Source organism: Paralichthys olivaceus, chromosome 18 (genome assembly GCF_024713975.1).
Source record: "Paralichthys olivaceus isolate ysfri-2021 chromosome 18, ASM2471397v2, whole genome shotgun sequence".
In the NCBI taxonomy this organism is placed as follows: Eukaryota; Metazoa; Chordata; class Actinopteri; order Pleuronectiformes; family Paralichthyidae; genus Paralichthys; species Paralichthys olivaceus.
The window spans coordinates 6421203-6493291 of NC_091110.1; the positions used below are offsets into that span (position 1 = coordinate 6421203).

The 72089-nt window shown below is 41.6% G+C and overlaps 1 protein-coding gene across 3 annotated transcripts; it reads left to right on the forward strand.

Moving 5' to 3' along the window:
* Positions 1-6288: 6288 nt before the first annotated feature.
* On the forward strand, positions 6289-26832 carry olfm1b (olfactomedin 1b). 3 transcript variants are annotated; one of them, XM_020082627.2, is made up of 6 exons: positions 6289-6912; positions 14394-14543; positions 15233-15388; positions 17303-17522; positions 22168-22274; positions 24679-26832. In XM_020082627.2, exons 1-6 carry the CDS (start codon positions 6847-6849, stop codon positions 25351-25353), a joined length of 1374 nt encoding a protein of 457 aa, XP_019938186.1. In that variant the 5' UTR covers positions 6289-6846; the 3' UTR covers positions 25354-26832. The 3 variants fall into 3 exon arrangements, with proteins under 3 accessions (XP_019938186.1, XP_069369993.1, XP_019938185.1); XM_020082626.2 differs by lacking the exon at positions 6289-6912 and adding an exon at positions 12223-12984; XM_069513892.1 differs by lacking the exons at positions 17303-17522; positions 22168-22274; positions 24679-26832 and adding an exon at positions 16491-16968 and having other exon boundaries at positions 6323-6912.
* The last annotated feature ends 45257 nt before the right edge of the window (positions 26833-72089 follow it).

Below are 72089 nucleotides of genomic sequence, written 5' to 3' on the forward strand. Positions count from 1 at the left end.
ATTAAGACTTTCACAAATCTGGCAACCCAGTAGGGTGGAAAGCACATTGCTAAGACGCAGCTCCGTCCTCTAACCACTGATCTGGCAACTGGCAGCATCATCCTGTAATTAGCTCTGACATGAAAACAAGAACCACACAGAGAAGCGGTGTGTGATGAGCAAACAAAGGATGGTACCGTACGACAGAAATATTAAGATCAAGGATGGTGTTTAGCTCTCCCTATCCGTCTCCTCGTGTCTACACTGTCTCTCCAGGAATCTGTCTCCTGCTGGACTATTTCTTTGGCCTTCTGTTTATCCATGATGGCCTGAGTCTGTGACGCCTCTCCCTGTCCTCTATTGTCTGTCAAAGTCCCTCCGTGTACGTCTGCTGCATCATTCTGGCCTGACCCACATAACCTCTGGTCATCAATTTTGTATATAGCTGATGCATTATGATGCATGGATCTCTAAGGCAGAGACGTTTCCCCCAGGGGACGAGAACAGTGCCACGCCGCACACATGCATGCACACACACATGCATGCACACACACTCCAGCATAAATCAGGACTGTAGCGGTCACATGGTTAACACAAGCCCCCCAGCAACAACACACACTAACAGCACTGCAGCCCATTTAGAGGCAGAGAAACACGGCGGAGAGACTGTGCTGACTGACTTGAGGATGATAATATCTCAGCAGAGACACTGGATGTGGTGAATAAAGAAATAAATGGAATGGATAATTAAGAGATGGAGAGATAAATACACAACCTGCAGGTTTTAATAGAGATTTGAAGCAGCTAACTGATAGGAAAACAAACCCAATCACATTGAAAGCATCTAAAGCTAAAGAGCTTCACCTGTAAAGATGTTTGCCTGTGTGACCACCAGACTGGAAGTGCCAAATAAAAACATCTACAGAAAGTGTGTTGTACGATGAATGTGTCTGGGTCTTTTTTGAATGGCTGTGTTTATAGTAGATGGTTTGCATTTTATTTGTCTTTTTTTTCTTTTTCTTCTTTCTGTTGCTGTAAATGTCTGCATTAGTTAAACCAGTGCTTAGTCAGTGAATCAAAGGCAGGGCCTGAGGGCTGGCCTGCAGGCTCACTACCCTGGGGCATGGAGGTCGTTGTGTTTACCGTAGCAAACTGTCAGTTAAGCAACGCTCAGGGGTACCCTATACCACCTGCAGAACAATCAGCTCACATTAATGACTCAATCATCTTCCTAAATACTTGTAGAAAATTGACCTTCCCTGATGCCTCGGCCCCTTTTTACTTGCACATCACATACGCAGTTTACAATAAGAAATGTGTTTCCCCTTGAAAATCATCTTTCATTTTTGAAACAATGGATCCCAGATTTCACACAGGAAGACAAAAGGAAGTTTTGTGTTTCAAACCAGTTGAAAAGAAAACTGATGTTGGTATATTTAATTGAACCTCGCTCGTTAGCTAGCTAATTATTACCTGTCGTAATCTGTCTAAACATAGCATGTATATGAAGATCGACAAAGCATCTCCACTTCCTTGCGCTACCTATTAATGAAGACGAAATATCCCAGATACAAACGCTGCATGCCATCTTGTGCGGGTGGCATAATTGGAAGCCAGATTTTGAGCAGTAGTAATCAGGCGATTGAGTGGTTATAACGAGGTCCAGTCTATAGCTGTGTCTGAATTCAGGGGCTGTAATTGATGCGCTGCTGTGACACCAATCAAGGAACTCCTCTGTAGAACAGATCATTTCAGTTCTTCACGGACAACATGGCCCATGAACACCACCTTGAATATGTGTCCAACTTGTTTTGAAAATAGAGTTTATATAAAGGTTGTAAATATGCTTTTGATTACTACATACATGATAAAATACTTTCTGCAAACAGACAGCATGTAGAGAAGTCTAAAGCATGACAGCAGACTGCACCTCCCCCTTTAGGGTTGCTGAGCTATGATTGGACAATCTGTGTTCATGGGAGGGCTTTAGCAAATTGTCATTTGCAGAATTTATCTCAGTTCTCTTTACAAGTCCACTACCAGTCCATCCATCCGACTCTGTCATGAGCAAGGTTTGTTCAGGGAGGTTAGATGTTAACAGCCCCATTCATACTCTTTGATTCTGTACTTCCCATAAAGCTGTAATGATTTTTGGATGCTGTGATTGCAGAGGCCATATAATGCATTTGACTTGGTCTCATCATCGATGAAACTGCTCTTGAATTGCTCTACTGTATATAGGAACACCATGAGGGAAACACATTTGCCTCACTATGTGCACCTGATGCAATAAACACGGTGTAATATCCCTCGGCTGGTATAATCATGTAGAGCAATCACTGGATCTAATATTTCATGGAAGATGAAGCTGTAGCTGTTTGCATCACTACGGTTCTAGGACCAGGTTTAACATCTGGTTACTGGCACTGAGCGTCGGAGGCTTTTTTCAAAACATGAATCAACACAGTCAGTCGAGGTGATGGGTATAAGGCAACAGCAAAACAAATGTTGTGCTTTTACTTTGTAGACAAATTACTAAAGACGATGCAATTCTGTGAATGTTGCTGCCATGATGGAGATATGTCCCATATGGTTAAGTAAAAATATTCAAATGATCAAAATAGTCATGTTCAACTAGGTCCGTAGGCAGAAGGCCCACTGCCCCTCCCCCTTAGCCTGTTTATTCCATTTTTTATTATGTTGAACATATCACATATCCAAATCACACCAAACTCTGCAGTGAGCATCCTCAGGCAGTGAGCAATAAATATGCCAAGTATGAAGACATATACATGAACGGTTTGCAACATAAGCGTTCCACATACAGATATTTGTGGGATTAGTTTGTAGGCAACAGTGTTTTATGTTTATTTTCTTGCTTCATTTCTCTTATACCCTCTTGCCCTTTTTTTCCATTTTCACTTCTTCCTTCATTTCTCTCTCATTCTCAGCACAGTACTCTTTCTCCTTTAAGTCTGAAGGGCAAATGCTGAGTGGGTGATTATCCAATGCATTAATACTGACTGCAGACACACAAGGCGGATATTACATTATAGTCTTAAGAAGAACTTCCTGCGAGTCCTGAACCGATTCAGGTCATGGACCCATTCAGGCCACAGTCTGCATGCGGCACACTAAATGAATGGAGCGTAACAGAGAAATAACAGAGTTGTGAAACGTATCTTTAGCAGCTATCTGTAGCATCGAGTCTGCACAGAGTACGCAGGGAGAGAAAGTGATGAAAGGGGGGAGTAATGGCTCCGTGCCTGAGAGAAAAGACACAAATTCTATTAGGACCTAAATTTAAACTGCAGCTCTTTTACTTGGTTTCTCTCTGTCTCTCCCTCTTTCTCTCTCACTCACACACACACACACACACCACACACACATAAAATCACATACAATCAACTCACAAACCCTGAATGTGAAAAAGAAAACAACTGAGCTGATGAGAGAGAGAGAGCTGGGCCCTTTCTCAAATGAGGACACATTTTAGAAGGTTAATTTATTTTTGGGTGGAACAACCGTACACAATCTTGACTTTTCTGGTTAATTCTGCAACAACGACAAGAAGCAAAAACAATGAGAGAAGGTATGGCTAGGGCACACACAATCAGTTTAAAGAATCTCACAAAGTCAGTGCAATTTTGGGGTGTTAACATGTATTTACTCAGACTTGTCCTCCGGTGCACCTGGAATGAGGACTTTACATCCATCTGCATACAAATAAGATAACGCAGCGATTTGCATTTTGAGCTCAGGGGGCAGGAAGTAAATGTTGAGAAGAAATCTTCACATACGAGCAGCCGCATCCAATCAGCATCCGCACTCATGCAGTTCTGCTCTGTTTGATCTTTTTCATCAAACTCGTCCAAGGCACAGTGGTGCTCCATCATCCCCCGTTTCCTGTGTTGACATTCAGAATGTGTGATAGTTTTCCCCATTCATAACTTGTCCACCACTGCCTTCATCAAGCGTGAGTCGACTCGAATGTTAAAGAGACGTGTGCTTGTGTTTTTGCAAAAATCGCAAAGTAAAAATATGTCAGGGAAATAACCCGACGGGGCAGCGTGTTTGTTTGTCACACCAGTGCCTTTGCTGCTTGATAAGAAACATTTCATTGGGCAGGATTTAACGGTCTGCTGTGCTTAGTGGTATCCGCTGCGGCTTCGTTCCTTTAAGACAAACTTTAATACCGGCCAAAGTGCCCGTGAGAGGTGTCTCCTGCTGTCCAGTGTGTGGGCTGTGTACCATCCACGCAAGGGGAGGGCTCCTGCCGACAAACAAATGTTCCTCCTTTATGTCTGGAGCATTTTACTTTCATTAAACACAGCTCTCGTTCCCCTGCCCTCTAATCAAAACCTCATTGAAAGTGCTGAAACTCTGTCACTAACACTGCAAATGGCACACTAAAACATGTGTGTGCACGTGCCGCCTTTGTGCACATTCAGCTTGTGAAGAAGATGGAAAGCATAATGAAGGCTGCAGGGAGCAGGTGTCTTGTGCACTTTAATTCATTATCTTGTAAATCATCATCCTGCTGTTAAAATGGGAATCTGATGAGGCTTCTCGCTTAAATTTCCTCTCGGCCTGACATTGCATTGCCTTTCTGAGGTTGCAGGAACAAACAGCTGAAATATGCCGACAGACAAATAAGAGTCCGCATCTGAGAAGACAGATACAAAGTTGCCCCGGTCCCATTACTGAGGTTTATGCATTTATGCATCTTTTGGCCTCCAAAACAGAATTCATTTCAGCGGAGACTTTATCTGCAGGCCGCTCAGCTATTAGTGCGTAATGTGGTTCAGACAGTCAAAGGCAGGCGGAAGCAGAACAGCTTCTGAACCAACTCATCACCCAATTAAGAGCCTAGTGATGAGAGTGCTCAAGTACCAAAGTAGTGTCTTACATCACTCTAAGAATAATGCACTGCACTAACACACATGTATCACTTCTGTCGAGAATTGATGTATAACCCCTGTACAAATGAGGAATTACATGCATGGAACTTCTTAAATCCTATAAGCCTACAGCATTAACCCTGGACAGGCGTGAAGTTTTCATTATGGAAACTGGACATTCAGGTGTGAAAACGCCTAAAGTCCACGAAGGAACAAGACAAAGATGAAACTAATAAAGTCGGGGCAGGAAACCAACCCAACTGTCCCTTTATGAAACTAATGAGCTGCGTCAGAAATGTCCCTCTCATTCCCTAACTCCTACTGTACTATATAGTGACATCTATGTAGAGGGTGTTTCTGTATGGCTCATTTTGTCTGCACTGGTAATACAACAACAAAGTTGGCCGGTGGAAAAATGCGACAGTAAATTTGAAATGTTTATTTTACATTTTGTATGAATGCTTGAAGTTAAAAACATGTTGAATGTTTGCTGCAGTTGTAGAGGCAGATAAGGTATTATTACTCTGTACTGGAGATCCAAATAAGGTCAGTTACACAAGGCTTAGTGAGTTGGCCAAATATCAGTTTGGACGAGAGGAAATTGGGAAATAGAGGTTGTTTTCGCCAAAATAGGAGCAATGGATTGTACTGGCACACCGACCACAGTTACTGGGAATAAACATGGAAGCAGGAGACCTTTGGACACTCGCACTCCTGGAAATTTTAATGTACATTTCTGCCTCTGTATATTAATTGTGCCTTCCAAGCTTTCTTCAGATTCAATTTATATTATTTTTAATATGTACAAGTACAATTTTACATTAACTGAAAAGCCACTGTTCTGACTGCTGCTCAGAAACATATATTGCACGTTAAAGACTAGTATGGGAGTCAGGCAAGTTTATAATTAAAGCTTCAGTGTGTAAGATTTAGGTGAAAGGGATCTATTGGTGGAGGTTGAATATAAAATAATCTTAATATTTAAATCATTTATATTTACATCAGAAGCGGGTCCTCTCTACGGAGGCCACCATCTTTTTTTTACAGTAGCCCAGACTGGACAAACTAAAAACCTTTTGCGTTTTTATCACAACTGAAGCTGCCACAGGTTCTCTGTCACTAAATTCTACACACTGGACCTTTAAGTGCAATTCATTGTTTGAACACATACATCACTGTTTGTAATATAACATGTTTATTGCTACTTTATCCTGTGATTTCATGCAACCAAGACAATACTGCTGATTTGTTGTTATTGTGAAATTGACTCTTCATTCTACTTCTATTAATAAAGAGTATTGGTTGACTGGGTAACAGGGTTGTTTAACTATAATGACAGAGGATGGTTGGACAGCTGCTCTCCTCTTCTTGCCAGTTTAAATCTCCCTCTCCCCGCTATGTAACTTCCGTTTTCAGCCCCATCGGCTCCGTCACTCGTGTCTTTTCTCATCCACAGCTTCTCCGGCAGCTTCAGGCGGGGAGCTTCAACTTTGGCGCGGCATCAGAGTGAAGGTTTTCCCGGCGCGTACACCACCGTGTCCCGCGTCCTGAGCACCGGAGAGCCCCATGTTCATGCCCGCATCCTCGCTCCGGTCGCAGCGACAGAGCAGCATCGCCGAGCGCGGAGGAGACGGCACAGAGGAGGAGGAGGAGAAGGAGGAGGAGGTGGAGGAGGAGGAGGGGAGAGGCAGCACCGAAGGACGGGCTCCCGATGTGCAATGAATGTGCACGGAGACGATTCCGTTAAGCAGATCTGTCGCTCTCTGCTGCAGGGATAAAATAATCTCCGTCAATTAAATACAGAAAGAAGAAGAAGAGACTTCCAGCGCAAACAGAGAGAGAGAAAGAGAGAGAGAGAGAGACCCTGGGAGGACGAGGGACCGCTGCGCCGAGCGGGGGGACGTGAAGGGGGGACTCGATCTGCATGTGAGACCGCTGCGTGGTCCACACACACCGGAGGCAAGAGATGCAGCCTGCGAGCAAGCTCCTGACTCTCATCCTCCTCATCTTCATGGGCACAGAACTCACCCAAGTAGGTCTCACTGTTCTTATCACTATTGTTATCACTCATTCTATCCGTCAAACGCCATTTTCCACCTCCACAATCCGCAGTTAATTGGCTCCAGATCCGTTTAGAGATGTTTACCTCGGTATAAAGAGCCTCGGTGAATTAGCCCTCCACCACGCTTAACCAGATTAACGGGTGGGATTACATGACGGGGATGCATTGTGCTTGAATGGGCGAGGAGAGATCCAGATGATCCCTCTTCCAGTCCCCTCAACCCAGGCTCTGCTGTCACATAGGTGGAGTTACCACACAACGAATCAATCAGTGTCACCCTGATCACCGAGGAGCAGGTTATTCTGCAAAGGCCAGTGTTGCTGCAGATGATGGGGCTGCGCTGCTCTCCACAATCAAAATGCAGTGTCTCACAGGGGGGTGATGCTGTGCAGAGCATGCTCAGTGACCACACTCTGACTTGGAGAACATTTAGTGCAGCAATGTGAAAAGCAACACAGCTCAGTTGTAAACAAAATCATTGGGCTAATAAAACGCCTCCTTTATTGGGACCATTTGCAGTAATAGTTACTGCTGCATTCAACTTTTTTGGCTTCATGGATCCTCACAAAACAGGAGAGGGTGTAGAGGCAGGGTTTATTTATCCCAAGGCCCCTGCTACCAATGGGTTGCAGAATCTGATGTTTTAATTACCCTTTGCAAGAACAGTCATATTTCACAGGCTTCGCTCTTGTGTGAATCCAATTGCTGTAGGTAATTGGAGGCTAAAATAAATAAAATCAAAAAAATCAAATGTGCCTCTTAGGTACTATCAATAAACTATTCCCTCTTTCCCCCAGTGTAGCCGTGATATACTCTCTACTCCAAGTGACACACTCAATAAATATGTGTTGGTGGAAGTAGGTTGCAGCAGCAAAAGCCTGCCCGGCCCTGATAACCAAAGCGTGTTAGAACAATATTGATGTAATATTGCTGTGACAGAAATATGCCAAGCCATTGATTTTCCGCAAATTTATGAGGGATGTCAGCGTGCGGGGGCCGAGCGGGCATTTTTTATTCATGGCGCAACAGCTTGGCTTTGACGCTTGTGGTGGAATTTGATTTGTAAAGTGATCAAAGCTGTAACCTTACACGTGGTTATTGCTGGAGTTATTTTATACCCCCCTCACAACGATGACACTGACTGCAGTGGCCTATAATGTGAACTGGACGTGCATGGCAACAAAAGAAATGCTGACACGATGGCACAATGGGGCTATTTGCACTGATTGATGGCAGCCATCAGTTAGAGGGGAGATTGGGGAAGAGAGCGTGTTACATTCTGGTTTTCGGGGTCCTGCACAGCGCAGGTCAGGGCCCATGTTACAGTGTAAAGTCTCCCTCCGATGGCCTCAGAGTGTGTGTCGTCTGCTTGAAGGTAAGTCGATATTAGTCCACAGCTCGCCTGTCTGCTCCCTTCCAGTACAGAAACACAGGGCAATGCTGACAGGCTCTATTTATACTGCCCCTGCTACACAATCCCACAATCCATTTCACTGTGGGAAGACCAGGCCTCTGCACATCCCTCCGCTGCTTGAATAAAAAAAAGTGAGAGGTGTTATCTGGACACAGAAATATAGAGAGCCATTTATTGCCAGATTACTCATCAGGAAGGGGAAAAAAAGAGCCACCCAGGCAGAATAGCTCCAACCTTTTTACGCTGAACAATAACATCCTCTTAATGACCACATTAACCAATATGCCACTGAAGGCTCGCTTTCAGACGGTGTCGGGCAGCTGCGGCTCTCTGCCTCCAACATCTGGGCTCAGGGAGGAGAGAGACGCCTGATTAGTAGCTCGGTCTCTCCTCTTCGATTCTGCCTGCATTCGCTCACCTCCGTCCCGGCCCCTTGAAGGATTTGCCTGGCGTTCACACAGAGAGAGAATAGTAAGCAGCCAGAGTGGCATCTGTTCCTCACCTAGCGGCTCCCCCCATGGCTGAAGGCCCGCATCCGAAAGCATCTCACCGACACCTCGCCAAACAGATGGCGCCGCTCTAGCTGCCCCTTTGACACCATGCAACCTACATATCATAACAAATCCTGCAAACACCAACCTTGCACAGGAATCCTGCACAACATCTGCTCAGGGTGAAGCTTTAAATTTGCATGCACGCACAATTAAGTGTATGTGGATTTTCACTGAAAAAATATGCCCAACCTCCTAATTTACATGACACAACTTTACCAACGTGTCTTTGTTACGCAAGCATGTATAACAAGGGGTTCAGCAAGGGAGCCTTTTGAAACGAATAAGGATTTTTAATGTAAAAGACGAGGGGGAAAAAAGGAATCAATCTGGTTTTATGTTAGAACCTGAGATGGAGTTGAGCTGAATTGCAATGTGCATTGTGTGAGTGGCAGCTGGGGTTGAAGCTATTTATTATTCAGTATGGTTGGTTGAGCGATGGAGCAGGAGGGAGAGAAGAAGTGGAGTAGGTGGAGACACAGTGCATTTTGTTGTGCACTTGCAGGCTGGAAAAGTGATTTTTCACTGAGCGTTTCTGTTTGGTTATCAGAGTGTATGCACAAAAACACCTGTTCTCCATAATGAAAAACAGCCAGACACACTTAATGTTGCATGTGTTGGATGTTTCCTGCTCATTTGTATTGCACAGGTTCCTGTTATAAGATGTGCCTGCCTGCTTATCCCTCCACAGCACCAGTTAAACAATAATCTGTATCTCTTATTGCAAAGTGAAAATAACATCAATGCAACACCTATATGCAGCTCATCACCTCAGGCAACGTTCTTATTGGCCTACGAGAATGGCACTGTGTAGAGCGTATACCTTCGCTCCCAAGGCCGAACAATCCTACACATGAGGGTTCAGAGTTCCTGGATCTACTCCTCAATCTGCACTCGCACCAAAATGTAATCGGTTCTTCCCTGACCCAGGCCACATCCTTCTACCGAGTTCGGTTGAAATCATTTAAGAAAATTCAACCAAGGCCCAAGAATCCTCTTATCAAACCACAATTAAATCCATGAATATGAACCAAATCGCACACATTCATAAATATCAGTCCCCTAAACGCCTCTGATGTCTTTCATCAAGAGTAATATTGATAATCTGTCAGATAATCTCACAATTTGAAGGAAAGTGAATGAAATTTCTGAATCCACCCCCTGAACAGATTCTCCACTGACCCATACCTACATATACATACATACATACATCTTTCCACCTAGATTTGTGGTGATACATATTCCTGTTAACTAACAAACAGACAGGGGTGTAAAATAACCATAAAGGTGGAGGTAGAAATCAACAGATCTGACATAATCTTATTTACACACATCTCTGATCATGTGCAGGTGTTGCTAGAGTCTAGAAACTTGAAGTCCGATCACCACTCACATCAATATTAAATTCTGCTACTTGTTTACACACCCAGGGCATGTGTCATCAAGCAGTTGATAACTGTCTGAAATCTCCAATGCGACGTGATTAAGGTCAGAATAATCAACGAGTCTAAATTTGACTGTTGCTTATACTGAGTATGACCTTATTCAGATGAAGGTAATCAGAAAATGCTGATTACATGGCAGCGTTTGATTCGGACTATTCTCTCAATCTGCAGACTATAAATGTGTCTAATGGTAAATCCCCACTTCTTCAATCTTTCCACCAGTGGAGTACAGTTCTAATAAAAACGTTAATGTATAATCTCTGTATAAATCACTCTTGATAAACCCAGTCGGTGGCAGGCTGATAACTGGATGAGTCATGGATTAATCCTCTTTTATCACTGCACCTGTGGCGTCCCTCCTGAGCACTTGATATTAGAGGCAGGGACCCAAAACCTCAAATGATTTCCATCGCCGTCATTAAACCTGAACGGGGGTCTGCAGCTGCTAGGCTCATAGAAGACTTGAGTCATTAGAGACCGCTGTGCCGAGCAGTGCACAGCAGTGAGCTGACCCCACTGATGCCTCACTCTAATCTGTGCGAAGCGTCAACACAGTGAGCTCTGCACCTCAAAGGTCATGAAGCAGTGGTGGAGGTGGAGAGAGCTCCAACTTAGCCTCCATCTTTGGGTTTACTAGAAAAATCCATTATGGTGCTGACAGAAATAACTGTGGATGCAAGAACCACTCTCGCTATTCTGGGCAGCTCATGTATCATGCAGTGGTGCAATCTAGCCCCTGGGCTGGAATATTTGTCTACAGGCCTGTTGGTGGAGAACTTGGTCTGGCTCTGGTCAGACAAGATGAACTGAGATAACACGAGACTTGGTTAGCCTTACAAATGTAAGGTTTATATACAACAATATATAAGGTCTTATAATTTATCCAGGAGTTTAAACCACAGGTTCTCAAAGTGACTCTAGACAGGTTCAGGTGATGCTCAGTGAATGGAAGTGGAAAAAATTTTGTTTTTACTTTACATCTGGTTAATACTATAATTGAGGTCAATTGTATTGTTTCACCACTGGTCCGGAGTCGGAAATGAGTAAATATTGCATTAAAGACCTAATTTGATAAGATACAAGAGACGTGATAACTTATTAGTCACACATCCAGGACATTGTCTCTGTTGCAGCAGCAAATTGCGGGAAAGTCAAAAAATAGACATCAGTAAAGTAATAAATAATTAAACATGTGAACACAAGGAAATGTTAAAATAGTGTAGAAATAGTGCAGACAGAATATTTACAGTGTGACGGGGGTTGTACTTTTGGATTGCACAGAAATATTCTGTTTTATATAAATATATATATATAAATATATTCTAACTTGTTTTAACCATAAATATGCAAATCATCTGAACCTAATGGAACTGGAATATTTTGAGAGCAAGTGGCTGTAAATTCCCTGCATGGACATTTAAAATATATACGCCTCTGAAAAGTTAATCAACATTGACGAGTACTTTTTTTAATTGGGTATTTAAAATGACTCTCATCTTCATCCTCCTCCTCCTCCTCCTCCTCCCTCTGGTTTCTGCAATGCCATTTTGGGCTGCACGATGGCGCCAGAGGCTCACGAATGAAAAGCTCCATCCTCATTTGGAGCTGATGGTACCCAGGAGTCTGCTCCATCAATAAAACATGAAATCATTTCTGTGCCCTGACACCGCACCGTGCGCTACTGCGACGTGACATATTTTGCGCAAGTGTTTTTGGTTTATTTCCGCATTTATTTAATATTTGGTTAAATAAGTGGGGGAAGTTCCACCGCACGGGTGCACATAGAAAGCCCCCTCATCTTTTGGGGGGGCCCAGAGCTAGAAATGTCACTGGGATAAATAATTCCTCTGTGTCAGTGTCGGTACTGCTCATTGTCATTTCCTCTGGGCACAGCCAGTGTCGTGGCGCGCACCTACGGGTGCAATCCGTCATATTTCCATGACCGGACCCCAACCTGGCTGACATCATTGCGTCTGGAGATATACATAGATCCGTAGTACCTCCTCCTTCCTGCTCTCACCCATTTGGAGCAGCCCGTGCGTGTAGTCGGTGGCACTTAATCACAGAGCGCACCAAGGCAGGAGGCGGGCCGTCGGGCGTGAACGAAATAGTATCGGTGAGGCGGAGAAGCAGCAGTGTGTGTGGGACAAAGCAGGCAGAGGAGCTATCCGGAGGACGCATTCAGCTTTGGTTTTATCCCTTCGTCTTTTGTCCATCCTCCACTGCGCTGGATCCGGTGGCACCGCAGCTCCTACTCCGTCCCGACCTTCCCAGTCGTATCCACCGCGCGTCCGACTCGTTCGCCGCCAGGGCTTCCTTGGGAAATGTCCAAAAAAAGACCAGCCGAGCCGGAGTCCCGGGTGAAACAGCCAGCCGCTCTGGGCAACATGACCCGCCGCCTCCCCGGTTTCTCGCTGGAGTCTGTAGAATGAAGACGGCTTAAAAAAATAAAATAAAAGTCTGAGGGAAGCAGCGCGCAAAGATGTCGGTGCCTCTGCTGAAGATCGGCGTCGTGCTCAGCACCATGGCGATGATCACCAACTGGATGTCGCAGACCCTCCCCTCTCTGGTGGGGCTCAACACCACCAAGCTTACGGCGGCGCAGGGTGGATATCCAGACCGGAGCACAGGAGTAAGTGCGCAAATTACGCATTATTTCCTGCGGATTCGGCTCTTTTCCCTAGTTTTTTCTTGAATAAATGTCCGACTGTTGCAACCTAATAAGCTGCAATTCAAATATAGGCAGCATAAGAGCGAGTTTGAGTGCGTTTGATTCACACTTGAGAGGAGAAATCCTGTCAGCGCGATGCGTAAAAGTAAAAGCGACTTGGAGACGCATCATAGAAATCTCACTCCTGCGTTCTGATGTTGCTCCAGCTGCCACTGTCTCTGTCCTTCCCCTGCACTAAGTGAAAACTTATCTGTTGCTTAATTTTCTTTCCTGGCATTAATACAAATAAGAGAGCAAGTTGCAGGATATTAGGGGGGATTGACGTGACACATTTCAAAGCAGGGTTATTTTTAACCCCACGGAACAGCAGGGAGTCCTCGTTCCTTTTCTTCACTGTTGAATGAGAGACGATCAAAGCTGAGGTACCGTAGTCAGGATTTCTTTTGCATCAGATTATGTGGAGCTAGGTCTGTGCCAGGGTAATGTTCAGAGCGCTCTGTCTGTCAGGAGGTTATAGCAGTGGAACCTGGAACAATGGATGCTGAGGGCAAGTCCTTAAATAGAGAGTAAATTGAGAGGATTCAGATAAATGATCTATCCTGGACGAATTATGTTTATTTCAGGATTTTCTTTGGAGAAAATTCCCCCCAAAAATTCTTACATCAGTAGGTTTTGAGGGATTTTATTTGATCACTGTCTGTGTGATAGCACTGACCAGGTGTTCCAGAGACAGATGCCTGATGGTGATTTTCTTCGTCTGGTCAGCACATCCTCTGGAAGGAAACTGTGTCGCTGACTAACAGACTTAACACTGATTGCTCCTTTTTTGGATTCTGTGAAGTCAAGTCCTTGTCACTAATTGAATGAATCTGCAGGTCTGGTCTTTACAATGCTGCTATTGCTGATGCAGGGATGATCTTTGTCAAAGTCACCTACACATAGTCTTATCTAATCAGTAACTGGAGTTGTGTCTAGAGGGGAGGGAAAAAACTCAAGTTAAACACTTCAGGCTCTGAGCTTTCACTCACACACACACACACACCCCACTGAATAATGGAGTAGCTTCAGCCGTCTTGATTGGCTGCATCTTCCCTTTGTGTGGCTTTAAAATATACAGTAGGCTGGTGCAGAACGGGTGGAGCCTGGTGGTTTGTGGCGTCCAGATGGTGATAAATATATCATGATGCAGCTTTAGCCATAAACTGGCACAACACACTCAAAACACGTTGGGTTTAAACATGTCATGGACAAACACAGGAAGGCACCAACCTTTGTGTCTTCTTCTTTTATTCTTTGCTTTGTTCCACTGTCCTCCAGCTTCTCTTTTCATCCGCCCGTGTTTCTCTCTTTTTCCGCTCCTTCGTCCTCAGGTGTTGCCAGCAAACCCAGAGGAATCGTGGCAGGTGTACAGTTCAGCCCAGGATAGCGAGGGGAGGTGTGTCTGCACGGTGGTGGCGCCCCAGCAGTCCATGTGCTCACGGGATGCCCGCACCAAACAACTGAGGCAGCTGTTAGAGAAGGTAAAACGCAGCTTAGCCTTTCAGCAACGCACGACCCCGGTGTTCTAAGTCATACAAAACACACAGAAACCACCTTTACTCCTTCTTATCTTCTCCACACACAAAGACAGAGACACATTTAGGTTAAGCCACGTTTGTAGTCTCCCAATCACCTCTGCCCGTTGGACAAGAATAGAAATAAAGCTCTAATGAGCTCCCTGGAAACCCAACAGGCGTCAAGGGAGGCAGCCATACACCGACACTCTGAGTTTCTATTGTGCTGCACTCATCCAGAGCAACACTTCTAATGATGCAACTCAGCTCAACACCCAGAGACTGGAAGCTAACACCAGCTCATCTTTAGCATATTTATGACAAAATCCTTTCCATTAAAAGGTGAGATAATCCCCACTCAATGTAGACTAGCTCACTGATTCACATAAGCTGGCAAAAAATACAGACCTGAACAGATTTATTTTGAATAAATGGCTGAGCAGCCAAGTTCATGCAGTTCTGGAGAAAGTAAATGTCTTAACAGTGTTGCCCATTGGCACCATGTTTTGGAGGCCACTGTCTAATTGTTTGTGAATCTCTAAGAGGAGAACGTCAAGACAAAATAATACATTGAGAGTTGAATTTTCCCTTCATCCATTGTGCATCATGGTTTATTGAAATACAACTGACTACAACGTGTCCCTATGGAACCCCAGGTCCAAAACATGACCCAGTCCATCCAAGTGCTGGACCAGCGGACCCAGAGGGACCTGCAGTACGTGGAGAAGATGGAGGTCCAACTCCGAGGTCTGGAGACCAAGTTCAGGCAGGTGGAGGAGAACCACAAGCAGAACATCGCCAAGCAATATAAGGTACGCAGCCATATCTCCAGCCATCCACCCAACCACCATTCAGTCCAAGATATTCACAGCTGCTCTGTCGCCCATCACACGCAGCTTTATCCATTTTGAGTTTGTGTGTTCCCAGTGTAGAGATGGTTCAGATGTATCTAAAGCTCCATACCACACATCAAGAAATCCATAATGAATATATAATTAAAGAGAGTAAATGATTGGATGTTCACATTATAATTTCTCACTGACTCATTTAAAAAAACATGTGACAGAATCCTTAATGAACTGTCAAATATGATCTAATCAAACATGTTTATATGTTCAATGTTTTACCACATACTGGTCGTACATTGGCACTAAAATCTCTGCACATGGGAACACACGCATATTAGTGTAAAGGAGACAATAAATTCTTTGAGGAATTTTTCTTAGAGGGTTTGCTGGTCAATTGAAACCAACCCTATGCAAGCAGGACAGGGTATTGAGGGAGATTTAACTTTTACCTACTTTTAATGACCATTTGCATGTTTTTTGTGAAACATATACTAAAGTAAAACTTTAACAAGATGTTCCTCGTTTGTAGAAATGTGACACTTATCAAATTTTTCCCACAAAAAGTCACTTAAACCAAAATGATGACATTATTCTCGTAAATGTACGTCTATTGGTCTTGTAATGTTAAAATCTTTATCTTGAAATCTCAGATAATTTTAGATAAGATAATCAGTAACTGTTTATTCAAAATGTTGAATATTAAGATCTTGTTACTGAGCTTTTGTGACTCTGCTACAAACATAGTTTGTAGAGTAACAACTTGATACCCAGCCCTGTTCAGAGCCACTTACACATTGTTCCATTGTACCTATATTCTTACTTTTAACACTCTGAATCAAATGCATCTTCAACATTTGTATCATTTATATCTGCATCAATACATTTGTGTGATCCCACCATCAAGTGCATGCACAAAAACCTCTCGCACCCACCTCCAGTGCATGTGTGCAGTATTCTGTATTCTGCCATATACTGTGTGTGTGTGCGTTTGTTTGTCTGTTTGTGTGTTAGATAGGTTAGCAAGCTCAAGTCCCTGTCAACAGTTCTGTCGTTTTCTTGCTTGCAGGGCTAACTTTAAGACAAGTAAAGAGAGCCACAGGGAAGAAGAGGCAGGTCAATTCCAGATTCCCCCTGAGCTGGGCCACAGTACTGAGAGCATTTGGGCATCAAACAGTTAATTTAATTTTTAGCACCATTAAGACTAAGAAACCCCACCCCTCTCCCAAATCAACCCACCACTGATCTCTTCCTGCATGTTACTGCTGTTAAAGTTTTCCATCAAAAAGCTTTTTTCAAAAGTAAAGACATTTATTATTATTATTATTATTATTATAATAATTATTATTATTATCAATTGCTGTAATGCATTTTATTTTCTTTGGCTTTTGTCTATGCATATTTGGTTACTCAACAAATCTCTGCGTAAAACTATAGACGTAAAAATTCGAGACACTTTGTTGTGTGTGACATGTAAAAGCATGTAACCCTTAATACGATGTTGCATTTTAAACGATGATGACCAATAAAGAGCTTTCCCAATTGTTGTCGGTGTACCGAGGGCTTGCTTTTTAAAAACATCTGGTCACTGCCGGGACGGAGCCGCTCCGCTCTGCTCGTCCTCCAGGCAGGTGGAGAGTATTCTCCGGGTTTGTTTGCTCAGACACACACTTGCACAGACAAAACACAATTTTTCTTTCTCTTTTTATCACACACACGGACATGGACACAAACAGGGGTCTTCATGTCAGTGAAGAGGCAGGGTAGAGTCAGAGTAGTCAGGTCAGACAGGTGTTTTTTTGTTTTTTTTTTCTTTTACGGACAGCAGGACTCTTTTATGTTGGGCATGACACTCAACCGAGCTTATTCTAATCCTTTCAGGCCATAAAAGCGAAAATGGAGGAGCTTAGACCGTTGATACCAGTGTTGGAGGAGTACAAGGCCGATGCCAAATTGGTATTGCAGTTTAAGGAGGAGGTCCAGAATCTGACGTCAGTTCTAAGCGAACTTCAGGAGGAGATGGGGGCCTATGACTACGAGGAGCTCCACAACAGAGTGTCAAATCTTGAGGAGAGACTTCGAGCATGCATGCAAAAATTAGGTAGGCAAAGAAAGCTGTTGGCACACACCGTGCTTCAGACACATGCATGCACGACAACACTCCCACTGACACGCAGTATGTTGTGACTGGCCAGAGAAGAGAGCCTCAGGCATACTCACACGACCATGATCCAACACTGAAATACATAATTCACAGGCTAATGCTCATCATTTACACTGTTTCATATGTGGTTGCACCCTGTGGGACTTTGCTGTTTGTTTCCTCTTACACTGTCAAGGAAAACAGATAATGAAATCCATGCATACACTCATAGAACTGTAGTTACATTCTGGTAACTTCCTTATCCTCTGTACATTCTTCCTGCAAAGCAAAAAGAAACTTGAGCTGAAACCACCGGCCGTTTGACAGAAAACCAGTCAGCACCAATGTTCATAATGAATTTAATTGTTCCGAGCCATTTATCCATCGAAAAAGTGTCATCCTGGGTTCTAGCACCTCAGATGTGACAAATCGCTGCCTTTCTCTGTTTCTGTTTTGCATCATTGCAAATTAAAAACCTTGTGCACTATTGATCACACAAAACAAGCTATTTGAAAATCCTGCCTCAGGCTTTGGAAATGTTAGATTTGAATTAACAACAAAGTTGTTGAATGTGTCATGCATTGCAGGATGAATCGATAATGAATTATATTATAAGTGGGAGTTCTGCAATGCCCGCTTGTTCAATTTGTATTTGCGCGGCATGAATCTACGTTTAAAACTCGCCTCCTGCAATGCTACTAGTAGAATATTAAAATTCATGACTAGGCATGATAAAAGCATAAAAATTGTTTTTGAAATCCTCATCGCATCCTGCTAGGATCAGTAAATAAAGTTGTATGAAAAGAAAAGGAAAAATATGACCCTCGCAGGTCTGTAATAAACACGAACAATTAGACCGAATTAAATGACCGGCTGGCGTATCTGTCCAGTCACAGTTACGATTTTAAGAACCAGGCAGGTCGGTTAGTGACAGAGTCTTCACAAGCCAGAGAGACATTAGCCAGAAGTTAGTGAGCAGGTCACGGAAAAGTCGGCTTCTCGGAGTTGTGTGTTTTTGGGGGTGTAGCTTTGAAAACGGGGCCAATTGGAGGGGATAGGATGTATTGTTTTTCTAGGATTACAAACTCCAGCTTTAAGCATTTCATGTAGTTCCACACACAAAACCCAGAAGAAGACAGCGTCCTAGGCTTGCAAGTTCCCATCGCAGTCCTATCTTTGCTTTTAGCCCCTGTCTCAGCGCCTTCACACCTCTGTCACAGCCCACAGTGCTAATAGATGCACACCCACACGACAGTGACTAAGATGTATTGCTGACACTTACATGCCGCACATCACGGGTATGTTGTGTCCCTGTTTCAAATTATTCACAGCGCGAGATGACAGCAAGAAATTGGGAAAGGGCTTTTTGCATACTGTTCTTTTTGGGAGCACCAGTCGAGTCGCAGTGATTGTATTTAAATTGAATACACTGGAGTTTAAAAAAAAAGGAGACACCTAATAATACTTCAGTCGTGCACGATACCTGCAGGAGTCTTGTCAGTGATTTCAGCCTCAGTTCAATGCTGCTCTTCACAACTGTGGTCAGACTGGCTGAGATAGCAGAGCGGGGAAGTGCGGCGTGTGTGCGAGATCAGACGAGATAAAGGCGAGGTCACCCAGTGAGGGACAGGCTCGGGCCTCTCCCTTTCATCTCCACACGACTGCAGAGGCACTCATGCATAGTGCCCACAAACACACTCCGGTACACTGCCGTTATTGAGATTAAACTTGCGAAGGTCACCCGCCGCATTAGCATCGGCGGAACAACAACTGGAAAAAAATTGAGAAAAATAGAGAGGACAGGATACATTTTTGCACTAAATAATACATAGAGCGAATGGAGAAAGTGATAGAGGGTGGTACAGGGGGAGGGAGGAGAGAGAGTGATAAAGTGAAGGCGGGCGGGCAAAGTGAAAGAGAGTAACTAGGGTCCCCGCAGAGCTGTCCTTCAAGCTGTTTTCTGCCGGGGAGACAAACAGCCCGGCGGCTGCTGGGACACAATGGCCATCGATCAAGAGGACATGCCAGCTTGCTGGGCAATAATCAAATAAATAAATCACTCTGAGTCATGCCCGGGCAACGTGAAGCCACAGACAGCTTTAGGCAAATCCAGGGCCCTTCACAGCAAAATGCTGATGAATGGAACCAGGAGGTCAGAGCTGAACACAAAGCTCTCTGCCTCCTGCTGATACCACTTGTTCTCACCTTCTATTTCCTCTGCAGACAATAACGTGACAGGTATAATAATAAAGTGAGGTTAACAGCCCATTTAAGTAAATAATGAGTGACACAGGAAAAGAAATAGAGGAGATGAGTAGGTATGACGCCCCGGAAAACTTGGTTTCAAGTCTCTACAACATGAAACAGTCACAACCATGTACTGTATATAAAGAAAGACAATGTGTCTCCACTTCCTCCCACTATTCAGAAATGAAGCCAAAATGTTCCACTGCCATCTTGTGTCAAATATGTCATTTGGAGTCTGCACTGTAGCGATCATGGGATGGAGTAGCATAGCGTGGTCTTGACAGCGTCAGTGTCAGTTTTCAGTAATGACATCTTACCCTGATTTCCTTCCATCTATCCATTATCTATTCCGCTTATATCCAGAGAAAATGTACGCAGACATGGGAAGAGTATTTAAACTCCACACAGTAAGACCCCAGCCGAGTCAGGCACCTTCTTGCTGTGAGGCAACAGTGTCAACCACTGCGACACTGTGCCACCCCTCACCCCATTTCTGTAGCATCAAATAACTGAAGTAAAACTTTAAAATAAACTTTTAAACATACATCACTACTTGACATTTACTTTAACTTTCTAGTTTGGTCTGTGTCTCATCCACTAACATGGAGGAGTCTGGGTTTATCCCCTATACAGCGGCCAGCCACCAGGAAGTGATCGAGACGATATGGCTTCACTTTTGTGGAGCAGTCCTGTCGTCCATCTTTAGCTACAGTCTAATGTCTAACTAAATAAGAGAATTATGAGTTTTACAACATTTAAAAGTCTTAATCTATTGTGAAAACTGAAATGTTCTCGACTCGGCTATGTGGGTGTTTTTTGATCAGATCATTGGTGAACAAACAACCCACCAACTGTCACCACGGAGACTGATTTGAATATTGCTAAATCCAGAATGGTGCAGAGGATTATGTGACACCACCAGTATAAAATGGATTAGATAATAGTTGTCTTGTGGTTCACGTTTATTCCCAGGTCTAACTTTAGCGAGCACAGTGTGTTATAGCCAGAACTGTAACAGACAGACATTTCAATAAATTCAAATTATCCTTTAAAAACAGCTATTTGTCATCCTCAGCAGTCGAGCGTTTATTCTATAGCTAAATCTAAAGCTGATAGCTAAATTCTATCTGCTCCAGTTCCCATTAGGTTTTCCATTTGCTCTGCCCTCTGCGTTGGACCAGGCAAATTCAGGTCAGAGGGGGATTAGACTCTGTGTGCATCTCCAGACTGTGGATCCATCAGCAGGCTCCCCCGGCAACCTGCTTTAGTAGCTGTCATCTAAAGATAGAGGCATGATTATAGAGAAAAGAAATAAATAAATCAATGGGCAGTGTATTACTGCACTCTCTAATACCACTGAGGGTTATGTAAGGGACTTAACCCCCCTACTACTAATAGTAGATGCTGCTCATGTGGGCATGTGTTTGTCTCTCACCCGCCGCTGAGGTGCAATGCCCACATGCGCTCGCACGCACGACATATGTTGCACACAGAGGCCAGAGACACTCAGGCATACAGTATAGGCAAAAACAAAGCAACTAAAAAAACCCTAGTTTCATTGAGAATCCCATTTGAGGAGATGAAGATGAAGGCACATAATTGAACGAGACTCGCAGAGGAAGCAGAAGGAAAATCTGGGTTTATGATACGAAAGTAAAATGACATTTTGCAGCGATGAAGAGCGATGATCAGAGATATAAAGGAGGAGGAGAGGGGAGTGCAGCAGTGAGCGGTTAATGGATGCGGCACTTCACAGAAAAAGATGCTAATGAAATCCCTAAAATGAGCCACCGTCACAGTGTCACTCCTTAAATTAGCATATCAGAACGTTTCATTACATTCATAGAGAAAAAATTAACTCATCAAAATCATCTAATTGACCTTTGTCTTGCTGAAAAACAGCCTGTGGAATTGCTGCAGTGGTGAGGAGAGGTCTTTTTATTTGGTAAAATAGTGCCTCTCGCCTCTGCCTGCGCTCATTAGACGAGGAACATTAGTCCGACCAGCTCTCAGTCATGAGGGACTCGGCGCCCGGCGTTAGTTTTGTCAAATTCACATTAACACCTCAGTCAACACTAATTAACACAAAAGCAGCTTACAAGCAGCACACAAAAGTAGAAAACACAGAGGCTCCCTGCGTTCCTATTCCCTCTCTCTCACACCGAGAGTAAAACAATTATGTGTGAACGGAATAATAAGCAACGGATGTACACTACATGCAAAGAGAGAGAGAGAGAGGCAGACAAGCAACAAGATGAACATCAGCTCCCTCAGGCAAACACATTTTGATTTAAAGTAAAACCCTACACAATCGGGTGTCGCACTAGATATTCCCATTTCACTTCTTTCTCTGCAGCATGTGGCAAACTTACGGGCATCAGTGATCCCATCACCATCAAGACGTCTGGATCCAGGTTTGGATCCTGGATGACTGACCCTCTGGCACCTGAAGGAGACACACGGGTACGTACTGCTGTACACAGGCATTACACAGTCATCACACAATATGGATGGCGTCTCCTCATATCATTTTTTTTTTGGTACCAAAAGCTGACAATGTTTTTTCTGATATTTGTGTGGTGTAGATTTTTTTTTGTTTCTTTTTTTTTGTTATTCAGGCAACATTCTTGTGTGTCAGTTAAGATAACATTACATATTGCAGGTTTGGTTATTTTTTGGAGAACATGCTCATTTTCCTATAGGTGTTCCTATTCTTTTCCATTGAAACCAGGATTGTGACTGATCTGTGGGAAATTTCAAACAATACCAAACCCTGTTGCTCTGCAGCAACAGTGATTTTGGAAAACGCAGCTAAGGAGAAATAGATGAGAAATATGAGAAGCTGCTCGGTTGAGCCGTTACCTGCAACCTCATGGTGAAGGCAAGGCTCCAGTAAATAACTGGTCCAAGCCAACAAAATGCTCAGATTGCTGAAAGTTCAGTTTCTGGCTGTGTAAGGTTATTCTGTGGTTCCACATCATGAACTTTGCCACTCTCTGGCCATAAATCATACAGACATACATGCAGTGACTGTATATATACAATTGACAGGTACACAGGCACAGCAGCACACTGGTGACCAGGATTTTGGGTTGGTCTGTTAGTTATAAGATCTGTAGCTTGGTAGCATTAACATTGTCTAACAAGATGTTTTCTGCATGCGTAGCTTTCACGGTTTTCAAGTATTTTATTTTCAAGCAATGCATTCATGTCCTCCGCCCTCAACTAGCCTAAGTTGCCTTTGCTTGAGTGCAGGCACAAACCACATCATTGATTTTTGTTTTATTTCAAGCAATTATGTTTATTATATTGTATTGCCTATAATGGTAGAAATGGTTCCTTTTGTAGTTGTGCTTTACCCTAAACTTAAATAGTTCATCGTTATGCTTATATGATTGATGATTATTAGAAAGATTATGTTGTGTGTTCACAGCAGTAATGGTGGATATAGCAATGTCGTGATCACTAGAGAAAAGAGGGATTCCTATAAGTATATAAATATTCCTATAATTTAAATATTCCTAAAAAAACAAGCATCACATACAGATCAATTATTGCACACAAAAGCAGTAATGTATTTTTTAGCTCAGAACTCATGTTTATGTATGTCTTAAATATTTGCAGATATGATGATGTTGCAAAGGTTTTTTTTAATCCTAATTTTCTCCAATTTTTGCAACAATAACTAGGCTACATCCACTATTTGAGATGCACAAACTGGGGAGAACATGAACACCCCAAGTTCACCCAAACTTTAAAGTTGATTCTGACTTTTCCCTACAATGGAGGTCAATTATCACTGTGAAATCTGTGTTTGTTAATTGGTCGCTGGCCTTTTATTAGCTGATTGCATCTGATTTTCTCTTTGTGGAGCTCAGCTGCCGTTGGCTCGATAAGTGGCTCTGCTTTGATTACTGGGATGCATTAAAACCAAAATGCCGTGGGGGATAAATCTATATAGTTTTAACAGGAATCTGCCCTGCGAACGAAGATCGGCAGCCAGAAATAAAGAGAAGGTTTATTTGGCTGCTAAGCGTGAACATGCTGTTGGTGCACAACCTTTATGAGAATCATTAATAAGAGATGATGTCACACGGGAGGAGTGAGGATGGAAACTTCAGAAGTAGCAGCAGCATGCAGTGCAGTAGCTGTTCGAATTTGCAGTTTGCATCTATAAGGATAATTGTCATGACAACACAGGCTGTTTAATGCATATGTATAAAAAAAATGACTAAGACTATATTTAGCATACAATAAAGGCAACTTTTTTTTGTAGAAACTAATACATTTTGAACAGAACACATGAAAAGATGTGCTGCATTATCAAAGAGCAGCAGAGGAAGAATGAGTGTAATTGACGGGAGCAGACAGGCCCGCTCCACTTCGTTTCATCTCGGTTTCCTTACCTTGGCTCTTTTTTTCTCTTGGCCCGTCGAGACCCGCTTCCTTGATGTGATTTATTTTGTAAGTCAATCACAGGTGTAGGGGGGGGATTCTGGTTTCTCAGTCCCGTTGAGACCCAGGAAGTGTTTGAGCCTCAAGCGGCTCCGGGATGAGAGCTCTCTGCCCATCACCACCAGGGGCCAACAGGAAGCTGGGTCGAGGCAACAGAGACAGGCTTTTATCTGGAATGATGGGCGTTATCCCTGCGGGGCCGGGCTCATGCCACCCTATGGCTCTCATCCTGACAGTGTTCAGGAGCTGCTGGGTCCCAGCTTCGTCTGCTCGAGGAAAATCTGAGCACTAACTTAATTGGAATGCTTGTTTGTGGTGTAATTTGATTTATTCTCCATGTGATCTGTACACAACCGATGAATGAAGATGATGGGGTTCTGTGCTAATTTCCTTTCTCTCTCGTATTGTCTAGGTCTGGTACATGGATGGTTACCATAACAACCGCTTTGTGCGGGAGTACAAGTCCATGCAGGATTTCATGACGTCGGACAACTTCACCTCCCACCGGCTGCCCCACCCGTGGTCAGGCACAGGTCAGGTGGTCTACAACGGCTCCATCTACTTCAACAAGTTCCAGAGCCACGTCATCATCAAGTTTGACTTCCGCACCTCCTCCATCAGCAAGTCCCGGCAGCTCGACTATGCTGGTTTCAACAATGCGTATCACTACGCCTGGGGTGGCCACTCTGACATTGACCTCATGGTGGACGAGGGAGGCCTATGGGCTGTCTACGCCACCAACCAGAACGCCGGAAACATTGTCCTCAGCAAGCTAAACCCCAACACGCTGCAGATCATCAAGAGCTGGACCACCAACCACCCGAAAAGGAGCGCCGGTGAGTCTTTTATGATCTGCGGCACGCTCTACGTCACCAACGGTTACTCAGGAGGCACCAAGGTCTATTACGCCTACTCCACCAACTCCTCTACCTACGAGTACATTGACATTGCCTTCCAGAATAAGTACTCGCATATCTCCATGCTGGACTACAACCCGCGTGACCGTGCCCTCTATGCTTGGAACAATGGCCACCAGGTCCTTTACAACGTCACGCTGTTTCACGTCATCCGCTCGGAGGAACTGTAACTATGGAAAATGGATTACAACCATCAATACATATTGTCTGTGTAGAGATCTCCCTATATACAAGAATATATCTGAGAAAGAAAAAGACTCAATGGCGAGACCATTCTATTTATAATTAAATAACGTTTACTGAGAGACTGAATCAACAGTGAATGCAACCTGGATTGAATGTGCATATACATGACACTGAAAAAAAAATCTAAAGTTGAAGGGTTTCATTCCGAAATGTGATATATATATATATATTAAAAAAACGCTTTATTAGTTAATATCACAATGTCACAGATGACAAAACTGTAAATAAAAGACAAAAAAACTAAAAAGTTATCCATAGTAGACTTTATTTTAATAGCTGCCATCATTTTGTTCGTTGTTTTATTTTGGAATGAAACTCTTTAATTGATTGCCACATAGAACATGATTGTAAAAGTAGAATATATATCAGACGTAAGAGAATAAGAACAGATGCCAAAAAAAAGAATTAACATCACGCCTTTTTTTTTTATATAACAGAACATTAACCTAGGTTCGCTCCCGTGGCTCCGGTTTTTTCTGCAGAAATCCTCCCAGCTGAACTTCTGGGCTGAGCTGGGGGTCCGGAGACAGAGACTGTTGGTAATAAAACTGTAGGATCCCCAGGGTCCCGTGCACGGACGAGACAGAAAGGTGGTTCTAGTCAGGAGACTCCGTGGCCTAACGGGCACAGTCTGTCATATCGTTTCTAATCGAGTACAGTAGCAAATTAAAAAAAAGAGAGAGACAACAATAACAACATCCACTAAAAGACCTGAAGGCACTGACTGTTGACAGCGCTGTTCTTGAAGATGATTTTCCTGTGTTAGTGACTGTGTGTGAAAAAGGCTTTCTTTGCATGAGTGTTTTCTATCACTCCGGTATGCTCTACTGAATGTCTTTTGTTGTGTGATACTGTAAAAAAAAAAAGGATTGTGGGGTGGGAGAGGGGGGAGAACAGGGTACAATACCTTTGGGATTGGATTTGGGCTTTATACTTAGTTCCTGTTTTTCTATTTCTTTGCGATCATTTTATTCTCCAACCCTTCTCGTATCACTGTAACCGTTAGCGTCGAGCTTTGCCTCTCTGTATTTGTTTATCTGGACTGCGTGGGAGGAATCAATCCAACTCGCGTCTCTCAGAAGAAGAAGAGGAAGAAAAAACAACAAAAAACAGAATGTAATAATAAGCATTGTATCCAGGGAACCTTGTCGTCCTATCTTCAATTCACAACATGCGCCTGTAGTAGGCTGAGGTTTTTATTTTAGGAGGATTATTCTGTCTGATGTCATGTGCCCCCCCCCCCGACAACCCCCCCACCCCACTGCTAGTGAAGGATAATGCTGTTTAAATGTATACCCTTGCTGAGGACAAAAGCTTTCCACTCTTTTTGCGCTTTGCTGGACATGTGTTGTATCTGAGATAAGATAGTTAATGATTCGTGTCAATAAAACTGAGAAATCGGACGCACGGATTGTTGCCTTTAAAAAGCTTTAGGAAAAAAGTTGCCGTGTGGCAGCACACTTAGTGATCTCCATATGAGCAGTCATGCACTGTTACATCAGAATTAATGCTCTTATTAATGCTCGGCCGTCATTCATTAAGATTACTCTGGTCTTTGTTTTAGTTGTGGGGATGAAACATCTGCAGACTCATTTTAAAACATAAAGACTCATTTGACATCACCATGACCTTTGACCACTGTCAGTGGAGTCCAAGTGACAGTCGGTCAAAACCTGAGAAAAACCCATACAGGCAGACTTGAGACATCATGTTACAAACGCCATATCCATATTTTGTGAGGCCGAATTGACCCTTGACCTTTGACCACCAAAATCAAATCAGTTTATCTGAGAGTCTAAGAGATCCTTTGAGCCAAAGCTGAAGGGATCTTCTCATAATGTTCTAAAGGAAATGCGTCCTCAAGGCAAAGCAGTGTTTTGTGAGGTCACTGTGACTTTGACCTCAAGTCACTGAAATAGTAACCTTGGTACCTTTATCAAATTATCAAGTGGAATAACCCCCATTGGTATTTTTATTCCATCACATGACAATTTCTTTTCTTTTGCTTGTTGTGATGTCTTAGGACCATGTTAAAGAAAAACGATTTATAGATAGAGAATAAAGTCAAAACCTTGTGAAAATAAAGAAAAAAAACTTGAAAAAAGTATCTTGAACCAATCTCAGGTGAAGTCACAGCTGTACCCAACTATATACAGTCGACCACTACGAAACATTTCCTCCTCCACAAAAGAGGCAATTTCTACAAAGTTTGCGTGGTTCTTTTTTGGAATACACAGTTATAGTCTTTTTAAAGTTTTGACACTTATAATGTGGTAAAGTTATAGGTTTTACTAAAGTATAACTTAACAACATGCTCTACAAGAATTTTCTCTCCTCCTTTGATCACTTACCCCCACCACCCTGGTTTATTCTCCCTCATCCTTCAGCCAGTCTATCTTTCCCGCTCTTTGTTGCCCCCGCTCCCTCGCTGCCTCTTAGTCCTCTGATGTTTCAATCGATGAATAAATGATTGCTTCTATTCTCACTCTGAGTGCTTGGCCAACACAAGCTGCTTTTGCTCCCCAGAAAGAGTTTGGATTTAGGAGACTGACAGACAGAAGAAAAGAAGAAAAAAAAAAAACAGAGAGAGACAGACAGCACAACATGCTCGCTGGAAGGTCTCACAGCGTACGACACAGTGAGCTGTCAGTCAGCAGCCGAATATATTTGCATCTTTAAGCACTGATTGGTGCATCAAGAGACTTCACAGCTCTCCCTCTAGTCTCAGTTCCCCCACCACCCACCCTCCCGACATCAGTTCGCACACATTCGCTTGTGAATCTGACAGTTGCATTTCATTTCATCATTTCTCACATGGGCTCCCCTCTTTTCATACCCGCACCAGTGTCTTGTTTACCCCCGGACTTAAATGGGTGCAGTAGGCTAATTATCTTGCGAATACCTTGCCCTCTAAATGCCACAGCTACTGCAGCAGCACTTCTTGGAGTAAAAAAAACGGAAACACACACAGTAAGAGGTTTGACCTTGCTTCGGCCAGCTGTAAGGTGCATCATCCCCCAAGGACAAAACCACTTATCAGCGACAGAAAGCAACTGCGTATGTGCAAGCAATAGCACTGCAGTGACTTTACTTTGCTGCGACAAATCCTACAACAGTCACATTTGAAGACTTCTTGTCACGCCACATTACATAATGAAGCTTTAGAGCCGACTCTTTGGGCAGTGGCCCCTTTTTGTGCATCAGAGGGTTGAATTGCAGTACGTTACCCTGAACAGTCTGAATACTGCTGACACAAATTGCTAATTGATATTCAACCTGATATGACTCATTTGTGCCGCTGCTTGCAACATAGCAGGGGAATCTTAAAAATGGTGACAAGTGCCATTAAAAAGATCCTAGTATGACAAGATTACATTAAGTAGAGCAGATCATTTGAGCAGATCACATGTTGTACACCTGTTCATACAGGTTATACAGGTGTACACCATGTTTTAACACGGCTATATATGATGTATAGCTGAATAAAGGTTTACACTGACCATCTCTCTATCTATCAATCATATTCCAGGAATGTTTATTGTTAAGGGTCCAAGGAAATACAGTGTCGAATTTGTTGCGATTTGGACGCGTGATAAGTTCAATATGAATAAAACTTAAATAAACAGGCAACGGTGTAACTCTGTAGCTGCTGCAGTCGCGGCTCATCAAGTGACGTTGTTGACAAAAGCGTGTTCGTGACATTGAGCGCGTTTTTGTTTTGCAGCCAAGACCACTGACTCTTCGGTTTCGGGTCCTGTGGACACAGTTCAGCTTCACCGAAGCTAAGAAGAGGTAAACAGCTCAATGTGCAGCAGCGGTGGTGCAGCTTTAGGGTTTTGTGGATTGAGTGCAGCAGCAGCTTTTTACTTGCTGCGGCTCCACTTCTGCAGGCCCCTTTTTACAGTTTCAGGAGGGAAAGAAAGATCCAACCAGCATCACCACAGGCCAAGAAAAAAACAAGTTTAGAAAGGCCACTACACTAGAGAATATACTCATGAAACTGTTTTGATATGTTTACCACAACCTCCTGCTTTTGTGTTATTTAAGATATTATCAACTAAGATCCAATGAACATATGGCCTCATTATTTTGAGATTAGTTTAATGTCATTGTAATCTTTGTTGCAGCTCAAAGAGCTCTGTTCAAATATAAAGCCTTTCTTGCTAAATCTCTCTGTCACTGAACTGATGGTCCCACAAATGTCCATATAACGATATCAGCGCCTCTGATGGGTCAAAAATACTGAGCAGTATTAGCTTTACCGACTTGGTTGCTTCTTACTGACTCTGCATAAGCACACAGATGCACACAGATGTTTTGGGTTGTTTTTTTGCATGGTCAGTTCAGTTTGAGTTTTTAATTCCTGGATTCAGCAGTTCCCTATATAGTTAAAGTTTCATTTAAGATATAAAAGTCTGATTAATCTCCAACTGTCAGGAGAATCGAAGCAGTAATAACATTGCCACGGCCTAGGATCTACCCTGCACTCAAGCAATTACCTTGAAAACCTTTTATATTTAATGATAGGAGACGCACACTGACAGTTCCTCAAACGTAGTCCTTTTCCTGACTGCAAAAAGTGTTCTATTCATATTAATCACACTGGCAAGGTAACAAATACAGAAATAAAGCTTCGATCTTATGTTGTCACTGTAGCTTGGAGCCATCTCCAAGCTTAAACTATTACAACCCCAGTGTGGACTGGAATAACAGCAAAAAAATGAATCAATAGGACCATTAAGAATAGAAAAGAGAGAGAAAAACAACAGCAATAGAGACAATTCACTTTAATTATGGTGTAATAAAAAGGCAAAGTACTCAGCTGTCCCCTTTGCCATTCTCAGTGCACTGGTTCAGTTTACAATTGTGTCCTTGTCAGCGATTCAGACACCTGTTCTGTAACAAAATGCTCCTCAATTAGCTTTTTTAAAAATGCATTGTTTACTGCATCCAAGCTAGATCTCCATACATTACAGATTACACTGTTAGCTGCAAAATATATTGACTCATTTTACTAAAAACATATATGCTGCTTGAATTAATTCACTGGCAACATGTTGTCTTTTTCAGTCCAGGAAGTGTGACATATCTATAGTGCAGAATAGTTCTACGGAGGAGGACGGTTATTGATGTAAACAATACCCAGATTTGACATCGGTGACTTAGAAAGGTCATATTTTTGGTTAAACATTAAAAAAGTCAACATGTCCCATCTTAGGTTCTTAGTCAATGTTGCTTTTTCCAAAACTAAACTACATGGTACAGTGGAAACAATGTGAGCTTGATAAAAACAATTTGCTGCAATAAGACTTTTTGGGTCTTTGAAAGGACCAAGACTCCATTCCTTTTGTCATCGCTTAATGGTAAAACTTAGACATCCCACCAATTTCTTTTTACATGTTTGGATTAGGTTTAACTGCAGGATTAGGTTTAACAGCAATAAATCACTTGTATTGCTCGACCTAATGTCGGTTATCTGCATTGCTAACATTAAACAAGGTGGTGCCATGTCAATGTAATAAATGACGAGAGAGTCCCCTCTCCTCCTTGCCCTTCTCAGCAACAGATATCTTGTCTTCTCACTGTTTTCTTGAAAGAGGGTGGCGTGGCTTTGGGGCAGATACATTTGGGCACAATTCTAAAAGTAACAGCTCAAGAAGCGTACAACTCTGTTCCCTTTATTCTTAACAATGAGCCGTTTAAAAGAATCACATCCTTCTTGAACAGCCACCAACTCCTGAGGGAAATATCTGCCTCTAACAATGCAACAATGCCTCAGTGAAAGCCAGTCACAAACTTTGTCTGCAGTTTGGTACTGGCACTTTTCGCAGCAGGTAAACATAAAGTTGGGTTTTAGAGCTTTGTTGCCAAAAAGACACCTGGAGTGAGAGAGATGAGCCCGAACCAAACCCACAAATTAGCAGACAATCAGCTGAAAGATGTTAGAACACTGTACAGCTAAGGGAAACTGCAGAGGGGCATAGTGTATGTTATGTATAATTGCTGCCAACCCCTTTCACAAATTAAATAGAAAAAAACATATTCATTAAAGCAGCTTTAACCATGATCTCAATCTATCCCATCCTCAGCCCAGAGCTGTGTTACATATCCATAAAAATGTTAATCATGTTGTAGCTGTCAGGAGCTGCTTGGAGGGAAATAAGTTAAATCAAATGACAGGGAACATTTTGCAGATAAGCTTGGTATAAATGTTTTCCAACTGTGTCAATAAAAATATGCAGCATTGTGTCATTCACAAAAACTTGCTTAATGCAAATTAGCCCGTTTGAATGTATTTTCCCTCAGGAGGCAGAGATGACTGTTTCCTTCATAAAGCAGCAGCAAAAGAGAAGTCTGACCTGTTAAAGTTACACTTCCTCAATACATGAGCACAAACTATTACCCGATGGGCTGCGTTTTTGGATCTAATTCTTCCAGACCTTGAAACAAGTCCGCTTTGAACCTTTTAAACCCCGACTGCCTGTGGGCTCACTGAGGATTAATGAGCTGTTCATTTTTCCCACCATTTGTGTATTGTCAGAAGGCTTTGGGCAATGTGTGTGTGTATGTGTGTGTGTATACTCATTTACCTCTTTAGGAATGAGGCAGTGCTTCAGTTAAGGTTTATGGTAAGATGTGAATTGCGGCCAGGTTAGATGGGAATTGTTCATGGCTAAGGTTAGGTATAAGGTTTTGGTTAGGCTGTCAGGAATGAATGGAAGTCAATGTAAGGTCCTAATGAGTAAAGCTGTGCAAGCCTGTGTGTGCATGTGTGTAAATATTGGTGCACGACTTGTGTACATAAGCAATGCTGTCTTGTCGTCATGTTCTCTGATGTGTAACTAACCATTAAACTGTGCTCCACCAAGCATATAGCCCACTTGTTTCACACTCAAGTGGCCACATCTACTGATGACAGTTGTGTTGCATACAACATTTTACCCCGGTCAATTTGGGGGCTGTTTTGCCAAGGGTCAAGATTTACGTATGTGTGTGCACGTACTCACACATGCATGTGTATGTGTGTGTGGTTATGTATTACTAACAAGCTGTGGTGACAAAATGCGTGCCATCTGTGCACACAGGAGATTTCACACTCGTGTTCATGTTTGAGTTGTGCCAGTATTCAGATCGGGGACACTGGCCAATCATCACAGGAAGCAAAGAGCAACAAGCTCTAGCCTGCATGCCAGTTCCAATTTTCAATAATATACTGTATGGTCTCCATGTGGGGTAAATGTTGTTTGCATCTAACACTTGTTACCTCCACCAAGAAAAATGTGTTTATCTGTAATTGTTTGTTTGTTAGTGAGCAGGATTAAAAGTACAACTACTCAACCGATTTCCATAAAAGTTTGTGAGGGGTGGGAAATGACCTAAGGAAGAACCCATTCAATTTTAGGCTGGGTCCAGATCACCCAGGGAATAATTCTTGGATCAGATTGATTTAATTGAAGTGGACAACTGTGTATCGGTGGAGGTATCCGCTCAATCCAGAGCTTTCTAGTTAAATGTAGGAATGGTAAATTATTTCTGAAACACCTTTTATGCTCTTCACATCCAGAGAGCAATCAATAAACAAAGTTGTACCTGTCTGTCACCCTGTCTGTGCTCTCACTGCATCTATCTTCAGACAGAGAGACAAACACCGCTGAAGAAGACGATAGCCAGAAGATAGCGAGCGAATCTCAGAAAAGTTTAGCCTGTAGCAGCTGTCAGCTAGCCTGCGCTCATGTGTTTTGGGGGCATAGCTTTGATGAGAAGGTCAATGGGAGGAAGTTGGATGAATCAGTTGCATTTTTCATAGTGTAGCCTGCTTTACCAGTTTTTCCAGAAATACCAACCTTAGCTTTAATGTTAGATTCTGTTAAAAGTCGCTATTTTTCTCATGTTAATTCTGGTTCCTCTTTTTTTTTGGTACAGAAGTGAAGAGCAGTGCATCAATATCTGTTTTTAAGTGTCTTAAGATATGAAAGCAGTGACTTAAATTTAAAATCAGTGACTTCACATTAGTCTTTGATGAGGTATGATCCAGTGGAGTAACCAGTGAGTGTTCAGTCATGAGTTCTGATTCAGAACAGGCATCTTCTAATCCATGCTTCCAGATGATCTGTGACAGCACAATGAATTATTCAGTATCGACTGTTCACCTGGAATGAAACCAAGGGACCAAATCAGAATGATGTGAGAGATTGAAAGCAAAATGTGGCAGAGACAAAGAACAATCTTCCTCGCTCACTTGTTTCAGAACCCATCTCACAGTAGCATATTTTTTAGATCACCACCTGCCTCTGATAAGGCGTCTTTAAAGGGAGCCACACAGATTCTTCACCTGTGGAGAGAGTCATTACGGCCGTGCAGTTTTTTGGTGTCTTCCATGATTTGTGACTGTCTGGCGACCAAAAGATGTCAATATCACAATTGCTTTAATACCGCGAGGGCCTGCTCACATAGCATGCCTAGCTATCGTCAAATGTCTTCAATTTGGAAACTAATTCAACGCTGTGTCCATCCATTTTGCTCCACTGCTGTTTCTGTAACAGTCCCTTCAGCGCGGCCCGATTACTCCGTTTCACCTGACACCTCAAGCCTCGACAGAAGCAGTGATAACAGTATTAGATGTACCCGAATCAATACCCGAAGGCAATTTGCCCCCTTTGCACCATCAACACATAATTATGGGCTCAACCTCTCCACCTCAATCACATGCACAGTCTTTGACCTGCACTAGAAAAGGTTTCCATCGCTCACATCTCCAAGCCGCTTTTTCAAAATCTCTAGGAGAAATGTAATCTTGTTACTTGTCCCTGCTGCCGACTCCGCACAACATTCTGGCCTCCTTGGCCTCAGTCATCAAGAATGCAAATTGGGAGTGACAGAGCAATTGTGGATTTCATCACAGAGAGAGAGCTCATCTGAGATCTATGAGAGAGGGTCGACGGAGTGTTGGTGATTGAACTCTTTCGGCGTCCGTGGCTGCGTATCATTTTCCGTGTGTGTTTGGTGACTCCAGCATCTTCCCTTATTCTAACATTATGATACATGATGCACATTAAATCGACCTGAAATTAGTTATACAGAGCGGCGCAGGTTAATACTTACGCATACTGATGCCCAAACACCAATCAAAATTGACTGATGCCTAAACCTAAGCCAATATCTCATTCCAGACCAAATCCCTCTAATCCCTGTACATACATCTGTGCAAATGCACATGCATAAATCTGGACGTTCACATGTACGCATGTGTGTTGCGTTTACAGACACTATGAAAACCCAACCCCATAATGGCAACACACTGCCTAATGCAGCCATATACAACTCTCCCCACCCCCATCTCTGCCCCCAGGTGCACTGAGGCAGAGAGTAGAATGGAGCAGAGCCATGTGCGATGACAGTGACATTCATCGCATGCAATGAATAATCAATGAACACCATCTGGTGCATACAACAGGGGAGCGCAGCTCCAATCGTTTACTCCAGGATGGCTCGCTCCCTCTCTCTCTCCCCATCCCACAAACTGTTTCTCACTTTTTCACCATCTCCCTCACCTATTCTCCAACCCTTCCTTTCCCAATTTTCCCACACAAATTACCACTACACAGCCACTGTCTTATTTTTTCGCTCAGTGCCTGTCCTTCTTTTTCTCCATCTACATCTCAATGCCCTGTTCTGACCCTCACCACCACTCCCAATGCTCCTCAGTGGCCTCTTTGACAGGCTAGTCATGGTATCCCTCATTCTGATTCAGTAGTACAATTCCCAGGCAGGTAATAAGGTGACCCATTGCCCTTTAAAGGACATCTGCCTTCATGATTTATAGTAACTGAATGGCTTATTAGGGTGGTCTGAAAGTATTATAAAAGCACTGCAATTATATAATCTAAAGGACATCTGGTTTAGGAAAACTTAGAACTTCCAATGGTCTGACTTGAGGTATCTTTTTATTCATTCCCTGTTTCTACCTTTAACAGCTTTTTACAGCTTCAGAAATTAAGCGATAATAGTGTTATTACCAACCTTCAGAGACTCAGTAAATTACCATATAACATTTGCATCAGACCCATTCTGACCAGACTTATATACAGCTACTGTATACTGAGTAGCTGATCTGAGCAGGTCTATAACTCCTGGCTGGCTTTGCTTGACACTTCATTTAGCCTACTGCATTTCATCCAGAATTGCTTTCTTGACTTGCCACCAGCCTCCCAAAACCATTCCATGTCATCCCTTTTATTTCCTCTGTGTGGAAGTCTTCATAAAACTTAAAAATACCTGGCAAAAAATGCGTAATCTGGTTTATCTGGCACATGTGGTCAAGTTCACAAGAGTTAGTTTGGGATTCATCATATTTCAAATGATGGTTCAAATGGTTCTTGCAACACAGAAAATGTGCAATCCATTATTTTCTGTCTTGTGACAAGTCTGCAAAGCTATGCTCCAGAAAATAAAGCGTCATATGTCATTCATGCCAACTTCATGAATGTAAATATTCTTTCTAATAGTGCTGGAATGCAGAGCAAGCATAATCTGTCTGGAAGTATTGCAGCATGTACCATTCAATCATCATTCTCTTTAGACCCAAACTCGTCTACTAATATAAAGTGTTATTAATGAGAAGTTGTCGACTAACAAGTGTTTTATTTACAATGATAACATTTCCTCTGTATCTTTTAATTAGATTTGGTTTGTGCTGTTTTGATTAAAGCTATGTTCTCGTAGCCAGAGTGAGTGAGTAAACACTTGTTCCTCCATTGTACATTAAGTGGCCTGGAGTATCTTCGTATTCAGTTGTGTTGTGGCCAGCTGAAGTTTTTATTTTCATTCTTATTATGTTGCACACGGTGTCCCACAAGGAGCCATTAGGGTTCTGTTTGTTTAAGAAAAGCTAAAAAAGCAGAGTACTTAAGAAAGGTGCACTTGCATACAAATAGAGACAGAAAATTAGAGTTGGCTAGAGATATCAAACCAGGTGGAATGATCAGCCTCCCAAATTGAAAGATGCGCAAAATGTGGGAAGGCAAGCAAAGCCTTCATTAGCCCCTGGGCTGGGGAAGAGCTCTTTGCCAGCTTTGTGAATGCTCATCAAGTCAGCATACACAGAAAAGGCTTTCATTTATTTCTGGTAGAAAAATATGTATATATTTGATTTGTGTTCAAGAAAAATATATATTTTAGGCTTGTTAATAGCAGAGGGAGAGGTAAGGTGGAAACCTGCAGCACAACAGATCTGTCATGTGAGGTTGTTAAATGAAAATACATGTAAAACAGCAGACCTTTTATTGTGCTGCTGGAAAAAATCCCATTCAGATGCAGCTACTTCAATATTTTTAATAAACCGCAACAACCCCAGATGCAATATAGGCGACATAAAAAAACAATAAACTGCATGTGGATGGAAAGGAAGACAGATTATTTGTTCGATGTTTAAAAAGAATTTCAACATTGTGTTCATATGTAGCTGACTTCAATAACTTCATATAGAATTGGACAATAAATGTCTCCTAACTGAGATCAGCACTTCTTCGTGTCCCCTGGAAAAATCTGCTGTTGGTGCTACTTGTAGGATATTTTGTTTTTGATTGTGTTGAGTATTGGCAGTGTTTATGTATTGGGTTGTGTTGGGTGTAATTGCAGCAATTGTGTTAAAGGGGTTAGGGTTAGGGTGTTAATTGTGTAAAATTGATAACAATGTATTCATCTTAGTTTGTCCACTTGAGTGTGTTTTCCTAATTTGCAGTGCGGTGAGCTCTTTTAGCCTCAGTATTCCTTGTCAAGAATCAAGCTCAAGCGCATGTATTAGTGGGACCTTGATATCAAGGCTCTGACTCTTAACAATGTCAAACGTTAAAGATGACAGCACCCCTATCAAGGATATTCTTCTCATACCTTCAATTTTGTATTGGAAATAGTGATGCTTCATCCATCTTCAGATAGAGTCTATGGTTTCCATTGCTTTGGACCAACTGCAACCATTACAATGGGGCAGGCTTGATGTCGAGACAGACAGAAGCATCGCTAAAGCCATTAGAAATGGAGCCAATCCCAGCTGACATGGGATATTAGGAGGGGTACACCCTGGACAGGTTGCCGGCATATCGTGTAGAACAACCATCCACTCTCCCATTCACACCTTTGGTCTCCAATTAGCGTGACACCAGCCTATGGCCTGTGGGAGGAAGCTGGAGTACTCACAGAAAAGCCAAGCAGACAGGGGTAGAACAAGCAACCTCCACACAGAAAGACCTCAACCCAAACTGAATTCAAACCAGGAATATTTTTGCAGTGAGGCGACAGTGTAAACTCCACTTAAGTTCTTTAATTCATTTTATTCAACATAAAATGGGCAGACTCACCACAGCATTTGAAACCTTCCAATTACCAGATTATCTTTATACGACACATGAGTCAAGCTTTCCAATACTGACTTCCTGGTAAATGTATGATTTGCAATTAGTTTGATTTGATCCTTAACCTCCTGTGTGAACCCTGCTTTTGGGTCAATTCCTGAATTTAAGATGGATTAATGAGAGACAAGACTGTATCTTTGGCTTGATCTAATTTCCTAAATAGATACTGTTAATAGTAATTTCTTAGAAGTTAGAAATCACTGTTAGTAATAGTTATAATAATAGTAATAGTTATTTCATTAAAAGCTGCCCTGTAAAATTAAACCCAACTCTTATCAGCTCTGCAAGTTGTTATCAAATGTTCAGAGGAAAAGCTCAGGATTAATTGATGCACACAGGTGGATGAGTTGTTGAAACTGTAAATAAATATAAAAATGTACAGTTAGTATCAGAAAATCCAAATGTGTGATTTCATTGCAAATGTCAGCGACTGTAAAGGAGCATCTTTATTGCCTCTGAGGAGCTATGAGCGTTACCCTCTGTGACCCACTGGGACGTCCCTTTTGTCAGGCAGAACTCCCAGAAAGCACCAGGGAGGACTTGTCTTGCCCCCAAATTTCACTGGGCTAAACTTGGTGTGCTGTGTCTTCGTCGGCCTGTGCAGACCGATCTGGCATCCGGCCCCGCCAGACCTGGCACTAAACAAACCGAATGTGGCAGGAAGATGAGCGAAGAAATACAGTCCTTTGTGTGTAGTTAATCCCAAATGTCCCATTGGTCTGAAATGATTTCAGCTGGTGGTTCTTGGCTTGAGATTATGAGGGGAGGATTTACAGCTCCCTCACCATCTGATTGCTTATGTTCTCGATGGACTGAAACAAAGCACACGTCACCAGCTATGCAAGCATTACATCCCAATGGGCCATCAATTTAAAAAATGCCAAGGGACCGTTTCTTTTGCATTCTGTCATAGCCAAGATGTCTTAACAAATGCATTTACAAAAAACATGAATGCACAAGCAACAAGTCAACTGCAAAACAGCACAAGTGCAAACAAAACAGGACAAAATAAAATGCCAAAACACAACTGCAAAAGTGACAACACAACTACAAAAGCAACACAACTGAAAAACAACCATAGTGGAAGTGAGAGATAACGGATGGTCACAACGAAAAGAGTACATTAAATTACTCCAGGAGCCGTTTGTGAAAAGCTGGTCAGAACAGTAGGATGCACGTCTACTGGAGGAGGTGTTACATAACAGGTGCGTTCTTGGTGAGTTATGTTTTTTGCATTCCTGTTTTCTGTTAATGCGCTCGTGTAAGACGTCTTGGCTTCCGTGCTGTTCACTTTAAAATGAGAATATTGTATCCCCTTCATTTTAACCTCCTGTTTCACTCACTCTCTCTCTCTTTGCTGCTGCACTTTTATCCTCCTTTAATTAAGGCAAGTTAAGGGACACCCCCCACTGCTCCCTGGGCCGAGAGCTGCCCCTGCCGCCGACCTCTCTGTATTAGGACGGGAGGGAAGGCAACAGGGCGGTAGGTTGCTTTTAATTAGCTGGTTAGCACAAGGGATAAATTATTTTGTTTCTCATTTTCAGACTAGAGGTTGAAACCCCCTGTCCTCAGATTTGTCTGGTAAAGTTACTGAAGTGACGCAATCAGTGCGATCAACTACTCTAGCAAACATGCAGGGGAAGGTGGAAGTATTTTGCAATTTAATGGACAGAAATGTTTTAAGGTCATTGTTGAATTGCATTGTGTTCAAGTATCATTCCAAATACCTTTTGTCAATTACAGTAAAAAGCCATGTTTGACGTAGGTTCCTGCATCCTCCAGTCTCTTCTTAAACACAACCAAAACTAAATGATTTGTTCCCACATCCGCATCATGCAGGGACAGCAAGTTTCTCAAATGAAACCACAAAATGCATTGTCCTTCAGAACGGCACATACAAACATTTCCAAAGCTCTCCAAAACTTTTTACAAATTCCATCTGCAAAAGCAAAACCTTCTTCTGACCCGTGGTTAAGGTTGACTCAGGTTAAGCAACAGGAAAACACTTGTATAAGCTCAGCAGACTTTTGTTATAGTGGATAGAATAATAATCACACTCCTCTGCTCCTGATGAGCAATGGTCACAATTCCTAGGGTCACTAAAGGACTTATAAATAAATATAGGCTAAGCTAAGTCTTAAGTCCACCAGCTCATTATCTTTTTTTATCCAATCACGACCTAGTTCGCTCGCCTTGAGCCAGTCACCTGTAAGCTGTCAAAGTTTAAAATATTCCATCTCCCTCCTGTCACTCAGCTCAGTACCGCATTCACTGAGTGGCACATCTCCAAACTTGCACCAACTTAATTCTGGATATCAGGTGATCTCCCCTCAAACCCTCCAATCGGTAGCCCTTCATGAGTCGTCCCAACTTCATGCTCCATTCCTCAAAACTGCCACCAGGGTCGACTACCTGGGGGAAGTCTCTTTAAATTCAAAACACTGAATTCTGAGGAAATGCTTTAATTGTGTTCAACTTATCGCTGGGGCCTAAGCACCAAAATCTATTCCTCCGTTCACAATAAATTAGAATTCATTATTCACTTTGTTTCTCTAAAAATCTCCTGATTGTTATTCAAACAGTTGATGGTTTCCTTTTTCTTTAGTCTCTACGGTCTCTTAAGGAAGAATGGCGGTGATGGGAAAGAACATAGAAGCTTTTAATTAACTCACAGTTGATCATCAATAATATAACATATATCCATAACTTCTAGTTATCACGAGGCTACTTTAGTTTGCACTTCTGTATTATTAGCTGCTAATTTAAATGTACCAACACTTGGATGTTGACATGGATGCTATTTAAATGTTGGGGTTTAGAGTAACATTGATAATGTGTTATAACAATGTTGACATAAATCCAACTTTAAATCATTCCGGTATGGTAGAATAACTGTGATTATTATATGTTTACATTAGCTAAAACAACAACTCGCATGTCAGTATGGTACCAGTAATTATGTGGCACAGATACAACAGGTGTAAAATCCTAAATACATAGGTGACCTTACAACTAAAGCCTACGAAGAATATCTAGCCTTAGCAGTGAATTAACAATACTGAAATAAAAAACACTGAAAGTTATACATAAAAACGAGAATAGCAGTCAGTCTAGCGCACACCCCCACTAAGGCCCAACAGTATCCTTATGAAATTTAAATTCACTAGATCCAGATTCTTTTGGATCTGCACCAAATTGCATATATGTCAGTCCCCTTGATGCGTTAGATGTGTTTTCATCAAGATCCATAATATATCCTCTGAAGAACCTTGCAATGTTAAAGAAAGTAAAACTAAATCTGCACCAAATTTTCTGGTAATCCGTATGGTTTTCACAAATTAGTTAAAACTGCTATTGACTCGCATCAGTGTGGGGACATGAGCTTGTCCGAATGTATTTATGTGTGTAGATTCTTCTCTGTATTCATATATTAAATTACTTCTCTGCAATTCTGAGTGCAAAAGAATACAAAACCTTTTTCTTTTTTAACATTGTCTGTGCTGTTTCCTCAAATGAAACATTAACAGTTATTTTGGGGATTAGATTTTTTGGATGCATGTTTACAATGTGCCCGGCAGCCCTGTATGATCCTGCAGCAGCAACAACCACCAACTCAGCTCCACAGCAACAGCGGAGAGGCAGAGAAGCATATTAGTGAATGTGGAGAGCTGCGAACTGATGTGTGAAAACTGAAACAACCCTCGGAGGACTCGCACAGAAATTGAGCTGCACTGTTATGCACAATAACCGACGTTTGGCTGCTTTTTCATTAGTTCCCACTTTCCATGGATGCTATAATGCACAAATCTACTCTGTGGAAGAATGATGGGTTTAGCTTTTTATGTGCACCAGGTCGTTGGTGTTATTTGGTATAGGTGTTTAAAATCTCTGTATTTTCATCCCAGAACCTGTCATCAGAGATCTACATTTGCCCTCTGGTTTTTGCTCTTTTGGGTCTAATCTCAAAGAAAGAAGCAAGTTATTATGCAACTATAGCTCGAAGGCAGCACGACACCTCCAACGACCCCGGGTAGGAAATTGGCAGCACCTTTTCATGGCCTCATCTAGATCAGACATTAAACCAAATGAATAAAAAACTCTGGAAAAAAAAAAAAGGTGCTTCACATCCGCTGCTACATTTAATCGTGTTTCCTCCACAAGTCAAAATAATGTAGGCCACATCCAATCTACCTGCACAAAGAGAGCAAACTGGGTAGAAAATACAGATACATGTACTATCCTTGCATCTCATGAAGGCTAACAAGGCAGAATGAGCACAAATGACTGTTTTGTTCTATAATCAGACTGATATATAGTAATTTCTTCCATTTCCATTTCTTCCTTTCATTCTGTCCTCTTTTATCACCAATCCTGGAATCTTCATTTCATCTTCCCATTAATAGACAGCAGCTCCGTTCCACTATGCAAATTCCTAACAAAGAGGCCGTGGATAATCTAAATTGCCCGTTTATTATGTGATTTCTCACACGATTCGGGGCAAATTATGCAAATGTTAAAACAGAGCGGCGGGATGGATGGAATCGCAACTTCCATTTTCGGTTTCCAACCATCTCTGCCCCACTTTACCGAGATTCTATAACAGGTAATGGCAAATCCGCAATATGAAAGAAATCAAGCCTCATTAGTCTTGGACTCTCTGTGGGGTAATATCGCTGTCAGATGCATCAGGGTATGGATTTCTGAGTCAAGAACCAAAACAGCACAGATATATACAGTACACAAGGCAGCTGAAAAAAACAGAGTGATGACGGGTCAAGGTCGTATTTTGTGTTCAGAAATACGACGTGTCTTTACACAGAGAGAAGGAGACCTGGACATGGCTGATTGTCTCATCTGGGAGACTCTGGCTTGGGGCAGATTAGAGTCGTGGATGCACTTTATTTTACAATGATATCAATCAAAGGTTGGTGAGTAATAAATGTCGCATTTGTTGCAGTGAAGACAGTAAGGCTCATTATAGTGTGTGGTCACAGCAAAGCACAAGCCAAATAGGCTGTGAATCCACAACAAGTTATAGGAGCCTCGAGCAGATTCCATTCCTTCCCTGTTTCCTGACCTTCAAGACCCTGAGCATGTGGAACAAGTTTTGATAGAGACGTCCTGATATTTTATTTACTTTATTAGCAGAGACATTTCTTGGAAAATTACCACAACTGTTCCAACATTGGCAGAAAGTAGAATAAGATCCAATCACTCACATTAAGACATTATAAGCTTTCAAGGCCTTCTGCAAGTCATTTCAACAACAAAATATAAGACCTTTAACTACACACCCTTATCTTATTCCTAAGCTTAATGACAGTAACCAAGACAGAAGAATTCAGATCGAGCTGAAGGCATCTACAGTGAAAGATAATTCTGCCCAATTTTTTTTTACCAGTCAGCTGATGCGTTATTGTCGCTCATCAAATCTATTCAAGGTTTGGGTGTTTGTGGTCTGACGCAGGCTGCAACCTTACATAAAGGCTTTTGTGGCTCCGGAGGGAGCTCTGTGAAAACCAATAAACTGCCTCAACTGATGTCACAATTGAGGCAGGGTCAGTTTAAGCAAAAGACAAAAGATTTTAAAATGAAAAAGATAATCTGTCCCTAAAGCTGGGTTCAGTGTTGTAGAAACCATACACTCACTACAAGATTCGAAAATAATGGCACATCACACACAACATGCGTTATGGCTCCAGAGGGTGCGTCAATTTGCTCTGTCGGTAATAATGCTTTGCAATGAGTGAAAGCAGAGGAAAAAGGTCTGGATGAGAAAATGGTTGAGGACACTTGGTCAAAGAGCCCTGTCTGCTCTTCAGATAGAGCCTGAGGTGACATTTTGATTGAATGTGTCTCTGGAGGCCTTTCATCCAACTCAGCTGTCAACCGCACTCGTAGCTTTGTTTCGCGGTCGCCATTTCAAAAGACTGACTCGTTTCTCTTGTCGGTTACGCTCGCGACCCAACGTGGGGCAGCCCCAGTGATTGTGCCGGTAGTTCAGGAGATTTAAGAATGGCTCAGTCACTCCTCACACAACCAGATAATCTAGACCGACCATCGATGTCGACCAAGGTTACACCAGATTACTCCTCCAATTCTCCCGGGGGCGAATTGGGTTGAATCGTAGTCCTGTAGTCCAGTTTGAGATAGAAATGGGTTTTATAAAATGCATGGAACAACCAAAAGGATACTTGTGGTTCTGCAGCATTGAGAATATTAATAGAACATTTGATTTGATTATCACATTTATGTGTGTGTGACTCTAAACTGAGGGGGAAAGTACCAAAATCAACACTTTCACCTTGTGCACATGCAGGGATCATCCATCTTCTTTGTGATCACATACCGGCTCCATCCCACTCGTTCTCTGTTTCAATCTCTTCCCCTCTGAGTCTCATAATATCCACTAATTAATCAGGTCATACATTTAATCCCAGAGTCATGAATTATGAATTTTCTTTCTTTCCTCTCCTGAAACTAAACACGCTCCAAATGCACTGGGAGACCAAATATTCTGCTGTGTGCACGCAGAGCTTCGACATCCTGCCCGCATCTGAAGTCGAAATTCATTGGGGGGATTACGAAGTGAGGTCAACACACCCAATCTTATTTGTTTGTTCGGTTTCATTTTCAGGGAGGTGCATTTCTTCCCCACTTCAACCGAGACGTGGAGTAAAGCAGCGGGAGAGGAAGAGGAGGTGGGGGGTTGGGGATGTGATCAAAAAGCATGGTGTCTTAAACAGCACATGAGACGGTTTCATCATCTCTGGATCCTCTTGTGACACCTCAGTTGATGGAGTGTGTGGTCATGGGGGAGGTGTGTATGTACAATGACAGTAATGCTGAGCCCATACAAATGTCATTTCCCCTGGTGAACTGTTGCACCTGGAATGATTTGTTTCACAGAACTGGAATTGTCCACCAGCTTTTTGTCTGTAACACTACACATAACAATAAAAAGCATTGGACGGACAATGCATATGCTGCACGTGCATTATATAAACCCAAACCAAGTAGTGCTTACTCTTTTATATTAAACAAATGTGAATGATCTGAATAAGCTGTTTATTGTGTTTCTCATGTTGTGTGAATTTATAGTGACCTTATAATGATGTAATTCCTACCATAAGATCATATAATTTCTATATTTCGTGTGACTTTTTCCACAATGTTACTTATGATATGACATGATGGGGAACAATTTTATGGTCAATATTCAAGATGTTTATTTGTGACACTAACAAACGAGTGAAATACATTTGCAGGGATGCTCCATAGCTGAAAAACACAAGATAAGCAATACAAACTGATTAGTTACAATAAGATGAATATAGTAATAACAAAAATAAAATTTACTTTATTAATTTTACAAAGTAATTAGAATAAGAATAACATGACAATAGTTTGTATGGATATAATGAAGCAGATACAGTATGTGCAGTATAAAGTCACAATATGTGTTGCACAGATTAGATTTTTGCATTGCACTGGATTGTTTTTTTATTTATGCAGTTTCATGGCCTCTGATGGAGAAAGACATTTCTTAGTCATAATCAATAAGCAGTATATTGAATTTATTGGCAAATGTGTTTTTCAGACTGTGTTTTTGTTGACCTTGACTTTGACTAATCAGTTTATCATCTCCACATTAATATTCCCACCAAGTTTGGTATTAATTTGTTCTGGAGCTGTCACGCCCCCCCACACACAGTAACAGGAAACAAGATATGTATTTATCACAGAGATCAAAGATATGTATAGAAAACAAGTCTCATTTTCAGCAGTTTGTTGTCAGTGGACCAGTTACATGAAAAAAGTCTGAACTCTAAAGATCACAACACTTCGCAAAAAGGTATCAACACTTATGCCAAAGTGCCGAGAATCACAGCTTCTCTTGACACGAGGAAAAAGGGAAAATGTCTCTTTCCTTTCTTTACTAAAGCAAATGTGTTTATGTAGTTTCACTGGAAACAGACATATTCACTTCTCCCTCTCTGTATTTCTGACAAAGCAGCGACTCAGTGAGGGTTTGTAGTATTACATTTCTCTTCATGTTACCATGGTAACCATGAGTGTTGCTAGCTCAGCCAGGTCTAAAATCTGTGTTTCTTGTAGTAAAGTGAGTCATTGAGTAGTGAGCGACCTCATCCAGGGGTCTGACCAATGTAAATGTTGACTATAGTAAACAAAGATGATTCACAGCATAATTGATTCAGTTGTTTTACGACTTCTATTAACTTGCATCTAACCACATTTTATTTCTGTCAGGTTTAACTCTTGGGCTCAGATTATTTCTGTTTTCCATGAAATTGTCTATTTTGGCCTGTACTTTGAATTTTTTAGTTTGGTCGGTGTCCCATTTCCTAACATAGTGGAGGTGGGACTTATGACCTATACTTCAGACATTAAAAAACATTGATGAATATGGGTTGAAGCAGAATAGTGTTACAATTTAAAAACTAGCTAACATGTTACAAGTACACTGTACCTACATCGTAGCACATATCCAAGTTTTTTTAATGAGGTTGCAGGAGACATACATTAATTGAATTTGTTGTAGATGTTATTTGATCTATTTATATTCAAACTAGATTGACTTTTTTATGACATTTTCGAAGTACCTGTAAGCCAGGGCATGGCAAAGCAATTCACATGTGTCATGGTTACGGTATTTTGTCTTCTTTTATTAAGAGTGCTTTCAGTTCAAGTTTAAACAGTGTTTTTGTTACGTTTTAATCCATGTTTTAAGTTTGTTCTCTGTTCCCCTCTGTGTCCCTCGCTACGTTCATCGCTGTGTTCCTCTCTTGTTCCTTTCTGTGTTCCTCTCATGTTCCCTTCTGTGTTCCTCTGTGCTTCACCCTGTGTTCCTCTCATGTTCCCTTCTGCGTTCCTGTGTGTTCCACCCTGTGCTTCTCCTGTGTTCAACCCTGTCATGGTTATTGTATTTTTGTCCTCCTTTATGAAGAGTGTTTTTAGTTCATGTTTAAACAAGTGTTTTTTGTTACGTTTGGAATTCATGTATTAAGTTTGTTCAGTGTTCCTCTGTTTCCTGTTTTATTTTGTAGTCCCTGCTCCTGGTGTGTTTTCCCCATTTGACTTCCTGCCCTCATCATGCTCACCTGTTTGTCTTGTGCCACCTGTCCTCACTTACTCATTAGTTCAAGTGTGTATTTAAGTCTTGGTGTTCCCCCCATGCGGTTGTTGGTTCGTTGTCGTTTATTGTCATGTTCCTCATTTCCTTGTCATGTATCTCATCGTTTCTCTTCATGTTCATGTATCTTGTCCTTCGTCGTCATTTGCCTCGGCACCTCTTGTTCTTTCATGTCTTTCCCGGTGTCACTCCTGTGTTTTGCCTGAGTGCATCTTTTGATTTATTGAGTATTCTTTTGGTTACATTTTACCTTGAAATAAAGGACACTTTTTGTTACACAGTATTTAGTTTCTGCGTCTTGGTCCACCTGTTCCCCTTTTTCTACCGCATTCCCCCCTAAACATGTTTACAATGTGTTGCCTGTTTCTTCCTCAGACCACTAAAATCTTCACACATTTTGCAGCAATTGCGATTTTCTATTATTAAATCAAGGAATCAGATATCTCCCATATTTGCTGCATTACACCAACTTCTCAATTTCAAGCAATAAATAACCAAGCTAGTCCAGTTTATATAACAAAACTTACATATGACCATACAAAAGAAATATTGAGTCTGAGAGTCATTGTGGACCCCAGTGTGACTACAAGCTCCAGAAAAATGTTTCACAAAATCAACATTAAAAAACAAATACGACAACAAAAATGCATTTTTAAAAATAACTTAACAGTTTAATTATGTTCTGTGATGGTGTTACTTCCTCTAGTGTTATTGGGTTCAGTTGCAGAATCGCATACTACTACTGTCATCAACAATATTCTCCACATGTGTGCTGAAACACATTTTTGTGCAGGGATTTAGTTTTGTGTTTCAGTAAAGCTAGTGCTCTTGCAAGAGACACATTTTTGAAAATATATATTATTTAGTGATGTTCCCAGGATAAGTCAAGCTCCAAAAAACCCTCTAACCCTACATTTCCCAAGATGCAAAGTATTTTTTTATTCAATCCTTCCTTCAGATAAATGGATGCTTTTAGGTAGGCTTTCAACAAAATCACTGTACAATCAGTTTTCCACTGGTTATACACATGTTGGGGGATGTCATTTTTCTCATCATGTATCAGGAGTGATTTAATATTTAGTTTCTGGGACCATCTAATGCTAGAAGACGTTTCACCGTCACAACATGTTTATATTCCATAGAATATGTCAATGATGGCAAAGTAGCTGTCCCAAAATCTTTTCACTATGGTGTCAAATCTGGCGCTCACCTTTTCCATCAGCATGGAACAACATGTGTCTGAGACTTTGTAGTAGCTGTGAATGATTCACCCCCACCATAAGAAATTCTATTTTGAGAATAACAAGGGGGAGGAGGGAAAGAATCTGATTCTTATCCCAGTTATTGAATAATTTACAGCCCTTGCCAGTGTACTCATTAAGGCTCTACAGTAGGCAGACAACGATCGGGGAGGGCGGGGGAAGGGAGAGGGAGAGGGGGGCGCTGTCAAATGGAGGGAGAGAAGAGAAGAAGGATCGGCCATTCGGAAGACGGCCGTGAGGAGAGGGGAAGCAGAGACGGCGGGGGGGTTGTTAAATACGAGAGAAGAAAGAGAAGGAGAACAGAAAATACTGGCATATCAAGGGAAATAGAAGGGGGAAGAGGAAAAAAAACTGTCTCTGTCAGTGTCATGATTAAAAGATTTATGGGAGTCGAAGGGGAGGGGTGGGCGCCGATTCTTCCCACAGCCACTCTTCCTTTTGTCTTCTTTGAACTCGGGATGTGTCGACAGGCTAAGGGAGTTTGGTTAAACCCGACTGATTGCAGATATGAGGTGCTGCTTGGTCTTTGAATTAGCGGGTCCCAGAACTCACTCAGAGGAAATACGCAGAGAGACCGAATGAGGGGGGGTGGGGAGGAAATGAAGGCATGAAGATGGATGGATAGAGAGATGAGTTATTAGTGGGAGTGCATGGATGAGAAAGAAAACATTTTACAGGAAGATTATGACATACTTACCCATGATTCTTTTTTTTACTCACCATTCTCCACTATTTACCAACCAGACAAGGCAGAGAGGCTGGCAGGCTATGACACAGACATTTTTTTTGTCTTTCACTGGACTGGTTTTACTGTTATGGCACTGTCATTAACCAAGCCCGCATAAAAGTACAGATGAAATGCCAACACTCTTGGCCTAAAATGCCTCAGAGTTTCTTGTATCCTGCATATGTTGCTGCAGCTCTGTACCTTTACACCAGCTGTTTATTGTGTCATGAGGATTATCTATGTTCTCCCCATGGTGGTGAAGAAAGAGCTCAAACATCATAAAACAATGTATTCAAGTAAAAGATGAAAGTACCATATCAACTGTTCTACTTTAATAAAAGTTAGTACTTGTTTCTAAATATACTTAAGGTCCTATAATGAAAAGTACTTGCTGAGTGTAGCCTATTCCCTAACTTGAGGTAAGTAAGGCGGCCATGTTTTTTACAGTAGTTCAAACTGGACAAACTAAAAACCTGAAGGTTTCCACAGGTTCTCTGTCATGTTTGCAAGGGGAGGGTGAGGTGAGAGGTGTTCAGCTGCAACATGCAACTTCAGCACTAGGTGTCGCTAAATTCTACACACTGAACCTTTAAGTACAGATACAGTACAGTACTTTGTTATGTCATCACCCTAACCCCCTAACCCTTTGACTCCAGCAGCAGCAGCAGCTCTGTGTTCATACTCTGTTCTGCAGTCCAGCACATACACTGTAATAATGTGGAGCACCAGGACCATGACAAACCACCATGTATCTCCCTTTTGCTTTGTGTATCCCTGAATATTTCATAAATAGCGCTCAGCAGATGTTGTTGTAAAGTGCATCAATATTTGATGTACTTACTGTCTCCCTTTCTGATATTTTGTATTCCAGTGACATTGGCGACAGCGTGCATGTTGGCTCTGCAGCCGCTGCGGTTTTTCTCTGTTATGGAGCATTAGGCTGGAGCCATGTTCCGCTCGCTGGTTAATGGAGCAAACAAGTCACAACACTGCGTGAAACGATGGCGGGATTATCAGTGCGCTTGTTTGCAGGTGGCTAATTAGCGGGGCTTTCTCGCCCCCCCCACTACCGGCCCCTCATTTCAGTGTGTCGTGATTCTCGATGAGCTCCTAATAGTTACAGCCCAACAGTGCTGATTGATTTCTGAAATTACAGTGGAGGTTGCGAGGAAAGCATTTGCATACTTCACAAATTGTAGAGTGGTGTTTGAGTCACCCAGATGAATGGACTCAAGTTGGCAGAGCGACTATGATTGAACACGAGGTTCGATTGAGACATATTTTCCAAATGTCAATTTATTCAGATTTTCTCAGTCTGTCTATAAACATGGTGCTTAAACAATATATGTCGACACTATCACATATGTTCTGGCATGTTTTGTTTTTTTTACACCACACACTACTTGTTTTGGATTAATACAGATTAGGAATTGGGGGGGAGAAAAAAAAAACAATATAATCTGGATTACCAGAAGCCTCATCCCTTTAGGCCACGGCTATTCCCTGGAGTCAAAAGCCTGTGTGCTGTGGCATTTCCTTTGACCCATTTGCACTGGTGGTGATATAGCAGGATGAAAAGTGGAATATGAATGAGTGCCTCCTCCCATAAGAGCTTCCATTAGTGATCACTTAAGGGGCTCTGGTCCATTATTGAGAGGATGCAGAAGGTGTGAAGCTGCTCTCTTAGAAGTCAGAAGTGATTCTGAAGTATAGCATGTGTATTATGTAGCATCTCTGTCTCACGATGATCTGTGCCGGCTTTAGAATATGGGAATGGCCATTTAGGCTATATCCAACTCTGATATGGATACGCCTGCTACTACTGCTCCAGAGTTTAAGAGCAGCTAAACAGGTGAATTTTTGGAGCGCTGCAGGCTTTAGTTTGACAACTCTGAGGCAGCATTTTTGGCTGGATGGTAGAAACTGAGATATTTGGAAATGATGCCATAGACACTCACAGCTGTTTGCTGATTGGGTCTTTTCGTTCGCAATGTAGCCTTCGTTGATTCCTCAGGGCCCTGTCACATGACTCTTCTGGAAGAAAACAGCTGACATTCGCCTCGGCTACCAGTGTAGACCAACACAAAATAAGATACACAAATGTTCATGGTTATTTACGCGCCGGGAGGTCAATGCTTATCCTAGCATCAGCAGGAAAGATGCAGCAACAGGGGGCAATGACATGAGCTGAAATCTGATTGGCCCCTGAAGTGCCCCTGTCCTGTCAGCTGTAGTCACTACTTTCTTAAGAAGTTTGTTTTCTAAGCTTTTATTTTTGACAAAATATATTCAATGTTTGGGACTTTGCCAACTGTAGCCATTCCCATCGCAGACAGAACATGTTAGTAGGTGTCAGTGGGTTTATTTGACCAGTGGAAAAGGGGCTTTTCTGATATTTTATTGAATTGCATACCATGAGTGTTGTATATAAACGGACAGAGACGAATGGATGCTGAATATACATTTATTTTGCAGATAATCTGAATATTCCCTGTGGGGAAAAAAAAGAGTTCTACTGTATTGATATGTGCATCTTTGGTCTCATCACATTCTCTGGGCTCCTCTCCACACACTCAAGTCGCACTGGCAGCCATTTCTCCTGGGAGGAGCCGTTACATAGCATCTAAGAGGTTATTAAGGCTACTGTGTCTGGGGGGGGAGGATGAGCTGAAAGTGCATAGACGCCCAGCAGGCAGCAGCAGCAAAATGGTTTCTTTTGACAGGTCTCTTCTCTCTGAGTACAGCAAATCTAGCTTCAGGTGAACTGTGGTCCATTATAGTTGAAACCAATAAGCCGATGATTTGTAGTGTGTGTGTGTGTGTTTTTTCCTTTTATTTCGATGTCTGCGATCATTACATTTTCTTGTTGGTGGGGGATCAGTGTAATCCCTCCCCCTGATGCACATGTAATTCTGTACCAGTTATTTTAATACTTTAATTTCATTTAAACAGACAATAAATGACGCAAGCTTTGTCTCGGACCATGTTTCGCTCCATCCCTGCCAACTCAGTCCAATCCGATTTAAAAAAACAATTAATACACTAAAAGGATGATATCATTTTGCATGGGCTGCATAGTGATTCAAAGTTAGTATTATGTAAATTATATAATATAGCAGCTGAATACATAAGGTGACCAGACGGTGTGTCCCAAGTCAGTGCATACATTAATTATGTTCTGACCCACTTTTAGTTACCTTTTTTAAAACAAAGAACCAGGTTTATGTAATCTACACTGATTTGTCTGTATGTGTGTCAATCATTGTGTGGTTGTTGAGGTGGTAGCTAGCCTTTGAGGTTGCAGCGTGACGTGACAGAACAGTAAGCCTATGCTAGTGGTTAGCTTTCACTGCTGAAGATAACGTTTTCCAGAGAACTCCAGGTCTCTGACTAATTTCTTAACAAAGTATCCGGCAACGGAGATGCTGCGTTCTGCATACGCTGCAGGAGTAAACTTTCAGTCGTGCATGGTGGAAACGTGGATATAACAGAATTTATTGGACGGCTAAACAAGTTGTTATAGCCTAGATAGTTGTTTCTGTCAGAATATGTCACACTCTGGCATTGAGCCAGCAGCCTGCTTAAGTGCAAACTGACAAACACCTTGTTTTTAAAGGTATCTGACAATCAATAAATACTCCATGTTATATTAAACCAATGCAAATACATTGTGTTTCATGTTTACTAGTATTCTTAGAGGCTATAGTTTCCAAATAAACTGTTTTGGTGGGTTTAAAGATTTGAAAAAAAAGAAAAGGATCCAGCTATGGACTTTAAAAACATGGTCACCCTCAGAATACCGCCAATGTCAAATGAAAATTTAAATAACAGCTGCTCTCTGGCCTGCATTGAATGTTGCTGTGCAAACACTCACTGGGATGAAACTGGCAAAGGTACATTTTGTCGATCCGTGCATACAGACAGCACTTATAACACTCTGCTCCTCTGTTATATATTCAAAAGGAAATCGGCTTTTTCAGTCCTAAAGAATGCGGATGAACATGAATTAGTGCCACAATACAAACACAAAACCTTAAATACCTCTTCATCCAGTTTTATCATCCTTCCCTCCAGCAGGAGATATTGCTGATCTTTAACAAAGCTCACTTCAGCAGGTGAGTGGTCCCCTATGCTGCCATAGCCCTCAGCAAACTGTCTCAGCAACAGTGGACTAATTGGTTTATATCTCTCTGTTGACATGTCTCTGCAGTCTTCTGGTTTACCTTTGTGAATCCTTCTGTTGTGAAGACTTTTTTATTTATCTTTTTGGACTTATTTCTCTTTGTGTTTGTACTTAAGTTTTAGATTTATCTTTGGTAAACTTTGAAATGTTTACTTTACTTCCAGTCTTTGTCAGATTTTCATGCCCCGGTGACTGTGTGCACCGGCCTTAATGTGTCACACCTGAGTCTTATCCTGCCTCCTTGTGTAGCCTATATAAACCGTCTCAGTTCAGCAGCCACCTGTCTGGACCTGGTCTACACAGCCAACATCGGCTGCATCCTCCGACCACTGCAAACACCAAACGAAATGAGGCGGTCTGGTCTTTCTACTGCGCCATCATTAAAGCCGTCACCAAGCAACAAAGCTATGGACGAAAATGTGCTTTGGTAAAAGCCCTTAAACTGAGACACAGCTATTTTTGACTGCTTACTTTTGAGTTTTTGAATATCATTGCCTTTCTCATAATTAAAACATCGTTAATCTGACCAGAGTAACTTGATCAGTCCTCATGATCCCCATGCAATCTGCATTTTGCTATTCACTCATACCCCTTGGTAAATCAAGTTAATCGTCTGTCACATTTTGAATACAGCCATTAGTGGTATCATTTAATCTAAAACTTGATATCTTATAATGTCATATTTTTTCCTTCAGTATCATTTATTTATCCTCAGCTTTGTTCAGTTTCAGTGACCCAGGGAGAATTATATTCAAAAAAGTCATCATAGGACAAAACATATTTCAGTAAAATGCTTCATCATGGTCATTTAGTTATTCTTTCATCGTTAACACTTGGACTTTCTGACCTTAATCAAAATGAGGTGCAACATATCTCACTGGTTTATAATGCACAGGAAATCAGTCCCATTTGAAAGCATTTGGTTATATAAATATATGGTATAACATATATTCTTTACGATATATTTTTCTCACAAATCCAATTGACAGTTTTTTGCCCCCATTTCCCTTCAAACAGTTAGATTTATCTGAGAGCATTCACAGATCACAGGACCACTGACATCAGATAGAGAAAAGAAGTTACTCTGGTCAGATTAAGGATGTTTTAATTCCCCAATTGACAAATGACAACAAAACATCATTCCATTTTAAGCAGCCTTGATAGATAATCACTGTGAGGAACCGAAAGTTTATGGTAATGAACTTACTGTTATGTATAATTCATTCAGTTATTAAATGGTGGTCCCGGTTGTCCCAGTGACCTCAGCACACAACAGTGACATTGACACAATAAGTGTACACCATGGTGACTTTCTATTCAATTCAGTGCTATCGAGCAAGATACAATTTATCATTATCACTGCAATTTGAGAGGTCAGAAAAACTCTGCATTTTTGTTCCTTTGCCTAAAACGTTAGGAAATTGTCAATTGAATCATCACTGTTAGTAGCTGGTGTTCTACACAGTCTAGTAGCTGATTTAACAGCATTAATCAACATGCTATAGATAAATCCACTACCTCAATCCAATAATCATATGCACATGACAAGTTTAGATTAAGCAGGGCAGCTTTTTCTCTGACACTGCATGAAAAATACTCCCGTTCCCTCTTCCCCGTGCTCTTTTTCTCACTCCCTCCTCTGAGTCTCCAACTGCAAATTAAATAGCATGGTTGCCGAGCAAACCATGAAAGTTTTATTTGTATACTGACTGTGCTGACATAAAGTAATTGCTTTATTAAAAGTGAGGAAAAAAAACATCTAATGATGGTACCTAGATAAGGCAATTTATTATTCATCACAAGGCTGTTATTTGCACATCCAGATATGGATCAGCTTCAGAGATTTAGCTCCTGCATTGATGCAGAAATATGTACAGACCACAGAAATCCTACCCACTGAACTGTGCAAGATTTTCCATTAACTGCAGTTCCTCACATCTATCAATATTTGAAATCAATACAGTGCCTGCTCACATGCTTTAGTTTCCTATACTGCTGCTGTTGTTACAGGTTTTATGTCCAAGTGACAACAAAAACAATGAGGGAGATGAGTTTTTCTCATGTAATATGAAGTCGAAACCTTTTTTGAAACAACAAATTTGCAAAAGGCTACAAGAACTAGACTATACTAATAGTTCCCACGGCGATGCTAGCAGCAGTAACTCTCCAAGGACCATCGGTACAGATGATGGATGGATGGATGTACTTCCTGAGGGGGACATGTGTCTATATCTTGACAGTCTATCCAAGAGTTGTTGAAATGTTTTACACAAAACAAATCGGCAATCAAAGTCAGAATTCATTAGAGAGACTGGCTTGCGCTGGATCGACTGCAAGGACAGCAGTCCTCTTGATAGCATTCGTATCTGGAATATTTTGGCTTCATTTCTGGATGTCACCTATCATTGTGGCTTAGGGTGTGTTTTGTGCCAATCCATCTAGTTGAGTTCCTGGACCCACTGGTGGTGCTAGCGGAAGGGATCCCTTCTTCTCCTGTCCACCTATCCCGTCAATTTGCATTAAAGAGAATTTGCTATAAACTGAGCTAAAAGGATTTGAGCCTCATGGCGGTACATAAGAGAAAGTCAGAAAAATTACTGAAATTGTGAGGGTACATCTTCTGCAGATCTTGAATTTGTGTACATATGCTTGTCCATGTAGTTAAGATATTTTAGTTTGGTAGAAAAATAACCCATGGCTCCAGCATTGCCAAAATAACCCAGTGGTTCTTGATCATGTCTCTGGCTGATCAAAAACTGTACTTTATCCTAACGGAACATAGATGAGACCTAACATAGATGACACCACATTAAATAAGTTTGGGAGACAGAGACTAGACATTCATCCAGTGTTTTTTTAATTCAATATACTTAGCATATTAAAGAAATAAACCTTTCTGAGGTGACTCCGAGAAAACAGTTTAATTAATGAGACCACTCTCTGCTTCAGTTTGTCTCTTATCATATCCCAAACGGTGTGGTACAAATGAACTATACACAGCCTGTGGGCAAATCCTCTGCACCTTCTGAAGACTTGGCATAATTGGAACAAAAAACAATTGATTTCAGGGGTGTCTCGGTTTTGTAACCTTTTCTCCACCGCTCCTTTGGGAGAAAACTGTATTAGTAATTGATTCTGCTGTGTGATGGCATATGTTAATACACGTTCTTTGTGAGCTTCAGTTAATTAGTTTTTCTCTGAAACTGCATCCACATTATGAATACTGTAGATACCTATATAATTTTATTTTATTTTTTGAGAATGAGTTGAATCATACAGAAAACGACTGGTGAAAAGTTCAGAAAAACAACTGCCTATTTTATAATTTTACTATGTAGAACAACATCCTTGGTCACATTTTCTTAAATTGTTGAAGTTTGTTTTAGAAAATAGCCTATTGTTACAACTGTCAATCAGTAATTCCTTTGAGATATCTGTATTTGTGATTTAAACAAGACTAGGAGCCTGCAGCCAAGTTAGAATGCACAGCAGTGCTTTAAGCTAAATGCTAATGTCAGCATGCGAACACACCGAGTCATAATATTTGGCAGGTATGGTGTTTACAATTATCTCCCTGTAAAGTTTAGCGTGTTAGAATACTAACATTTGCTAATTAGCACTGAACAGAGAATATATGTGAGGCTGATCTGCTCATCAGGCACCATATTGTACTATATTGGCCTGACCAAAGGACAATCCACCTTACTTGAGAAAAAATGCTTTTTGAGATTTATAAACAATCTCAGTCAGGTAGAATAAGTCCTCACAGTGGATGGTTTGTTTAAAATCTCATAAAATATGTTCATACATGGGGTAAAATTGATTCCTACCTCATCCTACCTCATCTGTGTATGACAGCTATGTCACTGACCAGCTGCAGCTTGCAGGCATGTGTGTTGTCACAATGCACATCTGTTTTAATTTGGATAACTCCTCCCAGATGAAAATGGTGACCAAATGTAATCATTTATCATAATACATCAGATTTAGCCTAAAGATTATCAGTGTGTGTGAGGGTGGCTTGGGATGGCCTGAATAAATGTTTCAGTCTACGCCTGCAGCTGATATTATTGCTGTAAGCACAGCTGAATGCATAATAGGATTTTATATTAAAGACACTGTCTCACCATTTCACACTCAGCATAAAGAAGACATTGTGCCTTGTTAATGATTTTGAGTATCCTGGGCCCACTGTTATACTTGTGGAACCTAAGACGAGGCTCATGAGCAGGAGGTCAGCAGAGCATGTAGCCTGTAGAGAGACAGGAATGATCTGTGACAGTTGAGTCCTACTTTGAAGATAATGAAGTAATTTGTAAAGAAAAGAACACTCTGTTGGTCAGTCCAACTAGAATGCTACTGAAAAATTAAATAACTGTAGAGTGAACTGAGGGTGACAGAAGCAAACACAAGTTTTGAATGATGTTGTCTATAAACAGTAAGACGTAAACAAGATTCCTCCTCCTTACCAAACACAATTTAATATGTAAGAACCCATATTTGTGTGTTTCCTGTCAGTCACACACTCAACCTCTCCAGTCAGCTTCGATACAGTCAAAATCATTTCAGTCTTTGACAGTCAGCATTTTGAGCATTTTTTTTGTTCGTCTGTGACAGCTGTAACTCTTGACTTGACAAATTTTCACCCCTCAGGGAACTTGACAAAACATTTTTAGGGCTGACTGACTCCAAAAGTCTATAAAATTACAATTCGACAACATTAAGGCCACAAACCCATAAAGTATCAGTCTCTACAAGACTGTTATGATGTGCAGACCTGGCATTAACATCCTAATTTATTTTTTCCAAACACAAATAATGTTCGTGATTACTTGCTTAGAGAGCAGGGAAGTCAGATCCGAGCACAAGTGGTCGCAGGAGACACATTCAGGACTTTTTTATTACGAGGTGTCAGACAAAGTTAGCGCTCACCACTTATAATCAGATCTCTCAGGACAGATGTTAATAACAGGTCTGGCCTGTCTTATGCAATATCGGATGTTGTGAACGCAATAATCTTGCCTGTAAAAAAATAAAACAAATGCCATTTTTTTCAAACCCCAATTCCAAACAGAAACAATTGATAGGCAGGCAGTAGATAGTTTCTGAGTGGTGGACTGATGGACTGACTGATATTGCCATCTCTAATGCTGCTTTCTGTTGCTGAAAATGAGCACACACAAATCAAATCTATAGATTTTAATATTTGCATACAAACTTGAACACCAATATATTTCTCACTTCGGTGTTTTCTGTAGGACAAACTTTTTGCCGTTCAATAAAACACATCTTGTAACAAAGATTACTAAACATTCTAGGGCCATGTTGTTGCCTTTCCTTTTGCCTCTGGCATGGTTGGATACATTCCACATCCTCCACCTCCATGACCCTGTATATAAATAGGTGAGGTATACATAATGTATGTCATAACTCGGGGGTTTCACCACAGGATAAAGACTAGTGTCGATACTGTGGCTTGACTCTAGATTTCCCAGCGGCGGGTGCTGTACACAAATGTTTGCCCCACAAGATTCTATGGCCCTCATACTGCTTTAATTCTGTGCAGGGTCCACAAAGTGGGAAATACACTTTACTTTTACAGAATGTAATTAGATATGTAGCACTTAAGGAAAAAACTTTTTTTGGGTAACACTTTATATTAGGGAACACACAACATATCCAAGCACTTGATTGTAATTCATGTACAACAACTTCCTTACTTACCATCAATATGCTGTAATTAGGAGGTTATTAAGAGAAAACTGTTGATCAATGGAGTAGTTGCAGAATAAGGTAATTAAGAATAAGGCATTAATAAGTTCTTTATAATGACTAATAAAGATCCAATATGCCTCTAATATCCATGCTAATGAGCAACCATTTAAGGGTTTATATGTGTTCCCTAATATAAAGTGTTACCTGATTTTTAAAGTGCAGAAACTGCAGAGTTCATAGTATGTGTATAGTCTGTGTATAAAAATGGACGTAGACCTCAGGTCTTGAAAGTGATGTCAGTGCTGAATTGCCTGAAACCTGTATTCTCAGCCAACAGCAGGTGACTCTACTGAATTATAAAATTGTCAATTTTTATAGAAGTCTTTGACAAAATGATCCTACTTCTAACTTGATTTTTAATGTTAGCACCTTTCAAAGGGAGTTTTTGGTCTCAATTGCTAGTTGGTCAAAGTCTTCCTTGATAAAGTATGGAATGCACTGGGGTATGTCTGATTGCCATTTAGTACCGTCCAATGGGTGCAGGTTACAGGTGTATGGTGCAAAGTTACTTCTGTTTTTTTTTTTTAATGGCACTGGTCAAAATGGCATTTCAAACCAATGGGCGACATCACATCAGGTTGTGGGTAAGACGCACTGCTACAATGTTCTACTTGGATCAGAGAAAATGGTTTCATAGCAGTGGGAGGTGATGACTTTACTGACTGGTCCTGGTGAAGGACAGGGATCAAATAGATTGTATAGATATTAAGAGGACTGTTAGTTGTCTGTTATTTCTATTAAACTTGGTGGAAGGGTGGGGCATGAACCAAAAAATAACCCATTCAAATTTGGTGCTGATCCAAAGAGATCTTTGAGATGCAGCTTCCCCCCCCCACCAGGTTGGTGTTCTTCTCTTAGGGAGTGTGTTTAATTTGGTGTTACTCGATTCAATTTAAGGGGACTGTTGGGTCTTGGCGGAGGCATACGCTCCAAGTGCCATTCTAGTTTAGTATTGTCTCTGATAAAAGGCTGGACCATTGGTTTTTGGATGGTTTGCCATTTCATCTTATTTGCCAAGTACACACTGGTAACTCAATAAAAGCATATCGTAAAAGTGAGTTATTACTCTTCCTTTTAATGCTGTTATAATCCTGTGTGTCTCTCATCTGTCTTTTTAACAAATCAAGGCAAGCTTAAAAAAAAAGGTGCCATGAGGCTTTTTTTATTGTAAACAAATACACTTTTGATTACATTTGTCTCTCACCATCCCCAAAGTCTTTCTCTGAATATTTAAAAACCCTTCATTGTTTACTCTTGCTCTCTTTTATTGGTGCATTGCTACCTTTTACAGCACATTACCACCAACAGCTCACGCTAGAAATGGGTTTTACAGCACTCCCATGGCTGTGATGTGCATGTGTGCTCTTGTGCAAACAGCGGTAGAGCACAGCACAGAAAATAAAGGCTGTGGCCCATCAAATCATTGCTCTGCAGCAAAACAAGAGCTCAAAATCTCCACAGGGTACTTTTAATGTGCAAAGATAGTGTGTCAAAGCTAATATGGGTTAACAGGTCCAAAGAAAAGCACTTATCTGTCTATCGTGCATGACTCTCACATGTTGCTGTAACTGCCTTTTGCCCAATTTCAATAAACTGAATGATGTTTAGCCTTGACATCACATGATTGAAAAAGTTTTATTTGCCACATGGATGAAACAGAAGCTTCTGGCTCTATTTGTAAGCCGAGCCGATGCTTCGTAGGACGCTCAGCCGAGCAGGAAGGCTCAGTCAGCAGGGTTCTCCTGGTGCTCCTCTCAGCCTCCTTGCCTTTCGTCTCTGCTGCCTACCAGACTGACACCTAAAGTGGCACTAATTGGCATGGGCTCTGACAGCTATCCAGTGTGCCTGTGAAACTTTTAATGACACGTCTTACGCCCAGCAGCCTCCAGACTATCTGCCTGTAAAAATATACTCAAGCTTGCAGTATGTTCCTTCTTGCTTTCCACTCCTTTCTTATGTGCCTTCTTTCTCTCCCTGTTGCACAAATACACACACACATACAGTACATGCACACACTAATGTTGTGTCACCCATGGAAGCACAGATGGGTGCAGTCTGGCAGATTACTCAGAGACCTAATCATGTATTTCTCTGACTCCTGGACTGATTGGGAATTATGCATGTATAAAAAAAGGGAGCACAATATAGCAAATGCAATTAAACTCATATTTCCTCAAGCATGCAATATAATCTGTATTCTGTTTTGTGTATGAACCATGAAGCCTAATGTGTCTTTATATTCTTTTTAAAGCCTTAATCTATATTTCAGTGTTCCTCCATTGAAAGGTTGCGTGCACCGCTGAAGAGGATATCACATTTATCTTCTGGAATATTATATTTAAAAGATGTTCCTCTGCAAATACACATTGCGCTCATCATCAATCACGTGCAGGCTCACTTAGGCATGCATGTGCATACGGAACCATTAACAAACAAACAAGGATGCACACATGCAAAGTCACGCACGCAAATGCATACTGCAAATGCTCGAGCACATACGAGCGAGAGCACGGAGGAGGAGGAAATGTAAAAAGAGACTTGGCCTAATTATTTCTTGCTCTGTCTTCCTCCGTCGGTTCTTCCTTTAATACCCTAGTTGCCTTTAATCGAGCTTTCATACTCCCCCGTTTTCAATATCGCCCTCAAAGTGTTAGCACTCTGCTGCTGCCTGTGTCACTCACTTAAGCCTCTCACAGCTTCTTGCATGTTCTTTTTCTTCAGTGCAACAAACAGATAGTGGAGCAGAAAGCTCCATGTTTGCAGCCGGAGATTAAATCCAGTCAGCAAAAGAGCTGCGGATGTTATCTCAAACATTTCATATTCTCTCCCTCCCCGCGGACAACAGCAGAAAAACTGTTGGGCATTTTTCCCCCCACACTGAGACAGACTTTCTATATACTTACACTCTGCCTTATATGAAGGTGCAAATTATTTCATCTCATGAGGTGAGGGGGTTATTGCAGGAGAGGGAGACAGGAGTAAGCAGGGCAGGGGAAATGGAATTTACAGAGAGAGAGCAGAAACTCGAGAGGGACAGGGATGATGGAGGAGAAACAAGAGGTCTTCAATCCACCACAGGTGCTTAAATTACCTCCTCCCTCCTCCCTGGCCTTGGTTCATTCCGCAGCAAATAAGAGCAGCTGGAAATTGGGAGGGAACACCATCTTTCTTTTCTCTGGCTCCAGACTTTACATTAAGCCTGCTCTGTGGCATTACTACCATGAAGTCCCTGAAGACAGTAATAGGAAGCAAAGAGCTGTCTACGCGGGGTCACCTTGTGGCTGCTTTGAAGCAGCTGGTGGTAAACAAGCCACATGCAGCGCGAGTCCAGCCATAGCAATTTACGTGTTAGCGGACCAAGTATTCTGATCTATTACTGAAGTAAGTAGTGATTAAACCATTTTAAAAAATATAGCAGCAGAAAAAGCCCCTGTTAGTGGGTTATTTTCTTGTTCCTGAATTATTTGTATGATAGCGTCAGCGTAAGCAGCAAATAAATGCTGTAACTTATTAACACAGAGCTCATTTTAACTTCTTTATGAATATTCTAACACGCCATTGTGTTTTGTATGTCTTATACTTTTTCGTTCACTAATTAAGATTAAGTAGGTCACAATTGTATTCAAGCACAGCATGTGAGCAAATAGTTCCATCACTGAAAAAATATACCAGTTCATAAGCTTTATTTCTGCAGTGCCCAGTATCAAAATGGTCCCACTGACTTCATAAAACACCATGTCTTCTTTGAAAAAGGCCATTGCTGACTTCTCAAAGTTTCAATACACTAGATGCAACTGCAGGCCAAATACAAATTATATAAACACACCTTAATAGCAAAAGGCAGTACTCATTTATTATATGGACATTTAACTTGTTGAGGCAGTTTGATGGAGAAACATTCCATTAATTCAAATTCATTTGAAGGAAAGGACCAAATGTTACATTTGCAATAACGTTTTTAATTCACCTTTTTTTTTTATGGCTCTCACTTTACGTTGCTCTCAATGGAACAATGTTAAGAAAAAAAAGTGCCTCACTTTCAATCAAGCAAAACGGCCCAATTTAATAACTGAAATTATTTTCCAGAAACACAAGTCCATCCACTTGATGGGATCAAGAGTGGCTCTCTTTTTATTTACAATATAACCTGCTAGCATAGCTGAAATTGCTCATCTCAAATCAATATGATTCATCTTGTCATCTTTCGCTGTGAAACATTTGTGCTATTGTATAGGCTGTTAGGCAAAGACTTGATATTTAATTTGAAGAAAAGTCAAAATTCACAACTTTTACCTCTTTGAGGGCTGGATAAGGCAACAAACAGCCTGATCTTCCATAACAGTCACCAACTGTTATGGAAGAGAGCCTGAATTCATCTGTTATATACAGTCTATTTAAACAAACCTAATGTGCCTTTTAAAGCTACATTGCAAAAATGAGATAATGTGTGTTGTCAATTTGAACAAATAAATAAGACTTAATTGAATTCAATTAAATCGTAGTTGTCATCCCTTATCTAAACCATTTATCCTTTCGTGGGCGAGAGACGTGGTACATCCTGGACCGGCCTCCAGTGTATCCAGAAAGGCCCTGGCCGAACTGGGAATCAAACTGGGACAGTGATAACCACTGATCTACCACACCACCCCGCTGAATAAGTGAGAATAAACTACAGCTAAATTATTGTATTTAAGCTGTTGCAAGATGGGAAGCATTTGGTGTTTGTTTCGGTGAAGGAAAATATACAAACGCCCTGCATTATCCTGTGGATCTGCTCCGTTATCTGACAGCGTTTTACTCCAGAACACGTTTGATTTCTCCTGTGTGTTCTGGGTGTATTCTCTTCAAACAGAATGACTGTCTTAAAATAAAACCTGTTGTTGAATCGCATGTGTTGTGATAGCATCATTGTTATGTGCATCACACTCATTCTGTGTGTTTACTGCAATCCTCTTTCGTATTATTGATCCCTAAATACCCAGGGTGTGAGCAGATTATGGATACATCATGAACACATCCACATACTGACTAAAGACGGAAAAAGTGAGACTTAGCAAGTTTCCAGATGTCTTGTTTCAGTCTAAACCCACCTCAAACTTCACTGCCTGTGGGTCCTTCTAAATCTGTCTCGTCTGTCACAATCACCCCACGTCTTCTCCCGTCTCTGTTTTTGCTCCTCCAGCAAGGACAAGAAGTATTGATTGATGATTGATTGATTCCAAAAGTCTTCCGAAAATTCTACCGTTTGTCATGCATGATTTATTCTCTGTCTGTCCGACGACACAAAAATGGTCATAGAGTGAATATGGATACAGTCTGCGTCTGTGATGCAGCAGCTGTGATGGGGGCTAAGCCATTAAACTGGTGCCTGGTGGGACCACCAAGCAAGGATCAAGGTCAATCATTAAGCTCCTCTCACAACAATCTATAGATTACACTGTATTGCTATATTATGATAGCACTGAGACACTTCAAGGGCCATGCTGTTGACCTCCTGAAAGGTACAGGAGGACACATAATGTGTATTGTTCCATTCACTCATAGATTGTATTTATACTAGATACAAGATGATTATTAGGGATTTTTGGAAAGTGAGAATCGAGTATTATGAGACAAAAGTTGTTATTTAATCTGAAAAAAGTCATAATCTTGCAAGATTAGAGTCGTGTTTTAATGCATATTAAAACATTTATATTTAAATACTTTATATTTACATCGAGGAGACCCTCTCTACGGAGTTTTTTTACATTAGTCCAGGCTGGACAAACTAAACACCCTTTGAGTTTTTATGACAACTGAAGGCTACTACAGATTCTCTTTCATGTTTAGAAGGGGAGGGTGAGGTGAGGGGTGTTCAGCTGCAACATGCAATTTCAACACTAGATCTCACAAAATTCTACACACTGTACCTTTAAAAGGGGTCTGGGGGTACAAGGATCATCCTTATGACCAACAGTGAAGGCCACAACTTTGATTTAACATCAAACGATTCCTGGCAGCCCTGCAGCTCATAAACCCACCAAAACAACATGTACACTCATCTGTAAACACACAGACATGGTGTGGGTATATGGCACTGCTTGTGCGCACACACACACACCTACCTCACATTCCAAGCAGAGCAGCTCTTTCTCCGATGCAAGCACATTTAACCTTTGTGTCGTGTTCGGGTCAAATCTGACCGATTTCCATTTCGATCAATCATAAATATTGTGTTTTACATTTTATTGTCTCAAGGGCTTATGATATCCTCCACACTAGGCATTTGAACATTTACAATTGCTGATCACTACTTTCATTGAATTTTGAGTTGTTTAGTCAACTTTGTAACACCTGTGGTGTTCCCGGTCAAAAATGACCGCCATAGGAAATGAATGGGTGACCCTAGATTGTGTTCATTCATCAGATAGTACACAACCACAAATCCACCACCACCACCACATGCACACACAAACACACCTACACGCACACACACACACACACACACCTACACGCACACACACACCTACACACACACACGCACGCACGCACATACACGCACGCACACACACACACACTCCACCCCACGTGAACCCCTTTCAGACTGACCATGTGTCCTCTCTTTCCCGTGCTTATGTGCCTGTCCCCCTACGTGAACCACACCTTCCAGACTAAACGTGTAACACTTCAAAGTTACCAATTAGGTGTTTGTTATGGGAACCTGGCTCTTTCCCGGGCTAATGTGTCCATCCCCCCCACGTGAACCACACTTTCGATACAAAACGTATGATATCTTCTCACAGATCCCCTATATATAGCTTGCTTGTGCATTGCTCTTATTTTACTCTGAACACAATGAGTCGGCGCCCGATCAGACGTTTTTCTGTCAGAGAGGCTCTTGACCTTTTTTTTCAAACTGATGAAGACGGGATTGGAGTTGAACCAGAAATAGAGGAGGATGTTTCAGAAATAGAAGACAACAATCCTGATTTTGATCCAGACCATCATGAGACCGAACAGTCAACATATGGCGAGGAAGAGGCCCCTGAGGAAGAGGCACCTGGGGAAGAGGCCCCTGTGGAAGACACACCTGAGGTGACATTCCAGTCCAAGGATGGCAACTTGCTCTGGTATTCATCCCCCCAGGACAGAGGAGGCAGAACAAGAGGGGAAAATATCATTAGGATGTCACCAGGGCCAACACGGTATGCAACATCTCGTGTGGATGACATCAAGTCCAGCTTCCAACTCTTTTTACCAGAGTCCATTGTGGAAATTATACTGGCGATGACAAACCTGGAAGGGGGGCGTGTGTTTGCGGACACATGGAAGGCCTTGGACCAGGTAGACCTCCAAGCCTACATGGGTCTGTTGATTCTAGCAGGAGTACATCGGTCCAACAATGAGGCTACAAAAAGTCTGTGGGATGCAGAGTCAGGGAGGCCTATATTCCGGTCAACTATGTCCCTGCAACAGTTTCATGTCCTCTCAAGAATTATCAGATTTGATGACAGAGCTACACGACCATTCCGCTGGCGAGACAACAAACTGGCTGCCATCAGGAACGTTTGGGACAGGTGGGTGGAGCGCCTACCACTGATGTACAATCCAGGCCCTGAGGTGACAGTGGACGAGCGCCTGGTCCCTTTCAGAGGTGGTCTCGATGTGTCTGCATGTAATGCATATGTGGTGTGGACAGCGATCAACCCAGCCTGGAATCAGGGGAAATGTTTCAAGAGGAGACTCTTCCTGGCAGAGCTTGGGAAAGCTTTAGTGACTCCTCTAATTCAACGGCGCCAGCACCTTCCCCGCACACCAGCCTCTTGCAGTCTGGTGAGGAGTCTGCAAGCCCCAGCCACGGCCCTGGCCACTCTCCCCCCAAAACAGGGGCAGAAACGGAAGAGATGCAAGCTATGTGCCCCTAGAGACAATAAGACAAGTCTTACATGTTTCAAATGTGATGCCTACGTTTGCAAGAAACACTGTGACCTGATTGCAAAATGCCACTCCTGTGTCTGAACACACACACACACACACACACACACACACAATGTGTTCATGTTGATGTTCTGATGTTCTGTGAATTTGGTCTCTGTTTTGATTTTTCTACAATAAATGTTAATTTTGGAATACAACTTTCAATTTCTGTGTCTATTCACTGCAGTTATTCATGTAACCAGTAGTCTGAGACATTGTTTACAGGTTAAAAGGGAGTTAAATACAATTTGGTGACGATCAATGGTTTTTGTGTTAATGTAAGGGCAGTTAAAACAGGCCGGTCAAATTTGACCGGGAGCACCAAAGTAAGTGGGGAGAAACGAACACGACACAAAGGTTAATATCTCAAAGATCATTCGGCGTTATTCACTGAGCTGTCAAACACAAACATGCGTATTTATATGTGTTTGGGAATGACTCTCTGCTGCCAAGCGAGGGCCATGTTTCCACCGTCTGCAACCGCTGAACGCTTGATCTGACTCCAAAGTTCCAGCTGGCTTTGAGGATGGAGGTCTCCCTCTTCTTGGCCAACCTTTAAAGCCTCATGCTTGGTAATTAACATGAAGCACCTTCTACATCACATCACATTGGCTGTGGAGGGGGAAAAAAGAAGGAAAATATGTGAAATCTGGACCAGCGTCAATGTAAACATCACTATTTCAGTGTTCTGGTCTTATACAAGCAAAATGCTCACTAGTAACAGCTGTGCCCTGCATGAATAAACCTTTTGTTTTGAATGGGAGTATGGTTTCTTTGTTAGCTGTGGTTATTTTGCTTCGTCCCTGTGTACCGTGTCATTATGGTGGGATCAGAATTGCATTTTGTGCTCGAGATGGAACATAATGTGTTTATCTGAGATCGATCGTGAGGCGAGGTTTAATATACAGTCCCTGGAGTGGGGTGGGGTGGGGTGCAGTAATGACACTGGAGGGGAATAAAAGTACTGATTTTTTGGAGGGGGGAGGAGAGTAGAGAGCCAGGAATGAGAAGAGGAGCAGGGGTGGGGAGGAGGACAGTGAAAACGCTGAAACCTAAAGAGCGAGTGGGGATGAATAGGGAGGAGGAAAGCTCTGAGGAAAGCTGCTGGATAATGGCTAACAGTGGGTGGGACGTGTTGAAGCAGAAATTCTACACAAATATCACCCAAATTCATATTCCTGACATATTCTTCTTTTCATTGTTGCCTTACAATGACAGCCATCTGGGTTTGATCCCTGGCCCTGACTGCAGACATCGCAATTAACACAAAGTGGGATTGTATTTGTCCTTCTCTTATCGTTGTGATCTTGCATAAATACAAATGAAAAGATAACTAACCTTTGGCTGCACAATGTTTATACATTAACAGCAAAACAACTTCTGAAAGGAGTCATGTAATTATCTGTTATCAATATATACACTCTATAATTATCACCTAAGCACTTTGGAGCATTTCATGTTCTTCTGGATCATTGTTTCGGTTTTACAGCCCACAATTAATTGTAATAGTTCAATCTCAGTGCTTTCATCTTTCATCAAAAGCTCATACACCTACTTCATGCTACCTACTCAGCACTAGAGGACAGAATAAAAGTTATTAGCTGGTGATCAGAGTGAAGCATGTAACAGCTAAGATAGACACATATCACATAAAATAGAGCTGAAAGGAGAGTGAATATTGGGTGTGAATTCAACATGTGGACAAAACAGAACTCTAAATGGATGTCATGATGCTGTGTCTGTTAGAGGTCAACATGCTCGCTATACCGACTTTATAAAGTTTATTACAGCTTGCTTCTTTGATAACAAAGTGGCTGAGACATTTTTCTTGGGAGTTTGTTTACTTCATGAAATAAAAATGTTCAGTCAAAATGTTTTAAATAATAACCGGTTTCAGGTCAGGCGTGGTGCACACAGTATCCACAGACCTGGGAACAGTGCCCACTGTGTGGTGCGGTCGCATCTCCTGAGCCATCTCTCGTCTCAGCAGAGAAAAAAAAACTGTTTCCAGAATTAATAGGCTTCAGTTGGACGGAACATTTTAACTCGAAGTTGAAGCTGTAAAACCATGGGACATGTGGCACATTTAATATGTGAATACCGATGTGTAAAACCGAACGAAGGGGGGACTATTTCTGTGAATAATTATTCTCCTCTTCAACATGTTCATGTGTTTAAAGTGTTATCTAGGTGCTTAGTTTGCATTAAAAACTTTTTATTGCAGTATAGGCAAAATATTCAATGTGTGTTCTCCTCTTCAACATTACCATGCGTTTAAAAAAAATATTCTGTGCTCTGAAACTTACTTTTTTAACATAAAAATGCTAAAATATTATGGTTATTTAAATGAAAAAATAATAATTCAGATAAGAGTATGTTACACTAGCATGTCAGTAGTCCAGTGTGTGTGGACATGCTCTTACACAAGAACAAAACCCAGATAAGAAAAAAACGGTAAATGTCAGAACCTTCATTAAAAACTGTGGAAGTGGGTTTTAAAGAAATTTCTTCTGAAGAACTTTTGGTGAATAAGGCCCAAAAACTTTAATCCATTCCAAAGATATGTGCAAGCAAATGTTTTACATGTTGTATCCATCTTTCCCTATAAATATATATATATTAATATATAGCGTGTTTCTTAAAATATCTATTCACATTTTGACAAATGGTATTGTAGCTATCTCTTAACATTCATTGAATAAAAACATGCGTGAATAAAAAAACTGCATGACTAGAATAACCCTGGGTGATAAAGAAGACAGATGAGCTTCAAAGGCCAAAGCAAATCCAGCAAGGACTGTTAGATGTCACCTTCATCGTGAGGTGCCAATCTGTCAATATTCATTGCTTCTCAATAGATCCTGCTATACAACAACATCTGCTGGCCAACGAGACAAGGCATGTTTAGAGGAGACAGCGCATGGCTTTTGTATTTTAAAAAAAACAATATTCTTATTTTCTACCACTGAAGTTGGGAACAGTCTACATTTACAATAAAGAAACCGACTTTGCTTAATCTTCCTTTAAAAATTCAGCAGATAGAAGACTCTCTTTTATCATCAGTAGAGAAGCAAAATATTTTATCTGCACTTATGGGGAGATGACACCGATGTTTCAACTCAACTACACCAGTAATGTTTCATGACTGTAACTTAAGTAAGTCAGAGTTAGTAAGTTTATTGACAATCTGTCCACAAACGACAGTGATGTCCAAAACCACTCATTCAGGGTATTGGACCCACTGAACATACAAAGACCTGCAAAATTAGCCTAATCACAACTGCCGCTGTGGTGTTTACAAGTACAGAAGTGTAGTAGTGTGTATATAGGACATTTCATCCAAGAGATTCTTCATTTCCAAGTGACTGGTGGGAGGTTTCAGGTATTTCACCTCAGTGGGTCATTTCCTGAACATGTAGTTCCTTTTAGCCCTGGTCAATTGGTTGGTCGGCACGGTTTCCTGAAACAATGTGTACGTGGCTGTTGATACCTGAAAAGCCGTTTTTAGATTTGACATCTGGAGAATTGGGTTTAGACATTCCATGGACACACAACTCTGAAGATTCTCTGCTCAGACACATTCACAACAACAACACACATTTCTGGACCATTCAGTTTGGGGTGGTCAGAGTCAGGACATCATTTATTAATTCAGCTGCGGAGATCACGTGTTTGTTTATGGTGCATCGGCACAAGCGTCAGCCCTCATCACCAAACAAATCTCTTCGTCTGTGTCTTTTACGTGTTTGGCATCACTTTTCATCCTGAAATATTTATTTTCTTTTGGATTTTTCTTGCTCATGGTGAATCCTGTGAAGGATCTCCTGCTGTTTTCTCACATACAGACAATCTATCAGGCGACAGGCCGGAGAAAGTCTGCAGAGAGTCCGGAAGCTCTCACTCGTACTTTTGCGCCCCAAATATAGTGGTGTATATGCAGCCTTTATACAATGCACACATGGGTATGCATCTCTTCTTTCATACTTCTCATTATGCTTGAAGTTGCAGGGTGTAGAGAACTCCAAATTCTACCTTGCCTGCATGCCTTGATTATAAAAGATTCAACATGTGTGGGTGAGAGGCATTTAAAGTTATGTAAAACTGAGGCTGCATAACTAAAGTAAGAATAATGTACTCCATTCATTTTGCTCTGGAGTAATTAGTTCTGTAATTACTTTTTACTGTGTAATGAACAATTGATTTTCGACTTTGAGTAACTTGGGCAACACTGGTCATCAACATTGTGGCACATAGAGCCTTCTAGTCATCGCTGTCATTGGGAACGTTCAAATTCAATGTACTTTTCAAGGAGCAACAGGATTTAGGAACACAGCAAGAGATGGAGGTAAGTGGTGTGCTGTAACTGTTAGCCACGACCACGACCACACACATACACACACACAGAGCTACAATTGGTTATCACTTACTCTCAGATCCTCCTCCCAGCTTCTGATGTAAACTGCGCACATGTACACAAGCTCATGCACATGCCGCACGAGTGTGTAGTCTTGCGTTCACAAAGACAATTTTCTCAGCAGCATCAAATCGCATTTTACAAATAATCACATGGCAAACTGGTTTCATCAGAAACTTGGCGACTCTGTAGCGCTCTCTCCTCTGCTCATGCAGTGTAAAAGAGGAATTTATTGCTCATAATGCAATTTGCTCCCTTATTCCTCTCCCTCTTTTCCTTATTTCACATGTGTGCTGTATCTCATTTGAGCTTTGATCACTGTAACAAGCCTCGCAGTATTCACATTGCCTTCCCCACAGTGTGATATTTACAGCACAGACAGTTCTGGAGAAGCTTCACTGTTGGGGTCCAAAAAAAAGTGCACGAAACATCCTGGGTTATTTTCTCTTCTAGTGGAAGTTGAGACCTGCCAAACAGCTCCGTGTCTTCAAACAGCGATGGTTGGCCGGCTGAAAAGCACTGAAACAAATGAAAACGTGTTCCCCACCCTCCTCTCTGCTTGCCAGCTGCCAGGGTCCATTAGTAAATAAGCAGTTGACCATTAGTTTCTTCTAAATAGAAAATAATGGTGCATCTGGAATCTCCCCAAGAATTTGACCAATTGATGGCAGAGCTTCAGATTCTATGTACTCACTGGATTCCTTTTTTCCGCTTTTCTTTTTCTTTTCATTTTACTTTTCTTGTCAAATTGACTGCAGCACGATTATGAGGCAGATTAA

What these genes read in the sequence shown, in the direction of transcription:
- olfm1b (XM_020082626.2), top strand. Translation starts at nt 12,835, where the DNA reads ATGTCGGTGCCTCTGCTGAAGATCGGCGTCGTGCTCAGCACCATGGCG. An exon ending in TGAGGCAGCTGTTAGAGAAG is followed by an intron (nt 14,544 to 15,232) that starts GTAAAACGCAGC and finishes ATGGAACCCCAG; the next exon opens with GTCCAAAACATGACCCAGTC. An exon ending in ACATCGCCAAGCAATATAAG is followed by an intron (nt 15,389 to 17,302) that starts GTACGCAGCCAT and finishes TAATCCTTTCAG; the next exon opens with GCCATAAAAGCGAAAATGGA.